This window comes from Thunnus albacares, chromosome 18, assembly GCF_914725855.1.
Source record: "Thunnus albacares chromosome 18, fThuAlb1.1, whole genome shotgun sequence".
In the NCBI taxonomy this organism is placed as follows: domain Eukaryota; kingdom Metazoa; phylum Chordata; class Actinopteri; order Scombriformes; family Scombridae; genus Thunnus; species Thunnus albacares.
Window position 1 is genome coordinate 10,651,192 of NC_058123.1, and position 60,885 is coordinate 10,712,076.

Sequence of the window (60,885 nt, forward strand, 5' to 3'; positions counted from 1 at the left end):
ATGATTTATGCCCCAAACGGTGTGTGTGAGAAGGTATGACTATGCATGGGCTGCAAGTAATGATTATATCCATTATCGATTAATCTGTCAAATGTTTTTTCAATGAATGAGTTTGTCATTTTGTCTACAAAATGTCAGAAAATAGTGAAAAATGGCCTTTAGAATTTACCACAGCCTAAGCTGATGTCTTCAAATGTCCTTTTTTGTCCGACCAACAGTCCAAAACCCAAAGATATTAAATTAACCATCATAGACGACAAAGTAAACCATAAAATCTTCATATTTGAGAAGCTTGAGGTTTGGCATTTTTGCAAAAACAAATGATTGCTGATTAATTTTCTGCCAATCGACTACTCTGTTGTAGCTTGATAACAGTGTGTAGTAATAATAATGTGTGAAAGTCAGTATGGTTCCTGACCTCACTCACTCACCCTTTACCTCCACCATATCCAGTAAAGACAGACAGAAGGGGAATAGTCACTTTTATACAGCAGACATTTTGACTTGTCACGACAGGAAAAGCACAGGTGGAACTGATAACATTAACAAAGCTAAATAGGTTTCAGCCATTGTCAATGATATTAATTTCAACTGTGTTTTTATTGTTCTGACATGTCAAAATGTAAAAAGGGGTCATAGAAAAAAGGAGGAAAGTGAAATAGGAGGGCAGACTGAAATAAAGAAGAGGAGTGAGTGAGGAAGGAACAGATGAACATACACACAAAAATACCATAGACCACTAAAACTTCAAACATTTCATCAAAAAACGTACCTAGTTGCATTTTATTATATATCTTCAAAATAAATTAACATACAATAGAACACAATGAAACAAGACTCATAACATCTCTGAAAGCCTGTAACAGAATAAACCTCAAAATAGTGCCTGCTTTTTAGTAAACATAACTTGTACATAACGTACAAAAAATACTACTCAAAAAATGTACAAAATGCAGCAAACAAATATCAAGTATTGTGCAGTTTCCCCACCGCATTAAACCAGCCGCTGACAGTCAGTCATTACAGGGAAAATTACTAGTGCTGCCAGGCAGCGTGTTGAGCGCCAGAAGCTACATTAAAATCGTATGTCTCACCAGAGGCCAGTGAGCAGATAATGAGTAGCAAACAGCTCAGTGGCATAGCTCCGTCCATTTTGGTTCAGCAATACGAGCCAGTCAGGGATCTCAGATGGCTCGTCTGGGTGGTGGAGTATAAGTATAAAGTTAATACAATATAATGCACTACTGATAAGGTATAATGCACTGAGTCTCAAAAGCGCCTCCTGTCTGGAATAAATACTAGTACAATTTCTCCTACTGTAAAAACAACATTATTTTAAGACTTCTCTTCCACCAGAACAGCAGCACACAGCTCCAAAACTGAAAAAAAAAAAAAAAAGAAAAGAAAAAGAAAGAAAATGTTTTGTTGCTTTGTTCCATTTTTCTGTTACATTACAGAAGTTTTAAAGCATAATCAAGAGAGTAAACACATTCAGAGCTGAGTGCACAAGTGGTGCAAACAGCTCTCCTCTAACACAAATACTCACACACTTCCCCAAACACACTAAATAGAAAAACAAGACTTGACCACATACTAACATCCATTCCATACTTAGATTTAAAAAAAAAAAAAAAAACGTTTGTTCAAAGCTCCCTCTTCATGAAAGCACTGACCAGGAGTAGTAAATGGTGAATAAATAGGGGCTCTGTATGTGGAGCCTGGATTTATCACAGCAGTAGGGTATTTTTTTGCCAAGCTGTTATAGCAAACTTTTTCAGTCAAAAATCGAGTGAACGTTCACCACAGTCTGTCTGTAGTTGCTGTAACTACATACACCGTATGAAGATTCAGTAGTATTCAACTTGAGGGTCCATTTCCTCTTCAGTGCTACACAACAATCAGTCCATCATCAATAGTGCCAATTTAATGTAGGACGTACCTACAAATTATAACACAAAAGTGTGACATGCAAAATAAAATGGTAACAAAACAAAAAGAAAAAAAACATTGCAGTGCATTCAGTTGGCAGGTGTTTCGTATTCTCGCACTGCTCCAGACTGACATCTCCATTTATGAGAACATGTCGTACCCCTCCCACTTGCACTAGCTGGCTAACGCCACTGTCTAATAACACGTCAGTCACATGATCATGTGTCAGTCATCTCCATGATTATTGGGTCCTGCCCAACAGTACTAGATAGAACAGAAACTGTCACAAGTGTCCATCTCTCTTTTTCCTTCTCTCCTTTCTCACTTCCTCCGTGAGCTCCCTGGTCTCTTGACCTGCCAGAGGTGATTGTGGATGGTCAGGGCGTCCACGCTGACTGACACGGTCTTGGCAGGGATGACGGTGAACTGTTTGCGGTCCGAGCTGTATTTGTAGAGCTTGTCGATCATCTTCCGGCTGATAGAGCGCGGCCCTGTGCCCGTGAATTTGACGATCTCCTCAGTGTCCGGCGAGTAACTGTAAATGGCGCGGAACTGGCACCCGCCGTCACGGAAAAGGATGATCAGGTGATTGGACTCGCACTTTTCCAACTCCTGTGATCAATCAGTTATGGAACATAATTACTAAATATGGAAAAACACAACTCAGAAACATAACTGTGTAAGAACTAAATCTGCATTTGCCGCAACTGACACAAAAAACACTGATGATTTTAGAAAAGTATGAATTATCCTTCACTTATTCACAATCAATAAATTAATTTCAAGTGATCACACTGACCTCCAGAATAAAATTCTTCTGGCCCTCATTGACCTTTCCAGCCAGGCAGCAGTGTGCGATGGCATTGATGATGATTGGCTTGTTGGACTTGGAGCTTGGCTCCTTGAAAAGTTTCGGACCTTTAACAAACAAAACATAACAAAGAAATTAATGAGAGAAATGCATACACATTTTGCAAGTGTTTAAGGGAATAGTTCAACATTTTGGGAAATATGCTTATTCACCTTCTCCCTGAGAGTTAGAAGAGAAGATCGCTACAGCTTTAGAGTGGTATCGACCTTCTCATCTAACTCTCAGCAACACTTGAAAGCTTACTGCACAAAAGTTTTTTTGCTTTGTGATGGTAACAATACATTAAAAACATTGGTGTTATATGAATAAATAGGTTTTTCTGCATTACTGCTCACCATTGTACTCTGCTGAAGTGATGGAAGAGGCTATGGAGCCGCTCTCCCAGTCCCTCTCCATGTTCCTGCTTGATGCTCTGCTCAGCAAAGGGAATGACTCCACAGAGCACACGGATCCAGCCCTGGAAGATGCAGTCATTAGTGAATCAAATGACTACATTGATACAAGAGATGGGAACTGATTATCTTGTCAGGACCTAAACATTAAACAGGATGTCTCACCTCTGTGACTCTGCCCCGCCAGAGATGACACTATCTGCCTCAGTAGCCAACGACAATGTGGATCCTCGATGACTGCAGCTCAGATCAGCTGAAAGTCGCAGACAGCAGGACTTATTACCAGTTACTTTACTAAATAAAACAGCAGTGTTTGTCAAGCCATGCCTGTTCCATTTCCACATGACAAGCAGTGAGCCAAATCCTGTGATGTTACTCTAAATACCAACAGATCTTTAATCTATCAATCAAACAACCCTGTGATTATGAAAAATCGATCATAGCCAAATCAGACTTGGATTTTAAACCCCTGAAGGATTGTTTCATTAGCTATTTTTAATAGATGTGTATGCTTGATGTCACATCATGCAGAGCAGGTTAGAAGGTTCACCTCCCCTGCAGCCTGCTGCTGAGCCCTGGGCTTTGATCAATATGGACACCTTCAGAGAATGACCTGCACAACACACAGGTGCACACTCAGAGCATGACAAACAATGTAAACAAGTGAAGTGAATGGATATTATACACACACAACAGCCTATTTGATTATACGACAACATGTAGACAAACAGACTGGACAAACAGACAAAAATATAAGCTGTTGAAGAGCTAAAGGTGCACTTACGTGTGGTGGATCCTTTGGAGAGGCTGTTGGACTCTTCGCGGTGCAGTGACTTGGGCCTGCTCCTGCGGGATTTAGTCCGTGGGCGAGGCTTGACCAGACCCTGCTCCTCCATCAGCGCTTGCTGCTTCCTCTGCAAGTATTCCTGCTTTATTAGCTCTCGCCGCGCTTTCTCCTCTTCTTTACGAACACGATCCTCTTCTGCCTTACGCCTTCAAGAAAGGAGTGAGTCAAATACAGTATACACCCCCATACACACGAATCCACCTTAGACAATTCCTTATCCATATAATTAGTGTGTGTGAAAACATACCTGGCCTCATCACGTTTAAGCTCGCTCTCTACTTCTTGCTGCTGTTTGCGAACTCTCGCCTCTTCAGCTTTGCGCTGCTGTTTGAGGAGGAAGGCAGCACGACGCTTTGCCATTTCATCTTCTGCCTTCCCGTCATCCTGGAAGACAGAGAAGAGTGCTCATCATTTAGTTAGTAATTATGCTTCACAGATGGTACTCTTCTCTTTACACACCACTTCACAAGTTTACACATGGAAACACACATAAAAATGCAGATATCCTGAATTTTACCTTAAAGAAGAAGCCTAGTACATTCCTCTGCTCGCTATCTGCTGCGCAGTCTGTAACATCTGTGCTGCCATCCTCCACTGGATCCTTAAGCTCTGACAAATCGACCTCAATCAGTTGACCCTTGACCCTGGTAGTCTCATCTCCACCCATGGCCTCTGTCCCTGAGTTGCCAACGTAGTTCTCTTCTGGCTCTGCAGCCTGTGACAGAGGTTTGGGCGTATTGGAGATGACTGGCGGGTCCTGTGATTGGGGTTTGTCTGAGAACCGTGTAGTTCCCTCTCCGGTGCTGCGTTGGTTGGGGTCCTCATGGACTCTGAAGGTGGTATTTCTCACACTGTTTCTCTCTAACCTGGAGCTCTCAACAGTTAACCCTGTCTCCTGCCCTCCACCGGTATTTTCTCTAGGAGAAGGCGTGCATTGACTGTCGGACTTGATCGAAGCCGTCTTGCTGTTCTCGTTTATCTGCTTTCGCTCTGAGGCTTTGTTGCGTTGGCTGGAGCTAAGCTTGGGAGGACGGCGAGCGGGAGCAGAATTGCTGCCACTGATATCGACAAAGTGAACTGCATACGATTTGGATTCTGAGGTAGAGGGTGATGTTTGTATTGTGTTGAGAGTTGTGCTAGGGTCTGATTGTACGGGTTCTGGCGGAGAGGCCACGCTCTGCTTCATCAGCCGGTCTTGCTGTAAGGAGAGTTGCATCATCTGCTGCTGAATTGAACTAATAGCTTCATTGAGGAGATCTATGGAGCGGGAACATTCATTCATGTCAGGTTCAGCCACATTATCCTGGGACAAGGTGTTCAACCTGTTGTCTCTGTTTATCTGTCTTCCTTCTGTTTGACCTGCCTTAGCCTGGACCTTCAGAGCCTCAAGACAGGAGTCATCCTTGCAGGACTGGGTTTTCAATTTACTCCTGTCAGCATCTTCTAGTTCTGAGGAGGGGGAGTGTTTCAGGGGCAGGGGAAGTGTGTCACTCTTCCCTCCACCCTTCTTCACAATGTTTAAGAACGCAGCTTTCCCCAGCTTTAGTCGCTGCCGTGCAGATAGGGTCTCCATCTTCTTCTTCTGATACTCTATAGCACGTCTTTGCTCTTCTAGCTGCATGTGCAGTTGCAGCAGCTCTGAAGGCACTACTGATGGACTCACCATCATATTCTTCCCCAACACTGAAGCAGGCTCCTTCCCTAGCCAGCCGGAGCTGCCCTCACTCCTCAGCTGCCAGGGAGGGCAGGGGTTGATCTCCGAGCCATCTGGTGTGGTCTTCTGGGAGCTGCTGGTACTTGAGAATCCATCGCGGAGGGCAAGTTTAAGGAGCTTTCTCTCTGCAAAGCTGGTCATTTTGACACTGGCGCTACCTGAAGCGCTGCAGCTGCTCGCCCAGGATGCTGTACTGAGGCAAGGGCTAGACCGCCCGCTGCCGTCTTCCTTATCATCCCGCTCACTCACCTTTGAGTCTTCTCTAAGCTTGGCTGACTCACCCTCTCCCTCTACAAATTCACACACCTCACCCTCTTCTAAGAACTTTCCCTTTCCTCTCTTCACCACCTCTTTAGCCAGCTCCATCTGATCATCATCCTCATCATCTTCCTCAAGGTCTGCAATGTCTGAGTCAGAGTCGAGCCCTACGTCCATCCCAGAGGAGAAAGGACTGTGGTGGTCTGGCTCTCCTGACAAATGAAGGAAAAAGCCTTGGGGCTGTTTCTTCCCAGTCTGAGAGGTGCCCGTCGACCCTTCCGTGGGTGGCCTGAGAGAGCTTGTGACTGATTCTACCACAGGTACGGGTGTAAAAGCGCCTCTGTTTGACTCAGACGCTAGGGCTTTTCTCTGTGAGGTGCTTGGGACACTGGCGGTTGTTTTCCTGTAAGCTAGCGCTGCTCTAGAGCGACTCTCACCACTCTCCTCCTCCTTGTTCAGGCTGATGCTCTTCTCTTTTGCTGGCTTAGGGACGGCAGGCATCAAAGGCTCCAGATAGTAGCTGTCTGCCTGGTGGTCTGGAGCAAAGGGACTCGTATCAAGGCAAGGAGAGCAACGACTATTAGAAACCCTTGGGGTGGAGGTTGAACTCTGGATTTCCAGCTCATCCTGCTCCATGTCGCTCCCAAGTCGATGTCGGGGAAACACTGAAGGGTGGATAACAGCAACCAGCTCCTCCTCCTCTATTTCCTCCTCCTCATCCTCTATGCGAATATGACTAAGCAGGCTTTGACCAGTGAGTCTGTGTTGAGGCAGTGTTCCTGACCCCAGCATGTGTTTAGGGGTAATACTCATAATGTTAGAAGCCAAGCTGTCTTTGCTGATGGAGCGAGCGATGCTGATACTGTCTGCGTCATCCTCCAGAGGGAAATGCAGGGCATAGGGCTGTGATAAAGGCCTGGACAGGGACAGAGGGAGTAGGGAATAGGATTTAAGTGAGCTAAGTGTAATAAATCAAGAAATAAAGAAATCGTCTGTTATAGCTGTACCTGCTTCTAGATTAAATGGAGTAACTGTGAAGCTTGTAATTAAACGGCTCACCTCTGCCTCCTCTCTGGCCAGGCTAGTACTGATCCCTGATGCTGCCCATCCGGACGAGTCAGAGAGTTGGACCGATTTCTCAGCTCTGTACAAAGAAAATATGATCAGTATTAGGAAATGAATGAACACTTTAACATGCAATATTAATGTTTAATTTCAATGTCCTAAAGTTGAGGAAGCTAGAATATAAAACTGACTCCAAAAGAATCTGATATAAAAGAAGAAATGTTACGTTACATCTCTAAACATTGCAGTGAACTCAGACCAAGACAGGATCAGTTATTCAAGTTATTAAAAACCCCTCTGCTTTAATTAAAAACTTATCAAGTACATTGTTTTATGTTTGAAGTGGACAGACAAGGAACATACAAGAAAACAACAGACACATTTAGATTACAATCAGAATATCTTTCCCACTCTGTATCTTCCCCCTCCCTCCCTTTTCTCTGCCCTCAAGCCTGTCCATAAATGTGATTAAATAAGGTTTGAAGAACTTTGTCATTGGAGTCAGCAAACTCAGTCAGCACTGGTGCCTAAGTAAATATTGTTTTACATTACCTGAAGTGTCATCCTCAATCCCCTTCTGTTGTCTCTGTCTCAGTGGCAGTAGAGAGTGAGATGGGCTTGATGAGCGTGGTTTAGTGCTGTTAGGGAAATACAGAGATGTTTGGGTTTACAATTAAATCTGGTTTGATTTCTAAAATGTTATCATATAGTGAAAGATTTGCTTTAAAAAAAGGTTACTCTGCATCATGGCAATTTACAGTTTTTTTTATGAATAGGTCACATTTTTGATAAAAAGGAAGAGCATGTGATAATGTAATAATGTAGTGTGAAAAAGTACATTAATCAATGAACCAGTAACTTGAAAGTAAAACGGGTTCTGTGTGGCGTTCCTGAAAAACACAGTTACTGTATAATACCTGATGTCAGGGCTTGGGGGCGTGGTCAAGACGTCAGCAGAATTTGATGATGTCAGGAAACTACGTTTAGTGACGTTGGAGATGGGTATATGACTTCGAGAGCTCTTAGGCTGCAGCAGCAATCTCACTACAAAAATTGGAGAAGGGGATATTAATCATTAGAAGAAATCCTTTAACACTGTTTAGCATTTTTAAATAAAAGATCCATTGGCAGTTCAATAAATGACAAAACAATACATCAAGAGAGTGTACTTTACCATCTCTGATTTCCTGAAGGTCCCTGGGCTGTACAAAATCTGGCTTCACAATCTCACACCACCAGAAGAGCTCAGCAATGAACACCATCACATTATTCTGCAAGATACAAGGTCAAGCTCAGTAGCAAGGCACATCAATGAATATTGGGTTGTGTTGCAGTCCATATTTTTATATTACAATGGATCAAATGACTGTGTATGTGAAAGGGGTCATTTATTGTAACAAATCCAACCTAACTCTGTAGTTACAGAGCCTCTCGGCTTATCTTTAAACTCTTTGTTTTGGTTTTATGGTCTGCAGTTTTACTGTTTAGATTCATTCTCAGTAATCTTGTCAGCATCATTTTCAGCCACAAAAAGCTCTGATAAACTGATAAACTTCTCGTGTTGAAAGGAAAGTTAGGTGAAGCTACTGTCCAGCAAACCTCCGCATTGAATTTGATGGAATATTTAACACAATTTGTTTCCTTAGTAAATTAACCCATGTGTAGATTTGCATGTTAATAAGCATAGTAGAATGATCTGGGCATTTAACATAGCAAAATAGAGATAAAGGAATATTGGACTTTTTCAGGTGGACACATCCACGACACCAAATAAATGCTCAATTTTCCCCCTGTCATCTGGATCTGTCAATATAGGCCCGTGTGTTTACATGTTTACCATATCAACTTTATAAGGTGATAATATGTCAGTGTTGTGTTTACATCTTCTTCTGTTGCCTGCAAGTGTCCAAAAAAAGCAATTAATGTAGGTTTAAGGTATTTTCTGTGTTTTTTTTTGGCTCACCCTCAGCACTGGTGGGGAATACAACATGTCCTCAGGCTTCATATAGAAGCACTTGTTCAGGTATTCATTAGAGAACTCCTTCAGTAGCTGGAGGTTGTACATGCTGTCTGCTATGGAGGGGACCTCCTTCAGACAGATATCTGCAAGAAACAGCATGCATAGAACGGTCAACACTATCAGGTACACAATATGTGAGTGAACAGGTACAGTATCTAATGCTTTTCCTCAGTGGATTTAGTAGTCTAGTGTTACCGTACCTTCCAGTCTGATGAGTTCTGGGCAATAGAAGTGGATCAAAGAAAGCAGTGCCGAGCCGTCTGAAATATCCTTCAACAGGTCGTCCAACAGGGGGAAGTGTTGAAGTGTCCGACCTGACAGGTGATCTCTGCGATAACGCACCTACATGGCCAGAGAGGGCCAGAGTTCAGATAAAGTTCATAAATTATCTTATCAGAACAGAGTCACATGACCACTTGTCACATGCAAACACAACAATTAGCACCTTGTAAAAAATGTTTTATTCATTTATTACTTTCTAGCTCTCTCTAACATATATACCGTAGAGTATGTGTTTGCAACTGGCATCTAGTTCTTGTTGGTGTTTATCTTCTATCAGTTAAAGGCAGATGGAGCTTTGCAAAGTCTTTTAAAGGAGCATCTTGTGCATTATGTGGTACATTAATAGAGTTTGTGTTTTCACTCAACTCTCAGAAATGTTAATCACTTTCAGGTACAATAGACTAAAATCTGTTTAGTAGCTGGTGCATGTGATAAATGATTTAAAAAAGGGAAAAACACAATAAGTGAGAGGATGAAATAAAGAAAATGGTCAATGGTGAGTACATTACCACACGAGAGAACTCCACAGGCTCCAATAAGCAATGGGCCAGAGCATGCAATATATCAGGCTGGTGAGGGAAAAATGAGATGATTGGGAAGAAGTTAATGAAATGAGGTGAGCCATGACTGGATGAGAGGACATGAGCCATGTAAACACTGGCTCCATACAGGTTGTCTATGGCGACAATGAGTTATAAGTGCCTGGTAATTCATCAGGTTTCAGGTTCGCTCAACAGAAATCAACAAAAAAGAAAGCATACAGGGAGTATAGTGGTGCGTGTGGGGAGGGGAAGGTGATGAATATGAAACTCAGCTGAAAAATGCAGGAACTACCAAAGGTTTCATGCAAGGTAAAAAGCATATAAGCAAGGAAATAGTTTTGTGAGTGTGCTGTTTCTTCCTTTGCCACTAAGGGGCACTGTGTCATCTTCACTGTATTTAAATAACACATCATTCTTTATAAAACTGGTGATAATTCATGCCTGGCTAATTTATTGTTTGGCCTATTACAGTTTATTTTTACTTAAGCTGTCACATTGTGCTGTCCAAGCTGACACTGACATATATACACACTTAAAAGACACACACACATACACACACGCACACATATTAGTGGTTGCTACGTCGGTTGCACTTACAGGTACAAGCTTCCAGTACCATTTGGAGGGAGACTAGTATCCAAGAGGCAGGAAGGGAAGGAATTTAGGGGGAGACACAAACAGGAAGAGCAGCAGACAAGTCAAGGGTCAGATACAGTGACAAGGAATCAGATAATCCCCAGTTACCATGGAGACAGATCTGATTTTAAAGGGTTAGGCTGAATGAGTCAAGAATATGTAGTTTAACAGAGAATAGGGAAATGAAGAAATAGCAGTATAGGACTACAGAACTCAGAACTACAGACTTTGCTTACACTTGTCTGTCGATAATATTCCTTTTCTGATTGGCTGATAGGAACCAAATCACGCCATGGCTTAAAAATTGTGTTTGAATCTGTGATCAGAGGGTGACGTGAGGTGCTCATCAGATCACAGTGCAAGCAAGATCTGATGACAAAACCTACACACGTGACAGTTAATGCACCCAGTGAGGACAGGATACATCATGCGAGTGAAATCACAGCCAGGAGGACAATAGACAAAGGCAACAACATCTCTAAAGAAAGACAGTGTTTAACAGAGAGGAGCTTCTTTCTGAAGCAGTGAAAGAAAGAAAGAAAGCGACAAAGAGAGAAGGCAATACCTTCTGGTGACTGGGTGACTCCAGCAGATGTTGCTTCATTTTCATCTCTTTTTCTGAGATCTCCCTCATCTTCATGTTCACCTTTAAGCGACAAAGATACGACAAAGGTCAACACAAATGAAAAAAATGAATGAATGCACAAATGCAAACGGGGACACATGAATGTTTGGTTCTTACCTTGTTGATCCAAAAAACCATCGCATCTTCCAGGTCAAAAGGCAGCTCCTTGGAGGCACTGAAGTTCGAAAAACGCTTGACACTGGACACAACCTTCTCGATGCTGATCATCTCCACTGTGTAGGCCATCATCAGGGCATCAATGAGATGGATGTGAGAGCTCTGGAAGAACACAATAAACAGGAAAAGACTATGAGTTGTCTTTGAATGTAACAACAGGAAGACTATTTTGGATTTGATGGGTTTTACTATACAATGACGTATCCTGCCCCATGTCGTGATAAGCAAATAATAGATTGCTGCTTCTTTTCCATGCATTCAACTCTCATTAAACATATGCTACAACGTCAATCATGTTTTCACACTTCATACATGGCTTTAAGGATAAGTTTGCAATAATGGGTCTGCAGAAGGTCAAATATGCAAGAAAGAACAGTGTTCCTTATGTGGTTACATTGTAGTTACATATAAGATTAAACAGTGATGATTTCAATGGGATTTCTGACTATTAGATAAGAATACTTAGATCATTATTTAGTCAGAGATTATTAGGCTTTTACACTTCACTTAAATTAGAGTAGTATCATCAAGTGAACTGGCAACCTACACTTGCCATCTGGCAAACAGCTAATGTGACTTTTCTTGCAAAAGCCAAATGTGAGCCAAGAGAAATGGGATAAATAATGCACCAGTCGACTAGACTGTTTCGCAGGTTTTAGAGGGCGTAACTAAAATATTCATGAGGCAAAATGAACCAAAAGGCACAGCATTTTTCATTTAATATGAACCCACTACTAAGACATACTGTATTAATCATATACTACAGGTGTGAAGGCACAAAAGCAAACAAGGCTGGCTGATAAACTGCAGTTTATGTTGCATTTATGAGAGTTGTAAAGTGTCAATATGAATGCAGTTTCAGCTCAAATGGAGAGACCAAAGAGACTCAGATACACCCATTAATTAGTTTTCTCTAAAACTTCAAAATCAAAAATCAAAGTCATCTTTTGAGAAAGAGTTCTTGATATTCAGGTGATGTTTCCTTGTAGTGAAAATGCCTTTTAAGTAAAAAGAAATCCAGGTACCAGGCTTCCAGCAAAACAACAAACACAAGGACACACACACTTATGTATGCAGTATCTCTACCATACCCCTTTGCCTTTTTGTGCCATTAAAATACTGTGTGTGAGTCATAAATGAATGACAGTGAGTCAGGACAAGGACTTTCTATCTTTTCATGTGTGGGCTAGTAAGGATTTTGCTTGTAGCAGTCTGTAAGCCCTGCCCTGTTTCCATGGCAACTCAGTGATGAAGCATCTCTTATATCGTGGTTGGAAAAACACCTTTTGGACTGTGTGTTATAGATAGCAGATAATAATACCTATATGTACTACTAGCACTTTAATTAATTTGCTGATATCATTTTAGATGTTTAGATTAAACCACCCACCATCTTTATGGGAGCCGAGCTGAGATCCAGATTGGAGACTGGTGTGTTGTCGGTCTCCAGGACATAGATGCCTTTCCTGGACAGGGCCTGGATGACAGACTGGTGGCTGTGGAGCGAGGCTGCCTGCTCAGCATGCAGGATGAGCCCACACACCCGGCAGTAGAGCTCTCCAGATAGCAGCAGGTGGATGATGGGGGGCTTGATGTGCTCCTGCTCATACTGGTCAGTGTAGAACGGGTCCCGCAGGTCTGCAGGGATGTGATCTGGAAAGAACAATGATGGCAAGCATAATGTATTATTAAATTAATGTCTACCTGAGGGTTTGAACCTATTAAAGTTGTATTCAGTCACATATCAGACCATGCATCCACACTCAAACTAATGTTGCATAAACACGTGTCCACCAATGCCTCGCCATGTTACATAACAGAAAATCTCCCCAGGACACAGACTTGCAAGGTATTAGACTGTCTAAGAAGAAACAAATGCAAGAGGAAAGTACTGAGACAAAGTCAATGGTTAAATAGCATGCCAGGTAGCAAGCCTGAAGGCCTATAGGTTGACCAGAGGTTTTAAGCCAATGAGCTAACAGGACTTAGCGGTGATACCTAAGCTGATGGTGTTGTCCTAGCCAGCCGGGTGTTTTCCTGCTCATGGACACAGACATGGGGCAGCTATTTTTATATGCCTTGGACATGCTAATCCAGAGTTAAGGCCTGAAGCACTCACGAAATTTAGCGTCCAGCGCTTTCTGGGTAGATTTAGGCAGGAGGCAACAGTGAGACTGCTCAAACATGATGCCAGCCAGACAACAGTCTGATGAAATTAGGAAACTGGTATTTAGAAATCGGATTTAAAATGAGGTTGCTGAATATTTCTTATATAAATTTAGTTTGTTACCACACTGAATTATTTAAAGAGAAAAAAATCCTCCTTTAAAAGATGTTGTATTTTAGCAGTTCTTTCCATCAAACCAGTCAGTATTGATTACATTTTACTTTCCAGATAACTCTCCACTCAATATACAGTAACAGTCAAAAGTACTTTTGAGAGTTAGATGAGAATACCATTCTCATATCAGTCCGGTTATTGTAATATGATGCTAAAACCAGTAGCTGGTTAGCTTAGCGTAGCATAAAGATTCAAACTATACTGAATTATTGTGTGACTGACCAAATCAGTAGCTTTTAGGAGTGGAGCTTCTCACTGGTGACTCAGAATCTGCAACAGACTGAAAGTACTACTGAACTGAAGACAGTGTTGATCGAATCAGCAGTGACTCTGCTGATTTGTGACTCACTGTATGTGTCACTTAGTAACATTGACAGACACAGCTTTACAAGTGTCCAGATCTCAGCAATGACAATTATAAAAAAGTTATCAAAAATGGGAAAATAATAAGTTTATCTATATAGCACCTGCTTCACAATAAAAACAAACAAAAAGCAAATAAAAAAAGCAAATAAGAGACATAGCAACAAACATTAAATGCAGACATCTGGCTAAAAACACAAGGCAAAAACTGAAATTAACAAAACAAATTAAACAAAAGCAAGTCTTTGCTTCCCATTAGAAACCGAGCTGACTGAGATGAACAGGCAAAATATGACATCCATTAGTGGAAAATACACAAGCAGCAAGCTCAGATTTATTACCATAGCACACTGTGAAGACCTCAGCTGTGTCTTTCACAGCAGACTGATTGCTTGGCACTGTGTATCTAGAGTATCTATCTCACTCTCTACTGTCGTATAGTGCTGCCATATGGGCCTGACAATCTGAGATCATGTGAGAAAATGCTCATTGTGCATCAATCGAGGCCTGTGTTTATCTGTCTCATTTATGTTTCTCTCAACCAAAAGCAAATCTTGCAACTCCTCCTCCGGCCCATCTCCAAACACACCCTTTCTTTACACTGCCATTTCCTCAGCCTCAGCTGTCCCTGAATGCCCCCTCATCATCCTCCCCGGTTGCCGTGGAGATAGTGATGGGGAATGCCAGCATGGCCGGTGGTGGGGGCTGGGTGGCTGTCCCATCTCCTCACAAAGGCATGCTCATTGGACCATTTTATGGTGCCTGACATCAGGAGGTGTGCGTGGCGTGGAGAATCGGAGGAGGGAGGCAGTTGCTCCTCTCTAATCCTAGTTGCTAATACTCCTTGGATATTTATTATCCACCTGATCCTGAAACGTTAAAGCCCACCCTAGTGTGTGTGCACGTGTGTGGGAAATCAAGAGGGAGGAGGGAATGCAGGGAAAGCCTTTGTTCCTATTCTTTCAGACACAAGGTCAGACTGATCTGCAGAGATCCTTGCCGACAGTCCAGGGTAGAGCTGTCAGACTCTGGGCTCTGCAGGGGGAAACACACAACTATTCTCTCTTTTAAGAGGGATTAATGGAAAATCCCCCAGAAGACAGTATGTTGGGAAAACATAGACACATAGCCTTTAAGCCAACACACCATTTAGGCACACCTGGAAGTCTGAATCTACAGAAAAAAATGAAAGCAATTTGATGTGCTGCTGTTGAGCTAGCTCTGTAATCACACACTGTAATCTTTCCAACATGTTTCCTTCTACTGTGATCTTGTTGTGTTTATCAAAAACAATTACTGTGCATACTATCAGTCAATGCTATTCTGAGGACATCTGCAAGTATCGTTTACATTCCATAATTTAATAGAGCTAGAAGCAGCCAATATTAGCTTATTGCAGACATATCTGTATCAGTCTATGTGTCAAACAGTAAGCGTTAAGATGCTGCACTATAGAAATGCCAAAGAGAAAGTATATAAATTGTGTTTGCATCCACCTGAGAACACTGACAAGTTCATTTTTCAACAGTAAAATATTCCAATCTGCACATATATTGGTGACAATTCTTGATTAAATTTAGGGGATCCCTTTTAAAAATGTTTGTTTATGTGTTTATTGTGTTTAGGTTAAAATGACTGTTTCTAATATATCATTATCAGATTTGTTATCAGCATCATCATCATAAAATAAAAATGGGATGTATTATTTTATTTGTCTGTGCTGCAGCTTTAGGATCAACTGACTAATTACTGACAAATATGATAATAGAAACACATGTGAAACTAGTGATATTGTGGGTAAAGTTGTCTAGTTACATTCAAGAAAACTAACAAACAGCCATCTAAGAAGATCTACTGTGTATATATATTGCAGACAATATTATGTCAAATTTAATCAAAAACCCAAAGGAAAACTGCTTCATGATTCAGGTGCAACACATGCTGTCTCAGTCCCATTCTGATGTAATGTATCTGTCATACTCTAAAAGTCTTCACTTCACTATTCTTAAAACATCATCAAAGAGGGAAATTTAGGAAATAAAGGTGTGTGTGAAATATGAAACAGTCAGACTAACACAGCTTGTCAATATATGTGTGAGCTTCTCACAATAAAACATCTACGTAGTAGTTTTGGTTGCATATTTAAAAGAAAGAATATATTCTGTCTCTAATCACAAAAAAAAAATAAATAAATAAGAAAAAGCCAAGGGCTCTGCTTTCTAGAAATGACATTAAGAAAAGATCTGCATGTTTCTCCAAAGGCCATTAATAAAACAGACACGACTTAAACAAACAGGCTGTGTTGAACAAAGACACAAGCCTTCAGGTCCAATCCCATTAAACACTTAAACATGTGACTGGCTGTGGTGACTTTCACACCAGCACAAACAAACAACACAGTCCTTCCAGCGCTACTGTGTTGGTTGCTTTGCACTCTAATCTAATAAGCATGATTCGGTTCTTTTGACCTCCACAACACTATCAATGACCAAGGATGGTGTCAAAGAAAACAAAACAAAAACTGATGTACTGTTTTTAAAAGAGATATAAAAGAGATATCATTTCAAAACAGGAGCACATTACTGCTAGATAAATATTAGACTGTTTATTCCAGACTTACTACATTCTCAGGATCACCACATATTAACCAATATGTTACCAAGTACAGATGAATTATAATATATTTATAAGCTCCGATCAGTTAGCTGTCTTACAGTAGTTAAACAAAATATGCAGTTCCTGCCTAAACATATATTCCATGTCTGCGTTGCTAATTCAGTCTAGTCAAATGGAAACTATTGGGTTTTTTTTTTTCCATGCATCGATTAGGCACTGCATTATTGTGACGGTAACAGTGAGCAAGCAAACATCAGGACATGAAAGAGCATAACTTCATAACAAACAGTGGAGGGGCATTTCAATGAGGAGATACTGTGACCCACAAGCTTTCATGATTTCAGGAAATCGCATTAAATGGATTGGTCAAAAAGAAAATGACTCTCTGCAACTATTTTATAACCGATGAGTCATTTTTCAAGCAAAAGTGCCAGACATTTCCTAGTTCAAGCTAATTGTGATGGATTGTTTTGCACATCCATCAGTCTAGATGTACATAACAAAGAATTTTGAAGACACCGTCTTTGGCTTTAAGAAATTGTGATTTTCTTTCACTATTTTCGGACATTTTGTAGACCCAAGCAATCTGCAGTAATCTGTAGACCAAGTAATCAAGAAAGTAATCTACAGATTAATTAATAATGAACATAAATTCATGATTTAGTTGCAGCCATACATAATGTTAAGATAAGTAGGAAAAAGTTGTGACTCTCATTACTGTCATCACCAAAAGAAATCAGGGTGAATGATGGAAGGCTGTGGAAGGTAAACAAATATCCTGGTACAGGTTAGGTGAAAATGTATAATGTTAACTTTCATATTTAAATTGGTGCCTGAAAAAAACAAAGTCACTTAACTCTCAAAATACATAATTCCAGTACTGTCAATTCTGGATGAAAATGGAGTCGAGATAGTGAGTACTAAAAATCAGTCTATTGATAAAAGGGCTCCTTAGTGTCCCTGGCACACTGACGTCAGGAGGAGCCAATCAGATTAAGGGAAGCAGGAAGCTTGACGAGCGAGACGATGATGGTTTGGTGTTTATTATGGGCATCTGATCTCTGCCCTGGAACAACACAACAGAGTTGGATAACAGAGAGGTGAAGCTTTAACCAGCGACATCAAAGCTCAGCATAAAAACGCTCTAGTTGTTGGGAGATTAATGTGATATCAAACCTGCTGGTATGGTGCGATACTGATTGTGGATATCAAATTTCTTAAATTTTAGGTAGTTTTAACTTCTGTGCCTCTGAATGTCCGTTTACATATCTGCAACAGATTTTTAGGGACTGTTTTTTACATTTTCATGGCATCCTCACATTACAAACCTTTACTAATTCATCTAATCCTTAAGAATTTTAGGGGTTTGTTGCCTCAGAGTCAATTTACTGAGTCATCCACTGCAACACACACAGGAGACAGCACCGCAAGGAAGGAAACACTTAGACTACTGTATGTCTGGCTCATAAAACGGATATGATGACAAAGAGTTTTCCTTTACTGAACGACTGTCTGTGTGTCTGCCTCACCAATGCCTCATTGTCATACTGATAATAATAATCACAGAGACTGGTGGGCTTGCGTGAACAGCAGTGCTGACCCCCTGCTCACACTCCCCAGAGAGCAATCAGCGAGTGACACACAAACCCACATTCAAGGAGTGATTTCCAGACATTTACTTACAGCCTGGCGATGTAGAGCAATCATTTTTAATGTTTTAGTGGAGCTCGTCAGAGATGGCAAGGCTAGTGACCTGTGCATAAAAGACTTGGTCGGTCATGAGCGGTCGGCCTGTGTCTTCACTCATAAACATGGACTGCTGCTATGTCGTCGTTGCATTATAATTCATTTTTGACAGCGATAATAACCAGACGACAAAGCACACGGCACTCTGAATGATACTTAATTATTTGGTGACAATTTATAAATCCATCTTTGTTAACAGGAAGGTTGTAAACACATTAATAAATGATTTACTAGGTGGGAGGTGGAGATCTACACACAATGTATTCTTGTTGTCTTTTTGGACCAAAACCTATGGTGTTTTTTGGCTTAAACCATAAACTGGCGGCTTAATGGTTTGAAACATATACCATACAGTATAACCATGACATCCCCGGTTTGATTCCCCCATATTTACAGGCTGCATCTCCACTGTAAAGCCAAAAAAACCCAACATATTGATTACATATTTCCAAATCCCCTCATGCACTGTCCTGATCAATGCATTTGACTCCATTATGTACTGCTTTTTTTTTTTTTTTTTTGCTACCAAACAGATGTGATAGGCTTATAGTATATCAGCTAATAATACAAGTACTGCAATATTTGTACTAGGCTCTATGGCAAGGATATAGAGATCTGTTGTTATTTCATTCCTTGGCTCAACTTATAAGCTTTATAAAAGGTGTGTTGTTTTTATTTTGTTAATTGTTCCAGTTCAATTAACATGATTTGTATCTAGCAAGCTGTTAATGCATAAAGTCTAATTACACATGCATCATATAGGCTATTACGTGTTGTTGCTGATATTTAATTAGGAAATACATACAGTATTTCCCCCCTCTAAGTGAACCACACCTGAGCTAGAATAGCTTAACAAACTGTCTTACATGTCACAACCAGAGCTCATTTCACACACAGTGAATGTTTGCAAGGTCCCAGCAGTGAGAGGTAAACACAGAGGAAGTCTTACCTATGCCATAAGCTTTGGCAAACAGCCAGCGGAGATTTGCGTCTATTTTGGCTCTTGCAGAGTCGTACAGCTCCAGCGGTACAACCTGAGTCTCCATGCCTCCTCCTCCTCCTCCTCCTCCTCCTCCGGCATCATCTGCCGCCGCTGCCGCTGCCGCTGCTCTCCTCCTGGTGCTGTCCCTGCCAGCACTCGCCTCCACATCCATCCTGCACGGAGGGAGAGACACGGAAACATTAATACCGGTCTGAACCGACTGCATTACATCATCGATAGATAAGAAACAACAACCAGCTCGGGCCTGGCTCTCTGACAACACCTGCTCTGGTGATGATGATGATGATGATGATGTGAAGCTGTACACTTCACCTTGTCTAACCTGCTGTTACTGTCTCGACCGTTGGTCATCTAGAGTCAGACGCCATGACCATGCTAATTTTTCATTTAATTTTTACCAGACAAACACACACACACACACACACATACACACACATTAGATTTGCATACTGTTTCAGCTGATGATCAGCTGATGATGTGTTTGGTAGGAGTGAATGAAAAGCTACAATTTGGGACAACCGATATGCACCATTTATACCTCCTTTTGGTTTATTACATATCAAAAATGAGGCATAATTAGCATCTTCGACTGCTGCTGTTAGTTAGTTAGCTGGTTCCAGTCGAGCCTTTGACAGGTTGACCAATGAATGACCCAACATTAACCGTTAACTCTATTAACGTTAGGTTAGCTAGCTTAAACTGCGCAAACATACCTCGAAATTTAAGGCGTCAAACAGAAAAAAAACCTCACCTCTAAGAGCTCATTGGGTCTCCTCCGAGGCTTTATGTTTGAGACGTGCTGTTAAAACGCCGACATGCTGGCCTGGCTTCAGCTAACGGTGAAATAACAGAGGACTCCTCCCCGCCCAGCGACACAAATCTCCGGCCTCCCAGGGTAAAGCTGCGGCTCGCGACTGATGGTCGTTAATCCAATAATAAAAAATCTGATTGGCAACCATACGGAAGTGTGTTTTCGAGGAAAATGTTAACGTCCAAAAGCCGGCTGGTTCATATTTGCTGTCATCGCCTCTGAGAGAGGACTAGCAGGGTCCAGTGACGGTGTCCGGACAGCCCTGTTGTAGGAGCCTGTCTCTATGGGGACGAGCTCGGCTGTAACACATCTGTTCACCTGCTGAGGGCGCTGTTTGCCTATAGCCACAGAGAGAGAGAGAGAGAGAGAGAGAGAGAGAGAGAGAGAGAGAGAGAGAGAGAGAGAGAGAGAGAGAGAGAGAGAGAGAGAGAGAGAGAGAGAGAGAGAGAGAGAGAGAGAGAGAGAGAGAGAGAGAGAGAGAGTACTGAGCATTCATCATCTGCAGCAGTGCTGTAGACACTGGACACTGCCTTAAAGAGATACTGCAGTGATATATAGTATTGTATTCCTTCAGAATAGGAAGTACTCAGCTCATTTACTGAAGTAAAAGTAGCAAATACCACACACTTCCTTCTTTGGTTCCTTGGTTCCTTCCTTCCTTAGTTCCTTCAAAGGAAGGGAGGAGCCAAGGAAGGATCCAAGGAAGGACGGAACCAAGGAACTAAGGAAGGAACCTTTCAAAGTTTCTTTGCTCCTGTCTTTCTTCCTTTCTTTGTTCCTTGATTGCCTCCTCGGAAAGAAAGAAGTTCCTTGATTCCTTCCTGCCTTCCTTCCTTAGTTCCCTGGGTCCTTCTTTCCTTCCTTCCTTCCTTAGGTCCTTGGTTCCTTCCTTGGTTCCTTCCTCCTTTCCTTGGTTCCTTCCTTCCTTTCTTTTTGCCTTCCTTTTTTCCTTGGTTACTTCCTTGGTTCCTTCCTTCCTTGGTTCCTTCCCTCACAGTATAAATGTTTTTTGAGCTCTTCACTGCATGAATACAGATAGAGACGCACACACACACACACACACACACACACACACACACTCAAGTTTACATTATTTACCACGGCACAGATTCCTGGAAGTGTCTGCAGAGTCGTCTGGTCAGCAGACATCAAATCAGGACAGGCTGAAGGAAAAGAGACTTTAATAAACAAAATCCAAAAAACAGGCTCACATGTTGGTAACAGGCAAACAAGTACAGAGGGCACGACAGACAGGTCAGAAAAAGGCCAAAGGTCAAAACCACAAGTGGAATCATCAGGCAGGAAAATCAGGAACAGGAACAGGATAACAGGATCAGGATCAAGATAACAGGTACAGGTGGCTGGAACACAAGTGTACAACATGAAAAAAACTGGCAGTGGACTCTGGTGAAAGGGAAGGTACACATACACAAAGTGATTAGGCAGAATGAGGGGCAGGGGAGCAGGCAGGGATGATTAGAGAGTGGGGAACAGGTGAGCAGGTGGATGTGGGAATCAGGTTAGAAAGTCCGGGGACATCTGGTGGACAAGTGGAGAATGGCAGGGACTGAGGCAGGAAGGGAAAGATGAACTGGACTAGTCAATTAATGTGACACAGACATACAGTGCAAAATGAGACTGTTATAAAGCATAGACAGAGTATTTTATGGTTAGAGAGAACGACTGAATTATGACCACATTACCAATCAGTGTGCAGCCTGAGATCCTGAGGCAGGAAACCGCTGACTGTTCTCACCTCACGCTTACAGTCTAAAGGGGACTGATCGTTTGCTGTTAGGGCTTTTAAATCACTTTTAAAGACTTATTTTTATCAAAAAGCTTTCTTATAAATTTTATTTTATGTTTATTTTTACTCTTAACTACTGAGTTATACTGTACTTTATTCTTGACGTTGTTCTTAAGTCTTGCATTGCTCTAGTTTAAGTTTTAACTCGCCCACTGTTTTCACATTTTATCCTTGGTGTTTTATTTATGGTTTTTAAACATCCATGTTTTTAAGTTTTATTCCTCTTGTATTCCTGTCTGTTTATTCATGCATGACTGTGTATTTCGTCATTGTGTTTTATGTGTTTGTTGTAAAACACTTTGTAACACTGGTTTTGATAATTGCTGTACAAATAAACTTGATTATTATTATTATTATTATTATTATACCCTACACACACAAATTGATAAATATGTAAATCAAAATATAGTTGTTGATTATATTGATATATTGTTTTGTTGATTGACAAAAAGCTTTTGATTTAGTCTGGCATGAGGGATTACTTTTTAAACTAATACAAAGTGCTATAGGGGGGAAGTCTTTGGATGTAATTAAATCAGTATATGAAAATAACAAATTGGCTGTCATAATTGAGGATAAACACACAGACTTCTTTATATATATATACATATACATACAAACATATGTATACATATATATTATAATTTAATTTGTTTATTTTATCTATTATTCAATTTTATTCTATTAACTAATATTGTTATTCATATTATTTTTCATTATATGTCATTAATTTCATTCCTTGACATTGTCTTTCATAATTGTAAATGTGCTTTGGAAACACATGTCAAATGTCATGCCAATAAAGCTTATTGAATTGAATTGACCTGAACTGAATGGTCGTGTGTTGTGTTGTTGTAGAAATGTGATAATCCACCACAAATCCTTGAAGGCTGATGGGACATTTGTGGCCCTGAGTGAGCCCTAAAAGGTGAAGGCCCACTGTGGAAATTTACACCACTAATTACAAACACCACCACAAAAAGCACACTATTGCAGGCCATCACAATAAATATAAATTTTGACTGGATAAAATGCTCACCAAAAATCAATAACTCAAGGTGATGTCACTGATCACTGCTCCTGTCCAGTCCAATGGCTTAAACAAGTAGTCTTCTTCTCTGTGTAATAGTAGCATTGTTCCAAATAGATTCAGGACTTTTAAGATTATTTAATCTTCAATTTTGTATTCTCCAAACGTATATATTTATATTTCAGACAAGATGACCACTGTCAAATATGCAATGCATATACATTAGTTATCTGATGGTGACCTAAACAGTGTCATTTAGTGTGGAGAAATGAGCGTGCACTTCAAGTAGTTCTCTGGCTTTCAAGTATAAACTCAATTTAATTCATGGATTTGTTCTTTTCCAGATCAGCCTGACATAAATGGATCCAGAATGCATCTTTAGAACCGCTGAGAATCTAGTTAAACATCTAGATAATGTCGGCAATAGGTGGAGATCAACAGCTTGTTACTGTTAAATTGCTCTGTTTGTGTGGTGGCATCCACACATTTTATTTAAAGATCTCCACCAGAATTTTCAAGACATATAAAAAATACTTTGATTTGATGAATCATTTCTGTGTGATGTGTTTTTTCCACAAAAAAAGTTCAGTTACCTAATTTAAAATGATATTCTCTCTCATTAACTGCTAGACACAAGTCAGTTCTCAGAATATGTGCACTGGAGGCTTCAAGTTTCCACATCACATCAGTATAAGTTGCATACTGGACCCTGATTGGCTTCCACACTGGTTATGATGTCACAAAATCATGCTTATATGTATATGTCTTAAAATCAGACAACGTGAGCTTAGAGAAACTTTCCCCTGTCAGCAGTTGAATGTGAAAACAGCCTTGAAAGTATCAAACTCTGTGCATCTATTATGCATCCATCATACATACATACATTCATCTATTATGCACAGTGAAGGTTAAATATCCAAGTAAAATAAGACTTCTATCTATCTATCTATATCTAAAATTGTGCTGCACAGTAGAAGTGGTGTTTTCCTCCTTCCAGGTTCCCAGTGTCATTGCTCACTAGTTTATGGCCACTAGATGGCATCAGTCACTGATAGATTAAAAAAAAAAAAAAAAACTGAGTTTGATCTCTGTCCTTCTACACCATGCAGGACACAGACGGTAAAGCAACCTTGAAGGTTAGTAAGGTCATTTATTAATATACAACCCTGGAGAAAATTGCATCAACATCAGAGATACATCACAAAGTTTAAAAAAAACACAGGATGGGCATTATAGTATGTCTACGCCCCTGGGCTCACCAATAAAATCTCAAATACTGACTTTCTTTCCTTTATTTGGGCAGTTACATAGTTAGCAAAAACTTTGTGGAAAAACAGTAGTGGAACCAAGGTCACAAAGGGTGCGTTGGTTTTCCTGGAAGAAGGTGCAGCTGTGTGGAAGCCTGCCTTCCACAGGTAAGATAAAACATGGAGGACAGCACACAGCACAAAGCATGGCATCCACAAATCTTTGTTTTGCAAAAACATTATACATTTTTCCTCTTTCCATCAGTCACCAACTCCTGTAATGATGAGCTGTGTTTACTTTTCATATTATTGAAATGGATGTTGCATCTAGTTTGAGGAACTGCAGAAGAGTTAACTATGCTGTCAGCCACGTAGTTTTTACACCACAAGAGAGAAATAAACATGAGAGAAAGGCATATCTTAAAGCTTAACAGTAGCTTTTATTGAATCAAGACCATTTTTACAAAACATTTTTAATCAGGAAATACTTTGCAAACTACAACTTTGCATGAACATTGATTTTGAATTACATCTTTTCTTAAAAACATTTTTATCTCTGGATTAGTTTATAAAACATGACATTTAGACACCTTAAACTACACTCCTTTACAAAGTGCAGTTGATGTCATTAAGGTCCCTATTTCTTTCACAGTGTTCTCCACCTTGAAGACATTTGTACAAGAAATCTCTCAAATACATTGCTTTTCTTAGGAAAAACAAAAATCACACTGGCACTATTTTTAACTGTGGCAAATGTAACATTTCAACTTTTCTACAGGGGGGCAGCAATTTAACACTTTAAAAGGTTAAACATGGTAACCATAATCACTGATTTGGGATACAATATGAAATAAAGAAACCTTTCATCATAAATTATCACAAATCAATTACCCAGCACTAGCCCAGACCATTATTAATTAAAAATTGGCTCAGGTTGACTTAGATGCATTTCCACTCATTTTGCCATGAATCGTAGAGATAGTGATATTTGTTTCTGTGCTTTGAGGTCCCAAATCTCCTATGTAAATTACAGTTAGCTCTGTTGAATGTCTCTCATTATCATTTAACCAAGAGAGGACAGTGTAGTGAGCTATATTACGAATGGTGACATCTCATACATATATATATTTGATCATCATCTAACACAGACTCAGTGATAAGACTTAGTGAAATGTTGTTCAGTAACAAAACCTGTCCCTTAAAAAGACAAAAGAGGTTAAAATATAATTAATTAATACTGAAATTTTTAAAATAATCTATAAAAGTCAAAAGAAATCTGTACAAACATAAGGTAATGCAAATCCAAAAAATAAACCTTGTGGAAAGCGATGCGCAAAAAGATTAAAAATAAATTCAGTGAATATAGCAACACAAGACACAAATAAATAGCCAGTGTACACATCTAGGAGTCTTTTTCTGATATACACCCCTTTTAAACAGTTTCTAATCTTCCCATACATAATGAAACAAAAAAATAAAAAAGCATAAATATAAAAGCATCTTCTTTATATTTCAGGTCAAAAAAAGCACATAAATAAATACAAAATTACTAAAACTGTTTTTATCGTTAGTATAAAAACTGATAATAAAAAAGGAGCATCTTCAGTCTGGAGACAGGTTTGTCACCCTCTTTCTGTATGAACTTTGTTTGTATATATATTTTTCCCACTAAAGAGTTTTTGTTCATTTTACAAGTCTCTACTTAAACTGGTCTGGGATCAGATTCATCTGCGAATGGATACTTGTAGGCGGGCTGGAGATGCCTTCCGACCAATCGGACATGTTGGAATGTGGGGACGAGCTGGACCACTGGTCGGGGGAGCCGGGGGAAGGGGTTAGGAACGGGTGGTCAGGCACCTGTAGCTGGTGGTTAGGTGTGTTGTCCATGGGGCCAGAATAGCTGTGTTGGGAGGGAGGGGTGAGAAACTGGGTTCCGAGGATCTGCGTCTCCTGGGGCATTACAGTGTGGATGGGCATAGAGCGGCCTGAACTGTTGTTTGGCTGCATGTCGGGGCTGTTCAGCTCGATGTTGGGGAAGCTCTGGGTCATGGACTGCCCGGCTGTAGTGGAGTTGGAGTTCTGGTGCTGGAGCTGCCGTGAGTGAGCCTGCTGCATCATGTGCGCAGATGAGTTGAGGTGGCTGGTCTGCAGATTCTGGTAGCCCATGATTTGCGATAGAGTGGCAGTGCTGACGCCGTGCAGAGGACCCATCATGTTGTGGGACATGGGTGGTGCCTGGGCGAAGCTTCCTTGCTGGCCTACACCTGGGTGCATCCTGGACACCCAGTCACACTGGCCTACTCTGCTGCCACCTATGGATGCTGTGCCCTGACTGCTGGGGCTGGACACAGGCAGGTGGGAGAGACGGGGTGGGTTGGGGTCAAAAGACATACACCCCATATCCTTGCCCATGCTCATCTGGCCCATATGAGAGTCACCATTCCCTTGTAGGTGATTGAGAGACATAGGTGGGGACTGCTGGAAGGGTGACGTCATGGGAGGAGAGGCTACATCAGACATGTAGCCATGGGGTGACTCGAGGGACTCAACTGGTGAGAGGACAGCCGTCGTGTCCAGCAAATTATTCTTCCCATCGAGCGACTTTTTCTTCTTCATTCTATTATCTTTGCCCCCATCCTTCCCTCCTTTTCCGGAACTAAGTTTGCGAACTTTCTTAACAGAGAGGTTTGGTTTGAGGTTGCTAAGATAGTCATTGGGGGAACAGAGAGGTGGAGAGAGGCTGGAGGTGCTAAGAGGGCCGCTGTGAAGGCCAGGACTCCTGACAATGTTGTACTCATCCAGAAGGCGTACAATATCGTGGTGCATGCGTTCCTGGGCGATATCTCTGGGCAGCTGGTCAAGATGGTCAGTGATCTCACGATTGGCAAAGTGTTCCAGCAGAACCTTGGCTGTCTCGTAGCTGCCCTCACGGGCTGCAAGGAACAGCGGTGTCTCTTCCTAGAAAAACAAGAAAAAAAAAAAAACTGTAAATACACTAGGTTCACTTCTGTAAATGTAAAGTTGTAAATACTTGTTATGTAGCTCCCTCACAGTCACATCATTTCCCATACCTTGTTGTCTTGCATGTCTTTGTTGGCGCCATTTTTCAGCAGCACCATGGCAGCCTCTACATTGTTTACAGCCGCGGCCCAGTGAAGAGCAGATTTACCTGCAGAAAGAGAGAGAAAAAAGAGTGGGTGGATTATCATAACAACTCATCACAGTGAAGGACTTTAAGAACTGAGGAGATGATAGGTTGATAAAACGTTAGCTACCAGAATCATCGGTGGCATTAGCATCAGCGTGGCAGTTGATAAGTTCCTCCACCATCCCGTCAACGGCCAATCGGGCAGCCAAAATCAGCGGTGTTGTTCCGTCATGCATGCGAGCATCAAGATCAGTGGCGCGGTTTCGGATCAGAATCTGCAAGAACAGAGACTTGTTAAGTGCTTTAAAGACAGCAGGACAAACTTTATCAAGAATCAAAGCCTGGAGAGCTGTGAGACTCTGGAAGGGGGAAGTGGTTACCTGGAACACTCCCTGTGCATCTGCAGCCACAGCAGCATGTAGAGGAGTGCGTCCCATATTGTCCTGTACATTGGCATCAGCGCTGGACTCCAGGAGGCGTTTGGCTGCATCAGAGCGGGCATACCGAGCGGCCAGGTGGAGTGCAGTCTCGCCTGTGCGGTCAGTCTGGTTGTGGAGGTTGGCCCCCTGGTAAATAAAGTCAGAGATGATTTCTGCTGAGGGATCCTCCTCCTCTTCACTGTTACCAGTCTCAAGTCCTCCACCGCTGCAGGATGCGATCATCAGGGGAGTGAAACCATCTGAAAGAGGAAGGGTGAGGAGTGTAAGTTCCCAGTCATGTGCCTGTCATTGTTCACAGGACAAAATCTTTTAGGGGCTTTTAAATGTTACACAGTGCTAAATTATTGTGTAAAAAAAGTCTGAATCAAATAATGTTTGTAAAAGTGCACACACCGGGTCCTCTGACATTGACATCCATACAGTCATTCTCTATCTCTCCCTGAGGAGGTGTAGGGGCAATGGATGCAATACGTAGGTCAGCTGCATCCAGATGCTGCTGTGTCCATTTCCTGTGGTCAGTATGGTCACTCAAATCCAACATGGCCTGCTCCTCAAACTGAAAAACATAACAATCATTACGAAGTCAGTATTGCCACATATGAAAATGGTTGTGAATAGCTAGTTTGGTACGACACAGTTTATTCAGACAAGAGGAGACTAATATCTAAATATTCCTCTTACCCTGAAGCGCCTGCAGTCTGGATCATCATCACCCCATTCATTTTGATTGTCATCCATAAGATTTATGTCAGAGTTTTTCATAGGCCTGTTGAAAAGCAGAGGCAGGTTAGTTATGACATCAAATACAAAAGACATGTGATACAGTACACTGCTGCCAGTCAGGGCAGAGACAACACACAGCTGGTGGACTTTAAAAAATAGCTGCCTTCATATTTCCACTTTCATAGTCTACTTACTTCAGTCCGACGGAATCCTCTCCCACTGGCTCTCTGCGTTTCTTTTTGCTGGGCTCCGACACTTTGAATCCCTCAGGGAACCAGAGCTGGCCGTGCTCTCGCCGCCGCTTACGCGACACCAGAACACCGAGGCAGATGAAACCCAGAGCAGCCAAGCCCAGGAAGACTACATACATGGGATAGAAATCTGAACCGGAGGGAGTAGGTCTCACACCTGGAAAGATAGTCAGAGTCCCTCTGTGTTACTTAGGATTTCAACTTGGTGATCATTTTTGGTGTAAAACTTTGAATATGCATACGAAATGGTAAGTTACATACTGGTGACAGCTTCAATATATGGAACATTGAGATTCCCACTGGAGGCCAGTGCTCCAAGGAATGCAGCTACATCTGTTGCGCTCTGGAAGCATTCATCAGACTGCTGGTAACACTGACGGTTGTCAATCTCCAGGTACACCACAGACCTACAAGCAGAAATGGGTGACAAAAACGTTAACATTCAACACTTTTCTGTATTCCCAATCATTTTATTGTTTAAAATGGAACAGATGGATTCTTCTGATGAAATGATTTTTTTGTGGTACCTACCCTTTGACTTGCACAGGATCCAGCTCTCTGCGTTTACGTGGGGTGACCATGGAAGACACGCTCTCCTTCACTTGACCCAAAACATTTGCTGGCATTGCAGCCCACTCGGGCCAGCCATCTGCAGAGCGTTTCAGCACGTTATGCTTAACTAGGTCCTGTTCATTGCCATAGTAGGGGAAGATCATTGGTTCTCCTTTGGCATCACGGCGGAACACTACATTGGTGTGGAGAACGCTGCTGAGATCTCTGAGGAAGGCTGAAGAATGATTTTTAAGTTGTTCTGGGGGAATATGAACAACTAGAACTAAATGCCCATCTGCTAGCTTTTCTGGCATGTTGTTGGCACAGTCCAGGCCATCCCATTCACATTCTGCATTGTTGCAGCCCTGGTCACAGTGACCGTCAGCATAGTGGTCTTTGCAGTACTGGTCATACAGCGGGCTGGAAGAGAGGAAGGAGACTGGATTAATACTTTGACATTTCTAAAAGAACACAAATCCAAAAAACATTGCTACTATACACAATTTGTCTCCGTTTTCTAGACTTACTTGCATTGTCCTTCCTGTCCCTGACAATCAAAGCCATCATAGAGACATCCAGGGCTGTTGCACTGGCCATCACATTTCCCATCATTGAAGTAACGCCAGCACTGCAAAGCTGCAGAGCAGTTTTGCCACGGATCATCAAAATTAAGTGAGCAGTCTCCTCCATCCCAGCCACAGGCATGGTTGTTGCACAGCGAGTCACAGATGTGGTTGCCTGCCCACTCGTCACACTGAGGAATCTCACAGCTCACCTCCACTTCCGGAGGTGGGGTGATGTCCCGGCCAAACCCTCCGACGAAGGAATAGTCCAGGATGTGGCACAGTAGGCCGTTGAAATTACTGGGGCAGCTGCACTGGAAGAAAGGCGCGTCTGGGGTGATTTGGCAAGTGCCACCGTTGTAACAGGGGTTGGAGATGCAGAGGCTGTCAGTGGGGGTCTGGCACTCAGGTCCAGTGAAGGTTGTTGGACACAGGCAGCGTGGGCCTAGGTGGCCTGACACACATGTACCTCCATTCCTGCAATTCAGACTCCCGCAGGAGCGAGAATCATACTCGCAAGAGGAGCCGGTGAAGCCCTAGAGGGACAGAAACGAACAAAAGTTAAGATCTTTGTGTTCTCCTTCAGAAAAAAAGGGATAGTAAAAGTATTTCTTAAAAGGAAATGGTCAAAAAAGATCACACGGATGTACTCACAGGTGGGCATTTGCAGATGAAACCATGAGGTGTGTTACTGGCAACAGCACACGTGCCTCCATTTCTGCAGGGTCTCCCTTTGCAGCCATCAAACACCTTGTCACAGCGCTGACCTGGTAAACAGAGACAAAATGTATGTGTCATGTACTCTTGTGAACATTTAGATACCACGCACAGTTGCACACTTGTTATGTGCTGCTGGAAACATGTCAGTACCTGTGTATCCAGTGCGGCATTCGCAGCGGTAGCTGTTGGTGAGCTGAATGCAGTTGTATGAACCCCTAGGATCACAAGGGTCTGACAAACACTCGTTGACATCACCTTCACAGCGCTCACCCACGTAGCCCGCCGGGCACACGCATTGGTAGCCTCCAATGCGGTCCACACACTTGCCGTTGTTGAAGCACTTGGGCTCGTTGGTAAGTGGGTCAGTGGACGGGTTGCAGTCATCCAAATTAATCTCACAGTGGACACCTAAAGTGGATAGAAATATTGGTTGAGGGAAATATCCATATCCTCATTTTTGTGGTTATGTATATTTGTTCAAATAACAAATTTCTCTTTTTTTGCCAGTGTGAATCCATGTGTGTATAATTATGCTATGCAGGTGTGTACCTTGTGTTCCTCTGGGACAGGAGCACTTGTACGTGTTGATGAGGTCGATGCAGGTGCCTCCATTCTGACAGGGCTGAGACTGACATTCATTGATCTCTTTTGAGCAGTTTACACCGTGGTAGCCAGGGACACACTGAAAGAGAAAAAGAAAAAAAATATTAAAGGGGTAAGATTTCAGTCTTTAGCATCTAGACATTTGTGTAAATATTAGTAGACATATCAAGAAATATAAAAATTTCACTTAAGTATCTGTTTTATACACATCTCCCATCAAATAATTCAACATTACATTAATTCAACTTTAAATTTATATCTATCTACCTCACAACTGTAGCCTCCCAGATAATCAGTACAAATGGCTCCATTCTGGCAAGGATTGGGTGAGCACTCATCCACTTGTTCCTGGCAGTAACTCCCAGTATAGCCTGCCTGGCAGCGGCAGTAATGTGTGTTTCCGGCATCCAAACACTGGCCTGAGTTCCTACATAGGTGAGCCACCTCCACACCTGAGATAATGGAAGATGAATGGTTTACAGAATGTACAAATCACACACAGGACTTGTAGATTCAATAAATTTAACAATAATAAGTGATATCACATGATGGAAAATAACTTTTGGCTGGCTTTCGTACCTTGCTGTTTGGCTGCTACCTCACAGGACACACTGGGAATGTCACAGTAGAGGCCAGTCCATCCAGTCTGACACTGGCAGGTGTAAGACGCTCCCTGCTGCCAGCAAGTGCCTCCATTTTTACAGGGAGATGAATCACACCAGCGCACAAGATTCTAACAAGGAAATAAAAAAAGAAAATACTTAATAAACTCTATAAATGGAGGCATGTATAAAATGATTAACCTGACAAAAGAATATTTCTCCCTACCTGACAATTGACTCCTGTGTAGCCATGAGGGCAGGTGCACTTGTATGTCCCGTAACTGTCCACACAACTGCCTCCATTGAGGCACGGTTTGGAATCACACTCATTGATATCATATTGACAGTAGCTGCCGGTAAATCCAGGCAGACACAGACAGGTGAAGGCATTGATTCCATCCACACAGGTGCCACCATTGAAGCAAGAGCTGAAGAAACACACGAAAATAAGTATTAAAACATGATTATACTCATTTTGGGTTCAGTATTCAGCAAGTTTAACAGTTAAGTAATGTATTTTTACAAAGTGAGCCACCTGTCAGTGCAGTCGTTGGTGTTGATCTCACAGTTGATGCCACTGAAGCCAGGCGGACAGGTGCACGTGTAGCTGTTGACACAATCAGTGCAGTTGGCCCCATTCCTACAGGGGTTACTCTCACACTCGTTTATGTCCTGCTCACACCTGCCACCACGAAACCCGGGCAGACAGGTACACGTGAAACTGTTGATACCATCGCGGCACAGACCACCGTTACTGCAGGGATCTGAAACACAGAAAAAGGAAATGAGATCACTGTTTACGAGTGATGTTTTAAACTGTAAACAATGTGAGAACTTGCGATGGTGCAAATATGTTCCTTACTTGGTTTGCAGTCATCAGTGTCTGTCTCACACTTCTGGCCAGTGTAGCCTGGCTGGCACTTGCACTGGTAGCTTCCCATAGTGTTATGGCAAATGGCGCCATTGCGGCATGGGCTCTTCACACATTCATTGATATCAATCTCACACGTTTGACCTTGAAATAAAGAAAAAGATAGTGAAAAAAAATGTTAATCACATTGTCCAGCAGATGGATGGATAGACTGATAAACATGTAAACATGAAATAGGTGAAACAAATAGTTATCCGATACCTTGCCATCCTTCAGGGCAGATGCAGGAGAAGCTCTGGTAGTCTTCAGACTCCTTGCATACTCCACCGTTTTTACAGGGTCTAGCACTGCAGGGGGCCAGCAGGGTCTCACAGTTTTCACCTGGCAGAGAAAAGAACACATTAATGTCTGCATTGCACTGGAAATTGCAACTGTTTCAGCATTCGTCAGTAACACTTCAAAAACAAACACGAGACACAGAATGAATAATAAATATCCCTATATTTCTAGACCTCAGTAAAAATATGTGACATCGATTGCTAGATCCTAGTTTCCATCCCTCTTCCTTATCCATTTCCATGACGACTTGGCCAAACAGGAAGGGCCTTCCTATTTCCTGCTATTGTGTGATCACAGACAGGAAACAGGACGTGGCGGAAGCGGGAATAGGGCTTGGAGCAGGCTCCAGCTCTCTGGCTCGTATTAGCCACTGTGGCATGTTATTCCAAAACACACATACTCTGTTATCCCTGCAAAGCAGACAAGCAGATCTTTCCACACAGAGATGCCAATAACATACATCCCTGTTATTCACCACTGGGTGATGTTTTTTGAAACAACACAGGATATGATAGGATAGGATAGGATAGGATAAGCCTTCTGTGTGGAAAGTGGAAAGTTGCCTTTACATTTTCAGACCTGCACAAACAGCTGAGTCAGCAGCTAACTAAAATGACAAGCCAGGTATTAGTCTGATCCTTCAAGTGAAAAACAAGCAGCTACATGTCGTACCAGTGTAGGGCAGCAAACAGTTGCACTTGTATCCGGCTACATCATCGATGCAGGTGCCCTGGTTGAGGCAGGGGTTGGAGGCACACTCATTGATGTTAGTTTGGCAGTTAGGTCCTAAAGTGGCGAAATAAAAGGACACACACGAGTTAGATACCAGTGAGCGGAACTCACACTCAAATCTCAATGCGCAAAGGAAACGAAAGGGAGTGACAAGAGGTCACAAGGGTTATAACTGACCTGTGAAGCCGACTCTGCATGTACAGTGGTATCCGCTGGTCATGTCCTTGCAGGTTCCCCCATTCATGCATGGGTTGGACTCGCACTCGTTATTGTTGATGTCACAATTTGGGCCGCTCCAGCCGGAGTCACAGGTACATTTGTAGCTTCAGTAAAAAAGATTAAAAGGAGCAGGTTAGTGGTGCTTTTTTTGTTTGTTTGAGCTCAATTTTTTGCTGCTTGCTTGTCTTAAATATTAATCTGTGCATACCCATTGATGAGGTCCTGGCAACGGCCATGGATACAGGGATTGCTGCCACACTCGTCCACTTGAGACAAACAGGTGGCGTCATTGTAGCCCTCTGGGCAGAGGCAGGTGAAACTGTTGATGCCGTCAATGCATGTACCCCCGTTGTGACAGGGGTTAATGGCACACTCATCGATGTTGATGTTACACATTGCTCCTGAAAGACAAATTATTCCAGCACAATTCATCATATATTCCTGTCAGAATATGAGATTCTGATTAATGTGATTTGATAAATATCTACACCGCCCATTCTAAACAGCCCACAGCTGGACACTTTGCTCTCTGGTGTGGTATTCTTTGAGCCTTTATGCGCTGCTGGCTGTGGTGCACTGTGTGGCTTTTGGACAATAGAGAGAGCTAACACTAAAGACTCCCTGAACATTCAACAGACAGAAGCTGTAGCAGCTCCAATGTGTGCCTAGCCTGGCGGCCCCTGGAGGCCCTTTTGCCTCTCCTCCATTGATTGAATGGCGGCCTGTTGAATAGGCAGAAGGAGGGTTTCAGCTGGATCTGAGAGGGGGAGGTGCTGCCAGGAGGGGAGGGGGGGGTTGCTACTCTCCCTATTCACACACACACACCACCCCCCCATCCAGAGAGAACTAACCTCACCCAGGGTTGTTTACAGGGACAGAAGGCCAGACCCATTTCACACACGGCCGAGTAACAATTAAACCCCCCTCTGATCCCCTACCCAGCACCCTCCTTCTCTGCTCTTCATCAATCAGGAGGGGAGGGCCCAACTGCCTGATCTTCAGTTACAATAGTCCTCTGTCCCTCTGTGTCTCAGTCCCGCCGTGCCCTCCACACTCACCCTGTCAGCACAAAAAGATGGAGGGGAGGAAGAGGAGGAGGGATGCACAGCAGCCTGCACACACACACTTGTTCCTCCCTGCCCCCTCTTTAGCATAATCACGCAGCCACTACCAGTCAGAACCGGCTCTGTTGGGCCATGAAAGAGAGGGAGACAAGAGTGCTCCCCTTGTCTGGATAAGACTTTGTCACCAAAGTTTGATATACTGGTACATTACAGGTAGATGTGTGCCAACACAGTAAGTGAAGTGAAGTGAGTTATCAGTGGGATTTGTCATGCAATTACACACAAATGAACACCAGATATGTGATTAAAGGCCAGCCTCTTTTCCTTTTAAAGTATCAACTTACAGACTCTTTCCAGGCTCAACGTCACAGTCTTTTCAAATGGCAAACAAAGTTAGTGCTTTGTGTTGGTGTTTATGTGTGTATCAGGTTGGGGGACTGTGTTCCTTTCTGTATTCCTCCCATCCCACACAGGCAATCTGACACCATTGTTCTGCAGGAGTGGACCCGCCAGCCACCTGTCCTATCTGCCCCTCCTTGTGCTCAGGGGACCATCCCCCTGCACCTGTAAACTCCACCTAGTGCTCACCTGTGTAGCCTGGCTCACATGCACACTCGTAGCCATTGATTTTGTCGATGCACCTCCCGTAGTCGCAGGGTTTGCCCTTACAGTCATCCAGGTTCACCTCACAATTGAAACCTGTACATTGGAACACAAGTAAGCAAAGGATATAAGAACAGTCTAGATATATTAACTGTAAGGATCTGACAGAGTTGAATGTGGACGTCTAAATTTTCACCTGCAGTGCCTTTGGGGCAGGAACAGATATATGTGTTCTCCCTGTCCTGGCAAGTGCCACCGTTCTTGCAGGGCTGGCTTAGACACTCGTTGATATTGGTCTCGCACAGGCGGCCGGTGTAGCCAGGGCGGCAGTAGCATGTGAAGGAGGCTAGGCCATCCTTACAGGTACCATAGTGGCAGGGGTCAGAGTAGCACTCGTCAATGTCGGTCTCACAGTGCTGCCCTGTGTAACCTGGACAGGAGAATAAAGTAAGTATTTAAAAGAATAATGGCAATGTTCATTTGGAGAGAAACTAGGAAAATGGAAGATTCAAACTGGAAAATTCAGTAAAAGCAATAGTTTGTTGTACCTTCAGCACATTCGCAGGTGTACTTGTTGGGACCATCAGTACACTTTGCTCCGTTCTTACAAGGGGTGCTGGCACACTCATCAATGTCTACCTGACACAGACTCCCTGAAAAACCTGCAGATGCATTGAACAAAATAGAGATTTTAACTTTTTTACAGATTGGTTTATTAATTATTATTGTTAAATGTGTGGAATTGTAGAGTGTGCAAAATGTGGAAATGTAAAACGAATCCGTATTTTAAATAGGTCTGCAGGACATTGAAGGTCCTAATGAACCATTCCACAACACTCCTTTCACCCCCAACCCCCCATCTTAGCTCTTACTGTGCAGAGAAACTGTTCTTTCAAACCACAACACAATAGCCTCCAGATTACCGGCCATAAACCAATCCCTGCCCCCGGTTTTGGCGCTAAGCTCTTACACAAACTCTCATGCCCGCCAAATATGCTAATGTTTCTGCAACTTGATCTACTCTGTCCTGTTCACTCAAAAGAAAACTTAAGTAACACTATTAGACGAGGTGGATCATTTACATTCATCCAGTGAACCATATATGGTGTGCTGCACTCATTAACAGATAAGTAAATGATCCACGCTTTTATAGCCTCTTCTCTGCTTCTATTGTTTGAACAAAAACAGTTTATAAGAGACTCAAAGGATAAGAACCTATTTCCTTTACCCTATCTTTCCCATTCATTTCCTCACCTTTGGGGCACTCGCAGTGGAAGGAGTTGATCTTGTCAATGCATTTGCCATTGTTGAGACAAGGTTGGCTGGCACACTCATCTGTGTTGATATGGCAGAACACACCCTCATATCCTGAAATAGACACCGCAGGATACAACAGTTATTAGAGAAATCATGTTTCTTTTCTTGCCTTTGTCACAACTCAAGCATTAAACTCAACCCTTCCCCATTCCATGCAATATAAATGAATGCTCTTACCTGGCATACAGATGCAGTGGAAGCCTCCAATCTGGTCCAGGCAGGTGGCGTCATTATGGCAAGGATTAGACATGCATTCATTGACGTCCATCTCACAACGAGGTCCTTCATATCCTTGAAGACACTTGCACTGGAAAGAGCCTTTGGTGTTGAGGCAGCGACCACCGTGTTCACAAGGATTGGCACCTAAAACATTTAAGGTACAAGATATGTCATACATCTGTGGTCATTTATACATGATATCTATAAAAAACTGAAATCATAAACTACACCAGAAGAAAGAAACGACTGACTTTATGACTTACCAAGGGAACACTCATCAATGTCCAGGTTGCAGGCTGACCCAGTGTAACCTGGGGGACAGGTGCAGATTGCCTTGCCATTGACTGGGTTTGTGTCACAGTTGGAGCCCTTTTGACATGGGTTGCTGATGCAAGCATCATCAAGGTGGCACAGCAAACCTGTGAGCAACACAAGAAAAACATTTTCGTCAAACCGTGTCATTATATTTAATTACCTCATCAAGATTATGATCTATGTGCACACTATGTCTGGAGGAGCCGCAGATAGTCGTACCTGTGCGCCCATGAGGACACTCGCAGAAGAAGGAGGCGACGCGGTCGTGGCAGGTGGCACCATGGTAACAAGCCGCGCTGGCACAGTCGTCGATGTTCTCACTGCAGTCGTCACCTGTCCACCCGTTGACGCAGACGCAGTGGTAGCTGCCGTGAGTGTCGTGGCAAGTCCCTCCGTTCTGGCATGCATTGGGCATCAACTCACACTCATCCACATTTTCTGTGCAGTATTGGCCTGCGAAAAACAAAGCACAATTTGAGGAAGGTTTCCAAATGTTTTCTATGCATTTTTCTAATAAAATGTTCAAATTTCTATGGTTATCCTCTTGGAAAAAGGTTACCTGTGTAATGAGGTGGGCACTGGCAATTGTAGGTGTTCACACCATCCACGCACACGCCACCATTCTGGCAGTTGTGGCCTGGACAGTCATCGATGTTATGCTCACAGTGCTGACCGGTGAAGCCTGATGAATAGGGAGGGGGAAAAAAAACAATATATGAAAAAGTGAGGAGTGACAAAGACATAAGAAAACCATCTGGAAACATTTGTTTTAGTTAATAATCACACTGTCCCTTCCTCATCTTATCACTGTGCACTTACGCAAAAGATAAGCTTTCTCTATCCTCGTGGCAGATTGTTTTAATGCTCCGCAGATGACAGTGCGGCATGTCCCCTCCTCAAACATCAAAGGCTTGAGTGGGTGTTTTATAGCCACTATTGTCTGATTAACTATCAACCCGCAGCTCTGCAGGTGGCGTGCAGCTTCGCTATCTGTCCACATTCCGACACGGACACCCACAAGAGTGACACAGCATGGGTTAAACTTTAACCCACAGCACCACAATATCCCTCATTCATCTGCATATCATATCGTTTCTGCATCAGATAAATAATACAGGCGCATGAAAGCCTCAATAATTATCAAATTTTTATCTTTTCAGGAACAATTTACAGAGCAGTATTAATAGAAACGTGCTTTGCGTAATGCGATTTGGAGTGAAAACGGTTTCTCCACAGCTGCACTGGCTCCCAACTATATCAGCAGTAACCACAATTACCCAAGATTAACCAAAGTCTTACACAACAATGCAATGGCTTTGGGTGCCAACACAATAAAGACTAGCCATATTTAGCTGAAAAACAAGATATTTTTGTGTGTGTTTGACCTCATGAATAGGGTGTGGGATTGTGTATATCTATACATTTATTTGTATGTGTGTAACACTGGTGTTGTGGGGGCTCGCTGGTGATTATCAGAAGGAAACGTCTGTGCGACTGCATCCTGCCAGTGGAGGCTGGCAGAAAGAGATGGGAAGGGGGTAACCTCGGATTACTCATCCCGCCCAATCAGATTTTACTACAACAACAGACGGGTTTTTAGGTCAACTGATGTCATGGAAAAACAAAGGTGTGTGTTTTGTGACTACATTAGCCATATGCAACTCCATATGTCACCAGAAAAAAAGTTAATTACAACTAATACTACTACTACTACTACTGCTTGTTTATGTGTTAATATGTTTGTGTTACCTGGCAGGCAGCTACAGTCGTAGATGGTGTCTCCCTTCTGGACGCAGGTGCCTCCATTCTGGCATGGTGAGGGGCTGCATGGCATGTAGGGGGTCTCACAGTGCTGGCCAGTATACTCTTGAGGGCAGCGGCAGTGGTATGAGCCCACCTCGTTCACACATACGCCACCATTCAAACAGGGAGAGGGAATCTGGGCGCACTCGTTGACATCTTGCTTGCAGGTTTGACCATGGAAGGCAGGTGGGCAGGTGCAGATGTAGTTGGAATCGAAGGCTGAACACTGGCCACCATTTGCACAGGGATTGGAGGCACATGGGTTGGCGAGCTGGCAGGTTTTACCTTGAAGACCAGGCAGCAAGACAGAAAAATTAATCATTACAACTCATGGTGAAATGAGGCAAAGGACGGTACAAAATTTGAGGATTTTATTTACATACCTGACCACCCAGGTGGACAGCGGCAGCGGTAGGCAGCGAGGGTAATGAGATCACACGTTCCTCCATTGCGACAGGGGGAACTCATGCAGGCATGGTTGGTAGGTGTCAGGCATAGCCGATCAGTGAAACCCAGGCGGCACACACAGCGAAAATCAAATGTGTTGCCATGGGAAACAGCGCGGCATTCGCCACCGTTGCGGCAGGGTGAGGGGCTGCAGGGACTTGGAAACTGGCAACGGTTGCCTACCCAGTCACTGGTACACCTGGAGATAGAAAACAGTAATGATTAGAAAACTAGGATCTTTTTCTTTTAAATCATGGGAACAATTATCTAAACAAAAGTGGAATAATGGGAGGGGTTGGGGGGGGGTAACGGAGGGGGACTAATAGTTTCCCGCCCAGCGAAGTCCCACTGCAGTGGGACAGGGATGGCATGTTGTTCTAGCGTGTCTCTCTGGATTAGACTCCCTCAGAACCTTGAAAACACATTCTGCTGGGACAACAGACGCCACAAAATAGTCTAGCCGTAACAGCCCATTCCCATCTACCTTTCAGCCCCACGCTGTCCACACTCATCCTCAATGACCGCAGAGATCAAGGGGACTGTGCCGGCTCGGGATGTCCCATATGAAGCACTGCATTCAGGCCCTAAGCCCCTGGCTGCTTCCCTCCCATCCAAACCAAGGACAGATGCTGCTACAGTCACATAGCTCAAACTGGCTGATTATGAGGAGTGAAGACATAAAAACTGAAGATGAGGACAGACCAGCTCTTTTGCAATGTCTGAATAGTAAGGAATTATTCACCCAAAAAGGACAAATCTTTGATATTTATATCCACATTGCAAAGTGCTCATTTAATCTGCTCAAATTGCCTGATATGCATGCAACGGTGAAGTCTGTCACATGTAGGTGCATTTTAAGTCGCCAAAAAAAGTGTTTATGTTTGAATTGGAGCTTGTGTGTGAGTGTGTAGTTGAGCCCATGAGCGTGTGGGTGTTTATGTGTAAGAGAGGGCATCTGTTGGCCTCTTAGTATCTCCACAGGGAGCAGGTGCGCATGTTAATGAAGGCAGCTGTTGGACAGGACTCCTCCTCCTCCTCCTTCCCCCTCCTCCTTTCTCCTCTTCTCCCCTTATCCCTCCTCCCTCCCTCCCCTCTGTCCCCTTGTCAGATGGGGGTGCTGACAAGCCAACCTCTCCTCCAGGGACATAAAGAACCCATGTGAAGTCAGCTGTTGCAACTTCTGTCTCTTCACCCCCGCCTCCCACCCTCAACCACCACACTTTTATCTTAATTCCTCTCTTCCTTACCTGTTTCTCATTTGATTTCCTTTTTTCTATGCACCATTGCCTCTTCATTCCCTCTAGCATTCTCCCAGTTTTGGCCTCAACCCACAATCAGCTTTTCAGAGCTGTGTTTTCCCCTTTTTCCCCTGTGAAGACTTTTACAACTCTCAGCAGTTTGCTTTTTACAGCGCTTCCCTTATGTCGCACAGGACTGCTGAAAATTCCCTTGTTGACTTAGTTAGGTGAGACCAATCAGGGAGTTTTTAACAGTCCCATGTGCCCCACAGGGAACCCAGACAGTTGCAATTGGCAGAAGATTGTAAAAGCATTTTGGGAGGCTTTGAAGATTCCCTGCTTCCCATTTCACTTCAACATGAAAACATACTGAATAATCATAAAGGGAATTCACTGTTTTGGTATAAAATCCACATTTGGTTTAGTAAGGCATAATGAAACATAATGAGTGCGTGTGCACTTGTGTGTGTGTCACCCCACACTAACTAACTGTAATAGATCCTCTTTGTCCCTGAAGTCAGTCCAGAGATAAAGATCCACCCACATGCTGAAAAGCTCAGCAGCACACACCACGGCAACAGGTCTCTCCCAGCGATGCAATGTCCCCTCAGGCTGGAGCAGATGCTTCCCCGACCTCTGACCCCAAACACTTTTGTGACTGTGGGACGGCCTTTTTGCCTTCTCTCCCCTCTCTCCTCTCTCCCCGCTGGGCCTGATCTACCATCTGCCACTCTGGGGGTGACTTTATCTTCTGACACAAAACCAGCCCCACTGAGCGGTGGAAATGCCACCGCTGTGGAAAATGTTATGTCAATGACTAAGGGCTGTGCACAGTAATTTCTGTGGGTCAGTGTGAGTTTTATACTCACGGTGGTTCTTTTCATGATGCTTATGAAAGTATTACGATATTACCATTGTCCTCTGTTCTCTCCTCAACATTCATATCTCCTGTTTCACTCCTTAAATGACTATTTTGTTTCTCTCCTTTCCTCCTCATTCATTTTTTTCTCGTTAGCTGATGTTCCCTTGGATGTGTCTAATCATTGGCCAAGGTCTGACCCCTGGGGTCCACATCTGTTAGTAAGACCAAGAACAGAACAGTGTAGCTCTGCTAGAAGAAATGAGAAATTTACTGGGCCCGGAAGGCTCTGAACTCCGACCACAATGACTGATCTGCACAATACTAGAATCTGTGTGTTTAATACTTCAGTGAAAGGATGTAAGAGGATGAATAACAGCTAAATACACAAGTGAATCACTGAAGCAAGTGTATGAATTCATTAGTAAGCGATTTATTGTAAATGTATCTCTCTCAAGCTTATAAAAAAGTTAAATAGTAAAAACAGAAAAGAAAGGAACCCATCACATCACTAACCCCAAACCAGATTACCATCTAGGATAAAGGGTAAACCAGATAGAAAGTAAAGATGAATAGTTTCAAGTTACAAATACCAAGTGTGATATGAAAAAAGAGGCTCGTGACGAAATTCTTTAGATAGTAATTAGGCTATTTCCTGTCTCGCGCTCTAAAACGAGTGAGGTGTGAAGATTTATGAGAGTCAGTCACACTGATCGGGACTGAGCACCTGCTTGACTAATGACTGCAAGATCACTTTTCATACACAAAATACTTGTTCTACTGGTGGCAGATTCATTTTAGTGCTCTCCCAACCCTGTGGAGAGATCCCACCTCACAGTCAAACAAGGAAGGAAAAACACCTGCCTGCCACTCCACTTCACCTGATGGTTATCAGTGACAACACAGCTGTAACCTGGAGTCCATTACTCAGGTTGCTTTTAGTGGTCTTTCTTGCCACACTGTTGTATGGAGACATCAGTGATAATGAAGGGTAACTAACTGTCCTAGCTGGTAACATTTCCTCTCATGAATGTAACTGAAACCCAAATATGGAAACATGTGCACACACACACACACATATGCATCTAACCATTTACCCCCTTGCCCCCATGCTATGTGGTGTAACACTGACCTGCCAGAAGAGTTGGTGTTTCTACATTTGACAGCCTGTGCTGGTGAATGTGAACTTTCAGCACCCACTATAGCCAAATAGCTTCTTATCTCTGTGCTCTGTCAGGCCAGCTTTGATCGCCCCGCTCTGAGGATCTCCAGACACACAGGATCCTGATCACTGCCCAGTCGTAATGTGTTACTGTGATGCCAAGTTGACAATAAATGTGCTGGAGATCTTTGTTTGTTTGTGTATCAACGGTTTTCTCCACAGTAGCTTTTTAAGGTTGTTGAAAGTTCTTAAGACTGAAAATCAACAATGAATTTGTTTCCATCTGGGGTAAAGAACCTTTTCCAACAGCGCCCCACCAGCCTCATTCACTGCTGTATCAGAGGGGCCCTGGCATCTAGGGAATGGGCCCAACCAGGGGAGTGGCAGCCTTAGAGCTTAAACCGCAATAAAAGTACAACACCAGCAGGCGCACTTGACCCAGCCATGCACTTGTATGCTCCTGATTCGCTTAAGCCCACATGGAGCTGAGCCTTAACAGAGACCTGCCTGGTAATCCTATAGGAGGACAAATCAAGAGCAGCATTCCTTGAGGGAGAGTGGAACATCTTTTTAGTGTGTTCGCCCTAGACAGTCTTTATGGGTGAGAGATTTTATCATCAATATACAGCAACACCAGACAGCTCTGTGCAAGGTCAGAAAAGTCTGGTCACGACAACCGCTACAGACTTTCAATTTTGTCTTGAGTCTATTTCCGTCAGACGTCTTGCAGTATTTCAGACATGTAGTAAGACAGTTGAGATGTTTTTCTGTGTTTATTATTAACAGTCACTTCAAACCAAAACAGTGTCCATTTCAGCAAAGCAGCATCAACAGTCAGTCACTCATGCAACGGCGGGGTCGGCGGGCAACAACCTTTCAACTTCGGTATGCCGTCATTACTGTCTCACAAATGGAATCTAAATTTGACTGACACGATGCTGTGCCCTTGCATGTTTTTAAGCTGCATACATAACTACAACTCCATGAGAAACAGGAAGCCCCAGACCTTCAGATAACCTTTTACTTCACAGAATCACGATCGTGTGCTTCCCCATTGTAGCGGCTTGTTGCCGTTTCCGTGTGTCTAGTATCACCACAAACTGTACTTTTATGTCTAGACAAAATTATAATTTCCGCAAACTCAACACTTTTCCAGCAACAATCTAATTTCTGTACCAGATATGATTTAAAAGAGCACAGAAACCCTGATTATAGAGTTGCAAATCTACGGGGAAATTCTTCAAAATATTTGATGTCTTCAACCAAACAAAGATTATTTCAATTCCCCATCCAAGTCTTTAAATGCTCTCATGTTCCCTCTTTGTTATTTCTGAGTACGTTTGTGCCGCTACAGATAAACACTGTTCTAGAAAGACAAAATGTAGTAATATCGGACAAAGATGAGTTGAGGCCAGACCTTTGTTTTACTATGTAGAAATATATAGAAATGTATAATTTCAAATAAAAAAACAAACCAAACAGTAAACAAGACAGTTAAAGCAAGAGCCAAATCAAGTTTAAGCTAGCTGGTGAGATAGCCACGGCTAGCTTTCTTGTGTCCTTTAATTGAAATACATACATTTTAATGACCAAAAGTTTTGGCAATTTAGGTTGTTATCCAACATAGATAAGGAAATTCAGTAGGGGAGAATAAAAACTGCCAAACTTGTCATGCTAAATGGTAATTAGCCTAGCTTAACAAACTGACTGCCATCTCAGCTTATGACTGCTGGAATCCATGATTTAATGCGGTTAAGTTACTCTTAAGTCACACATCTAAATGCATTAAATTGTAGATAAATATCTTATATTGATTTTAATGTATCAACAAATGGTCGGAGAGCTAAAAGAACATTTTGTTTGTTGATACTCATAAGCCCTGATGTTTTGTTGAAAGGTAATTTGGGGTTTTTAGGTCTATGCCAATGATTTTCTTTTTTTTTTTTGTAGAATATTCAGCCTTAAAAGCCATAAAATGAAGGCATTACAATATGTCTATCTATTACACGATTGACAGACAGCTTAAAATATCAAAACCCTCTGTAGTTACTACTCTCTGCCTTTAAGGGGCAGAGTATCCCAGAACAAATGATGAACTCAATCAAACACAGACGGATAAATATACACCAATTAGATAAACAGGATACAAGCCTGTTCCTGTTAGGGATGATCCATATTGAAAGAATTTAAATTAAGGCATGCTATTTTTACAACCAGGAAGCACAGAAAACATCCTTTCTGCAGACAAGGGAAACATACCAATTTTGTCTCAACACGGACGTCATCCCAGTAAACCCATCCGTGAGACATTTGATTACCACAGTTTACACCAAGACTAACCTTGTTCTCTATGCCAACATGTGATTTCACTCTCTGTTCTTGCACTCGTGGGAATTGCACTAAAAGAGGATTTAACTTCTAACACTGTCTGTCACTGTATGCTTACACTCTGCATCATAAACCACAATATGACTCACTGGTAGCTGCAAGACCTGCATATGTGGGTTACAAGCATTTGAACCTTCGACCTTCCATTAGACACCGTATGACAGGAATTGCGCATCTTAACCTCACACAACTCAATCCTAGTCTGAATCTGGGGCACTGCTTTTCACCCAATCGTCACAGTGCCAACCTCGCATAAAACATCCCCTGGTGGACTTTCCACCCATGTCATCACACGTTCCCAAACTGAACTTGGAGGTTAATGTGGCAAAATATGCAAATCATCATTTTTGTGGTGATAAGATGAAGCAATGATAAAAACACAAGTTGAACCATTATTGGAAGTCCCCTCCCTCCCCCTTGGTATAGACGCTATACTCCTGACCCTTGAGCACTGACGCTGAATCTCCCAGTGCACCCCATGACTGATGGCTGCTTGGCTTGGCAGGGATGAATGATTAATGAGAGGAAAAGCAAGAAGGAAGAGAGAGCGCGGGTGGGTGAAGTGATGCTCTTATCCTGTCTGTTTTTAATTGGACTGAGCAGAGATGGAGACCACAATAACAGCTTTGTGGAGGAGGAGGGGGAGGAGGGACGGTTTCTGTGTGCGAGTGCATGCACACGTGCGGAGCTCTGTGCGTGTGTGTGTGTGGAGTGTGTGCAGATTAGATACTGTGAATTTGTGGCCCTGGGCTAGTAGCTTGGTCTCTTCAATAGGTCCCCCGTGTCCCCACAGAACAGATAAGCGCCTGCCTTGACCACATGCCCTGAGGGTGAAACAGGCCACCCCTGAGCTTCTATAGAATGAAATAAAAAATGACTCCACAACTACAAATCACGATGAGAAGTGAAACAAAATCTTCCCTTCCTCATTTCACCTCATTTTTTGTCTTTTTGCACAAGAAAACTCTGTAGGTCAGCTAAAAGGAATATGTTATCATATTAAGTGTCTCACTCACAAACGATTAACATAAATAGCCTAAACAAATAGCTGACAATCTGCCTCTTTTTCTGTTCCCACTTGTTTGCCTTCAAATTTCTGCACTTTATTCCAATTAATCTCACTCTCTCGACATCCAATCCAATTACATTTCACAGCCATCTGGCTTTCTAATGGAGATCACAAGCGGGTAAGGTGGGGGGTGGAGAGGAAGAGAAGGGGGGTTGTGGGGTGTGGGGTGGGGGGTGTCCATTCAGAGAGCAGGAGACAAGCCTTTTGGAGGGAGGTGGGAGGTTATGGTTGGAAGGGGGGGTCAGTGGGGGGTTGTGGCAGGAGTTTGGTGTGTGTTGTGGTGTTTGGGGTGGCTGTGGCATGATGGGAAGGCCCACTCAGATTAGTCACACAGCATTATTCTGACTACAGGACAATGGGTGACGGGCGGCGGGCGAGCCCCAGCTGTCGCCCATGAAAGAGCAGAAAAACAAGATTTAGGACTGGACGCGTCCTCTCACTTCTCTGGTGAAGGGGTCTTGCATTCATTAACAGGCCAACTGATTGGGGGGGGGGCTTTTGTCCAGCTACCCCTCTCTCACCTCTGCAGCACTAAGGAATTACACTCTCTTTTTATTTCTTTACTTATTAAAACTCTTTTGGGGGGCAATGTGTGCAGCTTCATATAGCAATTGTAGCTCCTGGAGAGGTACAGGAGCACACCAGCCCAGAGGAAACTCGAGGGCCTCTGGTTGCCGGGCACAGGGCCCGCTCAAAGGCTGGAATGAAAAGGGGAATATGTGGCCCCTTTTCTTTCCTACCCAAAAGCACTTTCAAGTACCAAAATGACCCTACACTGCACGACTAAGACTGCAAAAATTCCAAAACATCACAACAAATGACATGCATTGTTTGTTTTAGTCTCCTGCAACATCTGGTGCATCATATGTTGCTGCTTCTTCTGCTTGTTACTTACTTGCATTCTCCATTTCCATTTGAGGTGGGTTCACATCTTCCTTCATTAAGGCATGATTCAGTGGGTAGAGAGCATTTTAGACCTGTTGAGCACATGAAAAGTATTAAAAACACATATTTTACCCATTCATTAACTCACAAGGAAGTATATACTGTTAATCTAGCTGTTGGGATTAATATGTGCAAGATTAAGCAAAGTAGTGGTAAATTATTCATCAGTGAAATTTCTAAACCCATCTTTATTCACATAGATTTATTTTTTTAAGCACACACGCCCTTGCACATCCCGATCTTTAATTGATTTGTTACACGAGTGTCCGTGGGGGATTTTGGGGGATCCTGTGGTGGACACCGGTGAGGCCAGCGCGCGTGGTGCGTGGCTTTAGGAGCGCACGCTTTGCGGGGAAAGCGCAGCAGCTGCGGGGCTCAGATGCGGAACAAAAGAAATCAGAGTCCAGCACGAGCCATAAAACACTCTCCTCGGGCATTGTTTACCGGCAGACGGGAATAAGAGCACCTCCTCCACCCCCCAGCCGGCACTCACAACACTCTCCCACACATGGAGACAAAAGGTGCCCCCCCCCCTCACCTCCAACCCCCCACCTCCCCCCCGCGTCTCCCGGCCCCAACACACGCACCAACTTCCATTATCTCCCATGTTATTTAAAACAGGTTTGCGGAACAATTTAAAGCAGGACTTTAACCAAGGCCTACAACCAGAAATTTCTAAAATAAAAAATAACCAATAAAATGTGTTTACAACAAAAAACAATTAGAAATAGACACAATAGGCTTGTAAATCCACATAGTAGGTTTTAGATAACTAGCCTAATTGTTGCAAAGTATAAGGGAGATTGCACTAGTGCGACTGGTCTGTCCGTGGAGACAAAACAAACAGTTTTAACTTGTGTGAAATAACTTTCACAAGCATACGCTGAGGAAGTCAGCAGCCAAGCGCACCGCAGCTCTGGCATCTGCACAGTGAATTTATTCCCACGGCCAGGAAAGGCTCTTAAAATAAGGCAATAAAACACTGAAGTGAATTTAATAGAACTGTTTCTAATCCTCAACTCATACTTAAATGGCAATTAAAATAGTCTAGTGCTGATCAAATGAATACATCTATTATCCATCCACTAACTTCTTCAGAAATTACTTTTAGTTGTTCCCTTGCTGCGGTTTAATCTACTCAGGTTATCTGCAACATGCATGAGAATATCATTTTGGAGATATTTTACCTTGTGAGATGACGATTGCAGGAATCAGAAATGTTAGTTTCACAAAGAAACGATACATTCCTCCTGTTCAACTTCACAAATGTCGTTGACTCCCACGTAGGGTTCGCATAGATCCACAGTTTGGTATACTCCAGCTGTTGGCCTGAAATAAATAAATATCCTTTGCAAAAAAGGTAAGTCCAACAGAGAGAGAAAAAGTCGCCAAGAGGACTCAGCTCATAGATGTTGACCTGGTGCCTTCCGAGTACTCAATGAAATTTAGAGGCAACTCTACAAGTTCCTCCCACTCCTCCTCCTCCCCCCTCCCTCCCCTCATCTCCTCCTCTCTGCACATGCTGCGGGGGGAAAAAAAACACTCATCCCTCCCCCCCGCCCCCCCTTCACTGTCTAATGTAGAGTTTTTTAACATTGCAAACATTGTGGTGAAAAGTGGTGGTGAAAAGTCGCTCAAGTTCAATTTAGTCTTAACTACATTACTTCCATTTTCTGTTACTATACACTTATACTCCACAACATTTCAAATATTGTAGAGTATAAGTGTGTATTTTTTAGGATTTACTTTTTACTCCAATACATTTACTTGACATTTAATATCTTACATCCAAAACATATGATCAATTTATAAAATATGATCTTTTTTTTTTTTTTTTTTTTTACAGATTAAACTACCCAATAGTATATAAAATAGTTCAAATTTGCTAAAACATTACAAGCTACATTAAAATTACACATTCAGTGTACACTGTGTTCGTTCCAGGCATTAGTAATAACAATCTTAAAAAGGACAGCAGCTGCTCCGTTGCAAAACGAGTACTTTTACTTTCACTACTTTGGTATCACTTTAATTTAGGCCTTTATTTAGCATTTAGAAGCAGTATAAACAGTTAATAAATAGTTTATAACACACTATAATGTAGTTGTAAGCAGATAGAGTTTATTAATGTATTTGTCAACAACTCAATAACGGATAACAAATAAATGACAGTATGGTTGTAATAATATACAGTTGTAATAATGTAAAATGTGTCTACATAGGAGAAGTTATAAGTGTTGACAAATGCTCTACTTTAATGAACACCTAAAATGTCCTATCTGCTTACAACTGTATATTATAAACCATTCATTACATGTTATATACTGCTGATAAATGCTGAATAAGGGGACTTGATGTGTTGCTGATACTTAAAGTACATTTTGCGGATAATACTTCCGCTCTTATACTTGCGTAAGATTTTGAATGCAGGACTTTTTAACTGGCAGGTATTTTTACATTGTTGTACCGCTACTTTTACTCGAGTAAAAGATCTGAACATTAGAGAAGCTGTAAAGTATATTTTATTTGAAGTCAGATACTGAAGGTACAACTGGAGAAGCCAGTCTGTGGTGTTTTGGTCTCCAAACTTCACATTTGTGCATTTGATTCCAGGAATCCCAATCTTGATTTATTGAAATAAGGATATACATTTCAGTTCCTGTTATAGTTTCTTTCTGACATGATAACAGACTGCATGGATCCTTGTTCTGCAGAGTCTTCAAAACACAATCTTTCCAAAGTATAATTGCAAGGTATTATATTATAGTTACAACATACAGTACAGTATTGCGCAGACACTGGGAGTGCATCTCTGTGCCAGATTCCTATTATTCTTTTTTTTTTTTTTTCCTTTTTCTCTCGGGGTAGGTGAAACTGTGAAGGAGTAGCTGCACAGTTTCAGCACCCCAGGGCAAAGATTATTTTATTACAAAGCCCACGCACATGCTGGTCCTTATATTGGTGTGACTGCCAAATGGACTGATGCCAAAAGGGGCTAGGTCTCTTGAGGTGCATGAAGTGTGGGAAACACCGGGAAAACAGAGAATGAAAAAGGGAGTGTGAGCAATCATTTGCAAAATGTATTGCATAAGAGAAAATCAAATGTAAGAGAGTGAGAGGGAGGTGTTGGATTTATGAAATAAAAAGGATATGCACGGGCATGTGCTGTGGTTGTAGGGAAGCACCTGACCCACCGTGAGAAATACTGAATCTTTCAGGCACACGCTCAGCTCAAGTCATGGCGTACTGTCAACACATGCCCTGCTGCATCCTCACTGTCATAGTAAGGTGTGGTTTGGTCTTTAAATCAGACAGTGCTGATTTTTTAGAAGTGCTGGCAGAGCGTGCTCTTCTTTATCTGTCATGAAATCTGAGCTTCTCTTTCTGCTCGTGAGGCTCTCTCTGACTTGAGATACTTATTTGTTTGTAGGGAAAATTTAAGGCCATGAGAAAATGCTCTGTAATGGATTCACAAGGTTGGAGAGGGGAAGACCCAAAGCTAGGAAAACAAACTCTATCAAAGCTTAATATAGAAACAAAACCCGGAGAGGTCAACAAAAAGTGCAAGACAACACTGTAATTTCTTTGAGATTAAATATAAATACGACTGCTGTATGAACCCTGACCGCTCAGAGCTGCGGAGTCTGACCTGTAGAGTTCACTGGAATTCATTTACCTCTCATACTCCCTTCCTTCCCTCCCTGGGAGCAGGAATGGAGCGAGGCAAGAGGTTATCATAAAAAGTAAGACTACATGATGTCATCCTACTATCAGACCTCTGAGTGTTTGACCAGACCTCAGTTCACACCCAACCAACTGCAACAAAGTCTCAGACAAGCATTACGACATAGAGAGTAGCTACAAGCAGGCACTGAAAAGTATTATTTACCTTAGTGTGTAAAAAATATCATTATCCCCCCCCCCACAGATCAACCATTCAGTTCAAGTGAACTGAATGGTTGATCTGCCTTAATAATAGTAACAAATAGATGAATTAAGGAGAAATACTAATGGAGCTGTGTCATAATAGCCTGTAATATACTCAGTTTTGTGCACAGTTTGCCTGTAGTTTTACAAAATAGAAACAGATCGAACAAAACTAGGAAAACATGACCAAGTGGTTCAAACGTAATGTCCGTTTACCCTGTTAATCTTATGAGATGAGAGAGATTTGTATTTTCACTGTTATGATGAATCTCCCTATACTTGTGGGTATCATTTTGTGACAACGTAAATGTGCATATTTGTTAATTTGGTGATAGAAGAAGCCCCTACTCTTATAAAAATGTATTTATCTTTATTCATCCATTGAAAAAAATGCTGAAATGATGCATTAGTTGCTGAAGTTAGAGGTTTTCTAAAAGCTACTGTTTTTTTAATGAAATGCAGCAACCATTTAAAAATCCATCATATCAATTTACAACCAGAAACAATGCCCCTACTACAGCTGTGAGAAAAAAGAAAGGCGTTGTGTTTAATCTGCTGTAGCTGAAAGTACTTCACACCTTTGTCTCCGCCAATCTGATGGCCCAGTATTTACTAAAGGGCTTGGACTGAAATGGCTGCTGTTTGTAGGTAAACAGCCCCTGTGTTGGTTATTTGAAGATAAGTGATTGGAAAAGCACATCACTTTACCAAGAAGAACATCGACCCCCCTGTGATGTGGAGCCTCTGTTTGTTTTCTCTCTGGAGTACACAGTCCTGGATCAGAGAACAGAGGTCCTCATGTGTCCCAATTATCGCCTTCCTCTGATGGCCTTCACATTCAGTTTTTAGACGAGCCACTCATGTGCAAGTCATGCTAATGTCAAACATGCCCAGACTCTCAGTAATGAGAAAAGATCAAGCACTTTGCCACATGGGCATCACATCTAAACCCCAGTGGCAGGGCAGCACATGAAAACGGAGCTTTGCATCAAAGTGACAGTATGAGACTTAAATAGGACACTGCACTGATATTGCACTAAGAATTAGCGAAAACACGATGGACCATAAATGTCTTTATATTGAAGCTAAAACATTAACATTGACAACTTCACTAGATCAGATTTAAATATGCTTTTGAAAATGTCTAGAGTTACTTAACTACCACTTACTGTAGATTTTTGGTCTGGACAGAGTTGAGGGTTTTATCTGACTAGAGATAATCAATAAACCAAAATATGATGATGAGAGCTTGTTGTTTTATGTTGTTGTATGCTGCAAGCTTCAATATCATCTTGGTGGCAACATGTATGTGTTCGCATGTGTGTGTGTGTGTGTGTGTGTGTGTCTGTATGCATGTGTGCTGAAGGACAATGGAATGCAGGAAGGGCCCGGCTCCATGCTGTCCATGTAGACAAGGCGTACCTATACACTACAACAGCCCAACACACACACACACACACACACACCCTTCTCTTTAGCACATGCAAACACACACGCCCATACACAACACCATTTTTTGGGTCCTTCCCCCACATATATAGCCCAGAGTGAGAACAGTGCAGGAAATGGGCCCTAATTCACAACCTTGTGACAGAAAAGACAACTGGAGAAACACTCCCACACACACACACACACACACACACGCACACACACACCTATACTGACCAAATACAGAAATCACCTGTATCAGTAAATCATCAAAAAAAGGAGCATAAATTAGATTTGCTGCCCCACTAAGCAGACGTTCAAGGCCTTCAGAGAGGAACGTAGCCTGGTTTTATCTGAGGACTGGAGCAGTGCAGCAGTCCAGGCAGTTGGCCTTTAGAGGCCCACTGATCCGAACCATAATAGCCGCACGAATGGGTCAGGGTTGCACAGTTGGAGGTCTGTGCTCTGTTCTGTGGTTCACTAGCAAGGCATAGCCATCCCCTGTCTGTCTTCCTGTCTGTCTGTCCGCCCAGCCTTTCATATCCACCTCCCCATCCTGCCCCAAGGTCTCTCTCTGGGCAGCGTGTCAGTGTGTGTGTCTCTCCTGCCAGCCAAATGCTGCACACGGAAACAAAGATTCTCGTTATCCTGCTGAACTCACAGCCCCCTTGCACCAAACCCTGCTCCCCTCCAGTGCAGCCAATCTGTAACTGGGTCTGACTTGTGTCCTTCAGTTATTGGACCATTGATACACCAGAGAAAATGAAAGAAAGAAGTGAGAATGTGACCTTCACACTCATTTTCCGCTGACGTGCTGTTAGTCCACAGCGGAGGGAAAATGAAAACCAAAATCAAAATCTACCAAATGGATCAAAGACAAGACACAAGCAGAACTGAAGTGGTGTGTCTGGAAGCTCAGTGTGTGTTTGTGTCTGTGTGTGTGCACATGCACTGTGTGTGTGTGTGAGTGAGAATATTCACTATGAGAGTAGATATTTGTTCAGCCGGGGAATTTACTGATGAGATTAGGCGCTGGAGCTCTGGTTAGGGGGTTTAGGGGTGTGGAATGTAAACAAGAGGCAAGTGGAGAGAAAGACTTTAATAGAAGAAGATTCAACTACCCCCACCACCACAACCACCATCACCACCACCATTATCTTCCTCCCTCTGTGGCTCTGAAGACAAACGGGGTTCAGGGACAAGCTCTTGTAGCTTGTTTTAACTTTATTAGAGTGTGTTTTTTGCAAGTATCTGTGATTGAGAAATTGTGATTTATGAATACAAACAAGCAAGCAGAGAATACTAAACTCCCACAGTATCCTCAAATTTTATGGATTCACACTGTATGGTTCAGTAATGACACAGCTGGACAGTGTATTACTCTTGAAAGAGTTTTGAGTGCAGTCTATCTTTCCCCTTGTCATAACTAACTCAGCGTCAGGGTGTTTCCCACACTTTAGAGAACAGTGACAGTGAATAATGATCTCTCTCTTTCACATACATCGCTGATGTTGGTACTAATGGACACAGTATGCTTTCCCCATCTCTCTCTGAGAGGACACAGAGAGTGTTCAAGTAGAGTCAGCCAAATAAATGTCATCTATATCTGGAACATGTGAATGTGTGTTTGTTTACTTCCAATTTTAAATTAGATCGACCTTTATTATGTAAAGTACTTTATTTGGACATAAAACTGAAAGTGAGTGTGCTCAAAATGTTGTACTAATTTGATTTGATTTGATTTTAGCTAGTTGCTAAAGTCAGCATACCAACATGCTCACCATGACAATGCTAACATGCTGATATTTAGCAGGTATAATGTTTATCACGTTCACCATGTTAGTTTAGCATGTTAGCATGGTAATGTTTGCTAATAACCACTAAGTACAGCTGAGGCTGATGGGAATGTCATTAGTTTTGCAGATATTTGGTCAAAAACCAAAGTATTGGACAAATCAAAAGTTTGACCTGATGATGGTGCTTAGATGAGATGTTAAGGCATCATCAGTTATTACAATTCATCTTGAGCGGGACATGAATTTGTACCAAATTTCATGGCAACACACCCTATAGTTGTCCAGACATTGCACTCAAAACCAAAGTCATAAAAGCCAAAGTCAAGAAAGTTATAAGGATAAATCATCTGGGAACCACACCTGTCTGTATTAAAATTTGTGCCAATCTATCCTGTAGATGTGGAGATATTTCACAGATGACGTGAAAATTGCAGTGCAATACATCCTACAAATGTCGAGACATTTCACAAAAAATATCAACCCCATGGTAGCAATAAAAGAAAAGCCTGAGGATCACTAAAGTCATTAAGATTCATCCTCTGAGCGCAATGGATATCTGCTTAAAACTTTCATGGCAATACATCAAGGAGTTTTTGAGATATTTCACTCTCAACCAATGTGGAAAGACCAACACTGCTTTCCTTAGCCATGCATGCTGCTATAATGGCTAAGAACAACGCCAAAGTTGTAATAAACAGATAATTATATCATTGGACATCAATGCACATACATGTTTCCCTTCAGTCATTCAAACTAAAAGTGGGACACATCTTAACATAAACATCCTCTACAGGGAAACTGTACACTCACTGTACACATATCATGCAGTATCACCCATAAACACGCTGCTGCTCATGCCATCTCATTTATACCTCTTTATATCCACACGCAAGTGCTGTTGGCGTGTGTGGAACTTGTTGGGTCCCATTTGGAGATGGTATATCTGGTGTCCAGAGAGCCTCATCCCGTTTCCCAGCTGTTTATTTTAGGGCCCACCTGATATGCAGCCTGACTGGTTAAGGAGGGAAACATTCACCAAGGGGCTCTCATCATGATCGGGGCCCCAGGAGTGCGTGGGTGGGGCGGGATGGGAGGGTGTCAGGCCTCGCCGCAGTGAATATGATTGGGAGAGTTATGGGCACCGCATGACTCTGCGGTTAAACAACAACAACCGGTGAGACAACCTCGAGAATCTGTTCTGTGGCCTTGACATGGTGAATGTAATTCAGTGTGCATGCGTGTGTGAAAGTCAAAAGTGAGATGTAAGGAGACACAGATGCTGAGATTTCCATTTACCCCCCAGTTCCACGTTCATTACAAATCTGTCCTGAGCAAAGTGAATGTTAAGACGCTCCAAATTAACCCTGAGAGTGACAGAAGCAGCCTCAGCTGTCTGTGGTATCACTTTCCATCCAAATGGTATGGATGGGGGGCCTGACAACTGTCACCCTGACCTTGCTTCTCTACACCACTCTCCCTAGACTCACTAGACTCTCTGGGGCAGGGTGGGACAAGATTACCGACATTCACAATCTCTTCTGTCTCTCCAAAAACACAGCCATCTTCCAGTCACGATGGAAGGAGATGTTAGCATCTCAGAGTATGTACGTCTGCAAGTGAATTTATATTTTAGAGAATTGTAGGAGTGTGTTTGTGTCTATCTTGCATATTTCTTTGCTCCCTGTCTCCTGAATCACAGCAGAAGGTGATGACTTCAGCTAGAAATTGCTGACTGGTTTATTGGCTGATTAGTGAGCCATGTCTGATTCACAGAACTAAAATGTCACAGAGATAAGTGCATACTTTCCTCTTTCCACACTACATTTTCACAAAGTAGCATATTACTTTGCTCACTCATGCATCCTCCCTATATTTTAATTCTCATCTTATCATCTGGCCACATTTTGTGCTGAACTCTGCAGAGTTCTTTCTCCTCTTTCATTCTCTGGATCCTCCTATCATCTCTTTCTTATTCCTAAACAAGACTAAGAGACTACAGCCTTTCTAGCGACTTCTTTATATACAGTCTATGGGCTTTTCTGTTCTGTTTACAGTGCTTTGCTAGGTTGTTCTGCTACATATCACAACCTCTTCACTTTGCATTGAAGTTCTTTAAGAAATTTACGATGTACAAAGTCACCCAATGCAACGATGTGGCTCATTGACATGTTTTTAATGGTTTTTGGACAACAACGAAGGTCTACGGCAGAATATCATATATCAGGCTTTGGATACACAAAGTCCATTGTTGATTTGGTCCTACACATGAGATTTGTTGACATTAAGAAATATATAGGAAATCACAAGCCTTATCCTTTAAGAAATCACCAAAGTTAATAGAGTTCATCCTGAGGGGGGCATGATTGTCTGTACCGAATTTCATGGCAGTCCATTCAATTTTTGTTGAGACATTTAACTCAAAATCACAAATGTCAACCTCATGGTGATACTAGAGAAAAAAATCAGGGGTTCAGAAAAGACATTAAGATTCATCACGTAGGAACCATGAATGACAGTCTTTTGAGTAGATGTTGAGATATTTCACAGGGTAAGTGAAAACTTTGACCTTCTGGGGGCGGGGTGGGGTGGGGGGCAACAGGAAAAGTCAAGCGATCACGAAAGTCATTAGGTCACATCGTCTGGACACCATGGATATCTGTACCAAATTTCATGGCAATCCATCCTGTAGTTGTTGAGATATTTCAGACCATTATATGATTGCCATCCCTACAGCCATGCGGCATGGCTAAAAACAGAAGCCTCAATATGCAATCTTGTGCTGAAACTTCACATTGGTTATTGCAGTTGTCAGGCCAATCAATGACAGAGGTGACATGAGAAATGCAGTGACAGGAGCCTTTAATCCTGCTCATGACAGACATGACATTAGCTGTTGCACTAGAACGGATCAAATCTGTACATATAAGATTTCTACTGTATACACAGAATGTGGATGTTTCTTGTTGATATTTAAGTTACATCTTAAAACTCAAGATACACGTCTGCAGACTGTGAGTACCGGCCAGGAGCCATCAATTAAAGCCAGAACTGTGTCTACACATTAAACTGGAATGTGATACCCGATCAAGGCTACTGGTAGTCTCAACCAAGGCCAAGCGAAGAGGCCGGGAGGAGGGAGGGGAGGGTCCTCAGGGGGATGCTGGAGGGTGTGTGAAGCAGTGGCCTGCGTGCAGTCGGCCAGCCGCCTGAGGGGGAGGCACATGGTGCCAACAGCTGCCATGGTGAAACGCTAACCCCTCTAAATGCTCTGTCCAGTAAACAACACTAGGCTGAACACATGCCAATGGGGGAGCCTGGTTGAGGAAGGGGTGAAGAGGGTGAATGGGGCGACCCAGCTGACGCCGTGGAGAAAGGAGAATTGACCCCTGTGAAATGGCTTATTAAAGTGCGGTGGTCACTATTCTGGGGGGCCAACACAGGACAAGACAGTGAGAGAAACTCAAAACCCTCTTTGGCAAATCGAGCACTGTGCCAGCCACAAGCCGCAGACAGGAAGCCGCAGATTCAGGAGATGCTTTTATTGGATGTATTTACATAGACAGAACACACCACATGCATGAAATACTGACGACAGATGCTTTTATTTTCCTACAGGACTAATCATGCAGAGTTTATTTTATCTCACCACTGGATTATGGGTGGGACGGGGCTTGAACTCTTCCAAGTATCCATCCCTTTCTCCCTAAATACAATGCATTCAGACCCATGTATAGCTCCATTTACTTTTTAAATTGACAAATGGACTGCACTTTGGAGAAAGCCTGTTTCAACCATTGGAGCTGCTGAAGGTTCCCATGCTCCCAGGCCCCCAAGGGAGTGGCAGGAACAGATGTGACGTCTACACTCCCCCGCTCTGCCTGTCCCACCTACCATCAGTCTCTCCTTCTGTAGCTTGTAAAACAATCCATCTTCCACTTGTAAAAACATTACTTTCTACCTCTATCACCTCTTCCCATAACTCTCACTTTAATCAACACAGAAATGAAATTACCCCTGATTATGTAACGCGATAATTGCATCCAGGCCTAATTGATGGTTAAATGTGATACAGGACCGTTAGAGTAATCTAATAAATGCACTGTTCCCTTCAATCTGTCATTTCATTTCACTCTCACTTCTGTTTTTCACTGACATAGACACTTGATAATGCACACACTCACAAACACACACCAAAAAAAAAAAGGAACACTGGATCAACAAATGAAACAGAACAGCATTTTTAATCTGTTTCAGTTTATTGTAAGTGCTTTTCATCTGTATTTCTTGGCAAATCAAGTCTGAATTTACCATTGTCTTATGATTAATCACCTGGGCAACAACGCCACCAACTGGTGGTGTTTTCCTGAGCCTGAAGGTGGCATAGCCTGTTGGCTGCTGACCATTACTCTCAGTTCACACACATATTAGTATATTTTATGTGGAACAGTGCTTTTTTACAGCACACATCTTGTAAAGCCAGAGCTGGAAAACACAGGTGTGATCAATACCTCATCAATGACTGTGTTCACTGGCTTCCTTAAATGGATTGTAGCCCTCGTTAATGTCATCAGTGACACCTGTGTTTTTCTTGCTGCAGGTCAAAATATATACCTACATTCCTAAAAAAAATAATTGTTATCCTGAAAAAAAAACTGTTTTCCTGAAACATTTCAGCTTGAAATGGATCAATGCCACTTATTATTCAAGAAATTTTAAAATAGAGGCTATGAGTTAGTGTTTTAAAAAAAAAACCCAACTCAGGTTCTCTTGAGAGAAGAGCCCCAATGGTTCAAGATAGCACCACAGATCCTCATCATGTCCATCATCATGTCATGTCAAGGTGGCAAACATAAGAATACTTTTAGAAGAGTGAGATTAAAGCAGCCACACTCAAAGTTAATGAGCAATATGTGTTATGTCATATCAAAGGACATTTGAGGTTAGTAACTGTGACACTTTGTTTCATTTTGCTGCTCTTTAAAAGACTGCATGTTGGTGGTGGGTTTCTCAAGCAGTCAAAGGTCTGTTGAACACTGCTTTATTATGAAGGGTTGTGAGAGATTCTCTGATAGGAGGTGTCCTAACATCATCCTAATCTTTGCATCCTGTATACCCATGCCCACACCTGCCCGTGCAATCTTTCCTATCACTCTATTAACCACAGCTGAGTGCCTGTGTATGAGAGAGAGAAAGAGAGAGATTTAGAAAGACAAAGAGGAGGGGACTGCAGTCCTAAATATTTGTTATTTTCCTCTCTGACTATTCAGAAAGTTATCTCTATGCTGAGGTCCTATCTCAGTTGTCGCACGCCTGCCAAACTTGACAGCTGAGCACAAGCATACGTGCCTCAGCAACGATGAAGCTGTTGTTTGCAGACCCTGTGCCATTAACCAACCGCAGGGCTCAGGTTGATATTCAGGGACTTATCAGGAGTTAAGACAGTGGTTAACCAAACATTAACCACTGTCCCCGCTTTCCCATAAACAAGGCCTTAATGACAGGGTAGACAGTGTCTCTTGGGACAAACAAACATTCTGTCACTCTGTCACAAACACTGTGTACCCACAGGAAGCGATGCAGGCCACGGATATCACTGCCTGGCCATAGCTGACAGTACTGAAGTGATGCTGTATGCAGCATGCATCTTAAACTCAAGGTGCAACTGCTGCTTTTTATTTAAATATCAAACCTGAGAATTAATATAGTAAAGAATTATCAGCTAATTTAAAATCATATATTTCTACAGTTTAAGCTTTTTAAATTTTTTTTATTAGACATTCACACAAACTTTTAACTTGTATTTCTAGGAATGCACTCTTCCAGTTTAAATTACATTTAAAAGAAACAACTTATTCTAATTTCCTCATCTTATTTGATTCTTTGTCACTGCTTTTGAGTAAAACTACCTGGCACAAACAGAGTTAATATAAAACAGAAAATGAAATGAGGACAATGAGGTGTGTGGTTATGGCTTGCACATATAGGCGGATATGCAGATGTTTTTTACTCTGGCGAATATGTGAGTTTGCACAGATTGTACGTGCTTGTAAAACCCAAAGGGCAATGTCAGTGACAACACTACACACTGAGTTATGTTTGTGCATTTCATTTCTATGTGAAGCACTTTTTTATTGCAAACCAGACCTTGTTATAAGATCACATTATTACATCACTTTATAAGAGATGACATATTAACTGATAATATTGAGTACCTGGATAA

The 60,885-nt window shown here is 42.4% G+C and overlaps 2 protein-coding genes across 5 annotated transcripts; both read right to left on the reverse strand.

Annotated features, from left to right (window-relative positions):
• Positions 1-754: 754 nt before the first annotated feature.
• camsap1a (calmodulin regulated spectrin-associated protein 1a) lies at positions 755-20,545 on the reverse strand. 4 transcript variants are annotated; one of them, XM_044333388.1, is made up of 20 exons: positions 20,179-20,545; positions 19,374-19,579; positions 12,749-13,011; positions 11,299-11,460; positions 11,122-11,202; positions 9,888-9,947; positions 9,297-9,438; positions 9,040-9,179; positions 8,251-8,347; positions 7,994-8,120; positions 7,629-7,714; positions 7,071-7,155; positions 4,557-6,927; positions 4,287-4,423; positions 3,977-4,185; positions 3,743-3,805; positions 3,358-3,445; positions 3,136-3,257; positions 2,729-2,847; positions 755-2,541 (listed from the first exon to the last, which is right to left on the reverse strand). In XM_044333388.1, the coding sequence occupies exons 2-20, from the start codon at positions 19,576-19,578 to the stop codon at positions 2,251-2,253; spliced, it is 4,848 nt and encodes a 1,615-aa protein (XP_044189323.1). In that variant the 5' UTR covers position 19,579; positions 20,179-20,545; the 3' UTR covers positions 755-2,250. The 4 variants fall into 4 exon arrangements, with proteins under 4 accessions (XP_044189323.1, XP_044189324.1, XP_044189325.1 ...); XM_044333389.1 differs by lacking the exon at positions 9,888-9,947; XM_044333390.1 differs by lacking the exon at positions 3,743-3,805.
• Positions 20,546-24,742: 4,197 nt separating this feature from the next.
• Positions 24,743-48,939, reverse strand: notch1a (notch receptor 1a). The gene is made up of 34 exons (XM_044333629.1): positions 48,702-48,939; positions 47,465-47,546; positions 39,790-40,052; positions 39,353-39,691; positions 38,163-38,285; positions 37,823-38,056; positions 37,552-37,707; positions 37,247-37,432; positions 37,007-37,120; positions 36,301-36,414; positions 35,949-36,182; positions 35,738-35,848; positions 34,294-34,486; positions 34,044-34,189; positions 33,807-33,920; positions 33,057-33,176; positions 32,787-32,939; positions 32,460-32,688; positions 32,151-32,352; positions 31,902-32,055; positions 31,590-31,774; positions 31,269-31,401; positions 30,870-31,127; positions 30,654-30,766; positions 29,964-30,535; positions 29,416-29,856; positions 29,146-29,291; positions 28,828-29,041; positions 28,592-28,676; positions 28,304-28,466; positions 27,851-28,149; positions 27,598-27,745; positions 27,394-27,491; positions 24,743-27,280 (listed from the first exon to the last, which is right to left on the reverse strand). The coding sequence occupies exons 1-34, from the start codon at positions 48,757-48,759 to the stop codon at positions 26,021-26,023; spliced, it is 7,440 nt and encodes a 2,479-aa protein (XP_044189564.1). The 5' UTR covers positions 48,760-48,939; the 3' UTR covers positions 24,743-26,020.
• Positions 48,940-60,885: the final 11,946 nt, after the last annotated feature.

Bases quoted from the DNA above. Each gene is read 5' to 3' on its own strand.
- camsap1a (XM_044333388.1), bottom strand. From the start codon at position 19,578: ATGGATGTGGAGGCGAGTGCTGGCAGGGACAGCACCAGGAGGAGAGCA. The intron at 11,203-11,298 runs GTAAGAACCAAA...TGTCGCTTAAAG, and splicing joins TGGTTTTTTGGATCAACAAG to GTGAACATGAAGATGAGGGA. The intron at 2,542-2,728 runs GTCAGTGTGATC...GATTGATCACAG, and splicing joins AGAAGAATTTTATTCTGGAG to GAGTTGGAAAAGTGCGAGTC.
- notch1a (XM_044333629.1), bottom strand. From the start codon at position 48,759: ATGTATCGTTTCTTTGTGAAACTAACATTTCTGATTCCTGCAATCGTC. The intron at 39,692-39,789 runs GTATGTAAATAA...CTGGTCTTCAAG, and splicing joins CTGTCCACCTGGGTGGTCAG to GTAAAACCTGCCAGCTCGCC. The intron at 29,857-29,963 runs GTAAGTCTAGAA...CCTCTCTTCCAG, and splicing joins GGACAGGAAGGACAATGCAA to CCCGCTGTATGACCAGTACT.